Source organism: Polyodon spathula, chromosome 3 (assembly GCF_017654505.1).
Source record: "Polyodon spathula isolate WHYD16114869_AA chromosome 3, ASM1765450v1, whole genome shotgun sequence".
NCBI classification, from domain to species: domain Eukaryota; kingdom Metazoa; phylum Chordata; class Actinopteri; order Acipenseriformes; family Polyodontidae; genus Polyodon; species Polyodon spathula.
The window spans coordinates 16,888,731-16,949,678 of record NC_054536.1 but is presented as its reverse complement, the minus strand read 5'-3'; the positions used below and the strand labels follow the sequence as shown (position 1 = coordinate 16,949,678).

General features: G+C 34.9%; 2 protein-coding genes across 5 annotated transcripts; one reads left to right on the top strand and one right to left on the bottom strand.

Annotated features, from left to right (window-relative positions):
- Nucleotides 1–2,200: 2,200 nt before the first annotated feature.
- On the top strand, nt 2,201–18,375 carry LOC121312781 (STARD3 N-terminal-like protein). Of its 4 annotated transcripts, none has more exons than XM_041244538.1 (10): nt 2,201–2,302; nt 6,413–6,509; nt 9,900–10,180; nt 10,343–10,420; nt 10,854–10,931; nt 11,632–11,685; nt 11,769–11,886; nt 12,017–12,115; nt 16,535–16,590; nt 17,232–18,375. In XM_041244538.1, exons 3-9 carry the CDS (start codon nt 9,977–9,979, stop codon nt 16,585–16,587), a joined length of 684 nt encoding a protein of 227 aa, XP_041100472.1. In that variant the 5' UTR covers nt 2,201–2,302; nt 6,413–6,509; nt 9,900–9,976; the 3' UTR covers nt 16,588–16,590; nt 17,232–18,375. The 4 variants fall into 4 exon arrangements, with proteins under 4 accessions (XP_041100472.1, XP_041100470.1, XP_041100473.1 ...); XM_041244536.1 differs by having other exon boundaries at nt 6,373–6,509; XM_041244539.1 differs by lacking the exon at nt 6,413–6,509.
- Nucleotides 18,376–23,402: 5,027 nt separating this feature from the next.
- LOC121312780 (immunoglobulin lambda-1 light chain-like) lies at nt 23,403–28,371 on the bottom strand. Its single transcript, XM_041244534.1, has 4 exons — nt 28,156–28,371; nt 25,000–25,290; nt 24,679–24,759; nt 23,403–23,830 (listed from the first exon to the last, which is right to left on the bottom strand). Exons 1-4 carry the CDS (start codon nt 28,241–28,243, stop codon nt 23,682–23,684), a joined length of 609 nt encoding a protein of 202 aa, XP_041100468.1. The 5' UTR covers nt 28,244–28,371; the 3' UTR covers nt 23,403–23,681.
- Nucleotides 28,372–60,948: the final 32,577 nt, after the last annotated feature.

The following is a 60,948-nucleotide window of genomic DNA, read 5'->3' as shown; positions in this document are numbered from 1 at the left end:
TTTGGATTATCTGTAATTCCCCCAGTTTTCTAGGAAATGGACAATTTCCTTTCAAATATATTTTAATAAATACAGCTTACCTTGCTGGATTGCTCAGGAAGCAGAAGAAGACAACAGCTTTTCCAAAACTGCCTTTACTCTTCATAAAGTAGTGTACTGCCCTCACAAAACCTCATGATGAATCCACACATCTCAACTCAACAATATGCCTTGGGTGCTGCCATGACCCAAATCCTCATGTTTCTTGGGCAAGGTTGCTGGGAATAATTTGATCAAGCCACTTCACCTGGTATTTGTAGTGAATTTTGCAGCACTGGTTAAACAAGTGGTATGGTATCAGCCACCTAGCCATGGCTATCTGGGCTATTACCCCTAAAAATAAGTAATGGAGGTTTCCCTGGTCCTGCAAAATGCTTTAAAATAATCCAGCTGTGTTTTATCCTGCTGGGATATAGGTTAATAAAATCCACCCCTAGGTATTTACTACGAACCAACACTGTCAATAGGTTGCTAGGCCCTCGTGGATAGCTGGCACATATAAGTAAGCCTTATTGGCTATTTTTTTCAGGGACGTACATAACATAAATCTTAAGTGACCAAATACTGTAGCATGATTTTTAATCCTAAATACTCGCCAGTCTATAAATTGTTTGGAGAGGGGCTTTCCAGTTTATTGAGGCAGTCAGTATAATTTATAGTCTCATTAACACATATTGTAATGCACTTATTTCCAATCTCTACCGGTTGCTAAACCAGCAACATTTCTTAGTGGTTAACATTTTAGATTGAGGGGTCATGGCGGGTTCACATTCTGGCTGTGTTTGACTATACTGTATGTGAAATTAATGTTTTGTTAAAAACCCTGTTGTAGGGGCATGAGGTGTGCTGCTGGGGCCTGGGCTTCAAGGTACTGTGCCCTGTATTAACAACCTGTGATTTCAGTTTGTATTTTGTTTAATCTTTTTTTTTTTTTTTTTTTTTATTGTAAATAGAAGTGCACAATGTACTGGAAATTACTTCTTGTTTCTAGTATTTTTTATGTTTACCTGTTTGACCATCAGCAGCCCTGCCAAGGAAAACGCACACATACGTATTGATGACTTGTATTGTCATCACAGATTCAATTGCAGTTCCTGAATATCAGTTTAAATGTACAAATGAACTTATCAGCTTTCCTGAAAACACCATTCAATTGCTGCCTAGAATTGTGTACAACACTTTTTACTTCACATGCAATTAACTTCAAGATGCATTTGTGGTTTACTGTAACTGCAGCTACTGGATCTGATTGTAATACACTTTATTACAATATGTACTGCAACTACACTATTTACTGCAGTAGATTGTATGTAGTAGAATGGAAATTCCACTACAGGAAGTAAATAAGCACAAAGGACGCTGCAGTCCAGTAAATATGTTGTGTAAAGGTATTGTAGTCATTACACTTTGTGTGAACATTCGTATTACTTAAATTGTGAAATAATGTGTTCTCAGAGTATGCAAATTGGTGAAACGCTGCCTTTATAAAATATGCATTAACTATGTTCTGCTAGTATCCTGCAGTATTGTTTTGGTTATCTTTTTAGTGAACCCTGCCATCTAGTGGATAAATAATTAATGTTCATGTCATTTTCACATTGCTGTCATTTAACAGGACGTTGTATAATGTTTATATTTTAGGAAGCTTATTAATGTGGAACTTGTTCGATTTTGAAAGTGATGTAATCAGGAACACATCTTACAGGGACTATTGTGTTAATGCTGAATGCACTGTTACTGATGTGAACATAACAGTTCTGTTTTCTATTAAAAGTAAGAACTCAGTTTTTGCAAGTGTAAATACAATTTGAATATTACATAAATAAATAAATGAATAAATAAATCAGAGTCCTTAGCAAGTTGCGAACAGGACTGTTATTATTTGGTAGAACAGCAATACATTATCAACAGTGGGAACTGGTTCATATTGTGATACCATTGGTATGTCACAATGTCGCAGATTAATTTCTGTTTTCGATCCTCGAATCTCTTAATCTCAAATCAGAGAAAGAAAATCTTCGCGCTCCTACTCCAATTTTGCTTTGCCAATTTTTAAAATTTTTATTTATTTTTTACTACATCTCCCAGCACCCATCTTCCTATATAACATTTTCCTGTGTATCTGCGTTTGCTGTCCTCCAGAAACATGGGTTTCTACAGGTCACAGTTTCACTTTTAGATACACTGTGCTAATAATAACTTCGAATGGGTGGTTACAGTAGATACAACACAGCGTATCTCCCGATGACCCAGCGATTAACGGGTAAGATAGCAGGGTTTTTTTTATTAGTATTATTTAATTATCTATGTGTATAATTTTGTTATCATAAGAATAGAGATGATTACATTTGATATTGTAGGAGTGAACACAGAGAATCTGAGTTGTGTAGCTGTATAGGGGATACAGCTGCTCACCAGTTCTTGGTTATTACATTTGAATATCGATACCGATGTAGGGTTGGCGTTTTAAATACTACAGTCTTTGGTTTGTGGTATTATTACAAGCATCAATACATGATCAATTTGTGTTTATCGTCAATATACAGATTGAGACAGCCTTTTGGGATAAATAATGATCCTATACATGTTAAGAGGTGGTGATCCTTGATGATGACGTCAGACCAACACATCCATTTCATTCGCACGGATGTAGGAGAAATCCGACACTACAGTCGCCGCTCGCAATTAATCTGTTTACAAAAAAACAGGCTGAACTGTAAAGCATCTTGTCCGTGTCACAGACTCGATATCTAGAGTGCGTTAGTTTAGCTGCCAAGTCATTGTGATAGACAGCTTTGTGAAAGTATGTGCGTGAACATATAATACAAATTAAAAGAAAGCACCGTTGCACTCCTCCAGAGGGAAGAAACAAATGGTCGGACATGTATATTGAACTAGTTAGAAATTAAACACTGCAGTAACAGGCCCAATAATTAAAGGTAAACTAAATTTAACTGAGAATAAAGAAGCGCTAAGGCAAACTCTCAGACTCGGTCCGGGGATCATCTGTGTCTGTTCGTTTTCATTCCAACCGAACTCTTTAACTACGTAACTCCCACTCGGGTTCTGGATACGTGAGTCAGAATCCCTCGTAGTGTGCAACCACGTACCTGGGTCGTACCCGGGTACTTCGACTTGTACGTGTACTTCATAATGCAAAAATATTATACATTAAAATATGTAGGAAAAACAGGTGCATCATAAAGAATACAGAACCACCAATCAAATATAAAGAAATAAAGTAAATTAACCAATAGTTAAGCACCTTACAAGGAACATACCCAAAATGGATGACCTAAAAAAATAAAATTAGATACTGTACAGTATAGAAGAAGAAAAGAAAATACATGACTAAATATGCCTGAGATAAATAATGCCTGGGTTTAAATAGAAAGGAACAGTAGATCGTTACATTATTAGCTATATAGTGATTGACATCCCAAAGATTTAAAGAGAAATACCATGATTTAAAGTGGTTACCATGGCATCAAAGCCTATAAATATGTTTTCAAACACACTTTCCCTTGACAAAAGTATGTCAAACATACCGGAACGAATTGGCTCTGAGCAAAAATGTATATATAGTGCAAATTTCCAACGTTTCGGTATGTTTAACATACCTTTGTCAAGGGAGTGTGTTTGAAAACAATATATTCCCTGTGGTTGTCCTCCTCTACTAAATGGCATGCCTTGATTAGCATATGGTTTAAACTAAGCAGGTAATCATTTTCAGTTACTGTATTAAGTTAAAGTCAATTGGAAGTACAGTAGGAAGCTAATCCCTTCAGTGAAATCGGCCATATAAACATATATGGATTCTTGTATTGTTCTGCAGCATGCCAAGCAGCCACACTGTAAGCACCAGCTTAATTGTGTGCAATATCAAACTGACAAGCTGTCCAGCTAGGCAGGATGGATAAAAAAAATGCAATTGTATGGATTGAAAATTTAGATACATTTAATAACTTTAAAAACATGTAATAGATTTTGAAATATGAAAAATAAACTTATTGGTAATAGACTCAATACTTTTGCAAGGCACTGTATATATATATATATATATATATATATATATATATATATATATATATATATATATATATATATATATATATATATATAGATAGATAGATAGATAGATAGATATACACAGTGCCTTGCAAAAGTATTCAGACCCCTGACCAATTCTCTCATATTACTGAATTATAAATGGTACACTGCAATTTCATTCTGTTCAGTATTTTTTTTAAGGTGACAAAGGTGACATAGGTTTTATGTTGGGAAATATTTTTAAGAAAAATAAAAAACTGAAATATCTTGCTTGCATAAGTATTCAACCCCCCCACATTAATATTTGGTAAAGCCACCTTTCACTGCAATAACAGCTTTAAGTCTTCTGGGGTAAGTATGTACCAGCTTTGCACACAGTGTCGGAGTGATTTTGGCCCATTCCTCTTGGCAGATTTGCTCCAGGTTGTTCAGGTTGGTTGGACGACACTTGTGGATCGCAATTTTCAAATAGTGCCACAGATTCTCAATGGGATTGAGATCAGGACTTTGGCTGGGCCACTGTAAGACATTCACCTTTTTGTTCTTGAGCCACTCCAGTGTTGCTTTGGCCTTGTGGTTGGGATCATTGTCCTGCTGAAAGGTGAATTTCCTCCCAAGCTTCAGTGTTTTAGTGGACTGAAGTGGCTTCTCTTGCTGTATTTTCCTGTATTTTGCTCCATCCATTGTTCCTTCAATTGTAACAAGATGCCCAGTCCCTGCTGATGAGAAGCATCCCCACAGCATGATGCTGCCACCACCATACTTCACTGTAGGGATGGTGTGTCTTGAGGCATGGGCAGGGTTAGGTTTGTGCCACACATAGCACTTTGAGTTTTGGCCAAAAAGCTCTATCTTGGTCTCATCTGACCACAAAACCTTTTCCCACCTCGCAGCTGGGTCTCTCTCATGCTTTCTGGCAAACTCCAGACGTGCTTTCAGATGGTACTTTTTGAGTAACGGCTTCTTTCTTGCCACCCTCCCATACAGGCCAGTGTTTTGCAGAGCTCTTGATATGGTTGACTGGTGCACCATTACTCCACTCCCAGCCACTGAACTCTGTAGCTCCTTCAAAGTGATTGTTGGCCTCTTTGTGGCTTCTGTCACAAGTCTCCTTCTCATTTGAACACTGAGTTTTGAGGGACGGCCTTTTCTTGGCAGTACCTGGGTGGTGTGATACAGCTTCCACTTCCTGATTATTGGTCCAACTGTGCTCATTGGGATATCCAAACACTTGGATATTATTTTGTACCCTTTCCCTAATCTATGCATTTGTATTACTTTATCTCTAACTTCTGTAGAATGCTCTTTGGTCTTCATTTTCCTTCAGATTCACAGCCTTACCAATGATCCTTCAACAGTGGGGTTTTTATCCAGAAAATGTGACAGCAACTTTAATGGTTCACAGGTGGAGGCCAATGGTAAGGTAATTGTGTCCTCGTTAGGGCAATTTCTTTAATCAGTGCAAACTGGGAGCTTCTACAGCACAGGGGTTGAATACTTATGCAAGCAAGATATTTCAGTTTTTTTTATTTTTCTTAAAAATATTTCCCAACATAAAACCAATGTCACCTTACAATAATTGATTCTGAGTTTCAGTGTTTAAAAATAAAATATCAAACAGAACGAAATTTCAATCTACCATTTGTAATTCGGTAATATGAGAGAATTCGTCAGGGGTCTGAATACTTTTGCAAGCCACTGTATATGTATATACTGTGTGTGTATGTGTGTGTGTGTGTGTGTGTGTGTGTGTATATATATATATATATATATATATATATATATATATATATATATATATATATATATATACATTTTTTTTCAACATCATTTGTGAAATTGGTGCGCAATAACTGACTTTGTGTGTGATGTTGAGAGAAGTTGTTCTTCACCCTTCATCTGTTTTTGTTCCTGAATGCTGTATTTGTTCACTTAAATACGGAATCTGAAACTACATATCTTTTAAACTACATTGAACTTCCGTTAGAGGAAGGCAAAAATAGTGAAACTAGTGGTCTGGTAAATGTTTATTTTAATCTATTGAGGCAGGCTGCCAACACTTTTTATGTTGTGCATAACTTGAAAGATAGTTGAGTGTACAGTATTGTGTGTGTTAGAACAGGAAAAATCACTACACGTAACACAATCTTGCACTTGACCTTCAAATATGACTTTACACAGTTCTTTAATCAAATTGTGTGTTAGAGCTTTGATTGATATGCATTTATTGTAGGCCAAAGGTTGAGTACCATACTTGTGTGATAATGTTTTGTTTACATGCAGGCTTTTCTTTGACTGGAAAGCTGGCTTTGAATTTTAAAAGCAGGTCTGATCTTCAAGGGACAGTTTGAAGAGAAAAATCAGGAAACAAGAGGAATAATACAAGACTAGCTACGACAGAAAAGTATAGCATAATTACAGTAAGTGGGATTTAGTTTTTGTTGCAATTTAAAGAACAAAAAAGCACCTTAATGGTTTTCATTAACTCCAGGCATCTTTTTAAATACATAAAAACAAACAAAAAAAAACATTGTGGTTATCTTGTTGTTGTGATCCTACCTCATCACAGAGGGCCCTTTCAGATTGTTCTAGCTATTATTTCTGGTGCATTTGTATCAGTCAGTCTTGGACTGGAAGTTTGTGTTGTGGTACATGGTAATGCAGCAATGGTAACACAGCCCAGGCATGCTATGGTAAAGGGCAGTATGAGGTTTGGTAGTGATGCAAGTCAATCACTGCTCATCTGTATCACACACTGTTAACTAGCGTTATCTGTCCACTGGTGTGCAATGGAGAACACGTACTGCTAACCACTATATATGTCGACCTTTTGTAGTTTCCAGAGCTGTAAATAGTCTAAAAAGTTACATGTTTCTGAATATTATTGAATTCTACTCTGCTTATGCCCTATAAAGTAATACCGATGTATGCAAAATGAATACAAGTATCTTATTAAATCAGAAGGTTATCTAAAGGGCTTTGACCACATCATAGCTGAGACTTTGTCAACTTTCTGTATAATATTTCAGAATATCTTACCAGAAATGTATACTGGTTTACCATTTAAATTTTTTTCACAGTGACCTTAAACACAAACTTAAAACACATACTGTATGTTGTTTACTCGGCCAAAATTGTGCAACATGTAGTATACCTATTGCTATGGCTTGTGTAGTTACTAATTAAGCCTCTCGTTAGTGTTTTTAGTGCTTTGCTGTCCTTTTTGAGTGTTTCAAAAGAATCTGGCAGACGTAGGGATTTTCCTGTGCAACTTCATGTAGCCAAATCAAAAGTGTCCTTATTCATTACTGTGTGGAAGCCACCAAAACATACTGCTTTTTAACCTCTAGCACTGACCTAATAAGCCAATTGTATCAATTGTCTAAAAAATACCAGGTGAAAATGTGTGTTATTACTAGTGTTATAGTGCAGTGGTTATAATATTGTAACGTTTTCAGGTACACCCTTATGGAATCAGACAGATGCACTATTTTAGAAACGATGGTGGCCACCTGTGTTTATTTAGAATAACAAAAGAGGGTAAAGAACACAGGGTAGGCAGAAAGATGGGGGGAGGGAATGGATCAAAACACACAAACATGGACTCTGAACTGAAACCACAGCTCTTCAGCACTCGTCACTCGGACTGCTGTCCGGCCTCCCTTCTTTATTTTCAGTCGCTCACTCAGCCCAAAGTAGCTGTCCGTCTTTTCCCTTTCTTCCTCACTTCCGTCAGTGTGCTCCCGGGAGGAGAATTGCATTTGGAGGAGACTTCTCAGTGGCCTCTGCCTCCCGTCCAATCCTGTCACCTGCCCATCATACATGTCCTCCAGGGATCTTAAAGGGGACCCCAGCTCTCTTGAGCTCGTTACATAAATCATCTCATAAGTCATATGACTTTGGTTTCAGGATGATAAAGAAGTAATCCTTTGGGAATCACAGCTGTATTCTGTGACAGGAGATCAACTTTGTGGCTATCATACAAGAAAAAATAACCATCTTCCTGCCAGCTGTCTTGTATTAAATATTAATTTTTCAGCCTTTCCCCAGTAATAATAAGCATGTCAGTGGAATTCAATGCCACAATAGTAAATGCAAATATAAAGCAGTCGGTAAGACCTACATGAAAAACATAACTTTGACAAATGAATTCTGATAAATACAGTAACTTGTGTTAAAGAATGTCCAAACCAAGTTTTAATCATAACTGAATGTAGTTCTTTAGTGACGTTCTCTATTAAACCCCAAAGTATACAACATTCAGTACCTCACTAAAGTCCTTGATGGGTTTCATCACAATTGGACAATCTGTGGATACTTTCACTGTACACCAAAAGGGGGAAAAACTGGTAATTTGTAAACCCTGATGAATTTGTAAAGGTGCAAAACCCACAGTACTATAGGTCAGTGGTTCTCAAACTTTTCTTTGGACTTTTGGAATCAAAAATTGCATTAGGTCATCAGAGATTAGTGCTAATCAGGGTCAATGAAACCAGCAAGACGACTACTTCTTCATTGACAAAGAAGGTCTTCTGACTTGGTTAGTGATCAGTATTGACTGTTTTCTAAGCAGTAAATTTAGGTGATATGGAGAACCTCTTAATTTAATCATATTACCCTTTTTGTCATAATGCATGTGTGCTACTGCAGAAACAAATCTGTGACTACTAATTTGTATCATATTGTACTGCACAGGTGGTAAACGATTAGACTTGATGAATCGGAATGTTTATCTAAAGGCTGTAGGCTACTCTGTGGTTCTTATAATCTTCTGTACACAGAAGAGAAGTGATACAGGTTATTTAATAGTAGGGGGCCCACAGCTACTGTCGTGCAAAACAGTATTGTTGAATGTTTTCTATGCTTCTGGAACCAACGCGGTTTAAGTGATAAATGAATGTTAGCTACAGTAGTGACAGTCAGTGCAAAAACAGGGCTAAATGCCATGTTGGTTCATCTTACTACTTTTAAGGTTGAAATGGTTCTCTCAATGTCATACTAACTATTACAGTGCCATATAGTCTATATTGTTTGTCTGTCTATCATATGTATAAAAAAGTTCAACAGTGTTGTAATTTATCCTTGCATGTGAAATATACAGTTGTGTGTAGAGAGAGAGAGAGAGAGAGAGAGAGAGAGAGAGAGAGAGAGAGAGAGAGAGAGAGAGAGAGAGAGAGAGAGAGAGTTAGTTAGTTCTGGGTTTAATTGATGTATAATTATTGGTACAATGCAATTTGAAATTAGAGATCATAACCTGCAGCAAGTAGGGCATTTCTGACTGCAAGTCAGTTTCACAAACCACACTTTCAAATCCGGACCATTTTTGCATGTACTGAACTACAGTGCTAGAAAGAGGATTTATAATATGTCGTTTAAGCTTCATAAGGCTTATATTTACTGTTTTAGGTATTTTCTTAAGTAAATCACTGTAAAATAACCCTTAGAGGAGTAATTTCAGTGCCCTGCTCGTGAATTGAAATTATATATCCATCCCTCCATGCAGGCTATTGTCACACAGGTAAACTAATTGACTAAGGATAACATGATAGGGATACACTTCTCTACAGTATTGTTCTGTTTCATAACAGTAAAAATAGGCCCTCCTCTGTTTTCACCTTTCCTACAAATACTCAGGTACGGTACGTATGAACTTGGTTCCTATTCATTTTCAGGGGAATCTGTTAAACAGAAGTAGGGCTGCAGTCGTTCCCAAGGCACAGTGCAGATGTTAGGATTGTCTGTGTAATGTTACGGCTGCAGAAACCAGGACACTTGATTTTATTGTCATATCTGAGCATTGCGTTTCACAGGCATCTTGCCTGAGAGCCGGGGATGTGGCTGGTGAGCTCCTGTTCTGGAACAGCTAGTCGGCAAGTAGGCTGGTGAGATGGAGAGTGCCCTGAGTGGGAGTGTGGACACCAGGGCTTCCCTGCGCACTGTCAGCTCCATTAACGCAGCGCAGCTCGCAACCAGACTCGAGTCCTACGAATCCGGGGAAAAGAAATCCATATCTGATGTCAGACGGACTTTCTGCCTATTTGTTACCTTTGACCTTCTGTTCATTACCTTGCTATGGATCATTGAACTGAACGTAAGTTCTATTGTTGCCATCACCCAAAAAATGTATCTGTCTGAATTTCAGTGTTCTGAAGTTGCTGTTATTAGCAACATCAAAGTAGAGCCCTGAGTGTTTTGTAATGCATGTTATACACCTGACTGAGTTTGTTTATTTATTTGTTTATTTTAATTCTAGGTAGACGGAGGCATTGAAAGACAGTTAAGCAAGGAAATTCTTTATTATGATTACCATTCCTCCTTCTTTGACATATTTGTAAGTAAACGATTTATGCTTAATATCATACATGGGGGTTGTCGAACAGGGCTGTGAATATTTCTAGAAACATCAGTTGGATTTGCACGGCACACCATGGTACATATCATGTATGCCATGTATTGTATTGTCAGACTAAAGTTAAATGACCTTATTTAGTATTACTGTATATTTGGCAGCATTTTATATTGGCAATTTTAATTTAAAATATATTCCTGTTAAGAGGATTGATTAACATTTAAAGTAAAGGATAGTGTATAAGTAACTAAACCAGAATTATGAATATAGTAAACATACTAATAATAAGTTTAGACTTTGACACATTTCAAAAGATACTTTAAAAATAGCAATAGTGTTCCGTATTTAACAGTGAGGATTTTGTGGGCAAATATGTGGACATTTTTCACAGTACAGTGTTTGTTTTTAACTGCAGGTACTAGCAGTTTTTCGATTTACTCTACTGATACTTGCCTATGCATTGTGCAAGCTGAGACATTGGTGGGCAATAGCAGTAAGTAACCTTGTTGGTTGTTATACTAGTACAGGTGGTTAAATTGGTCATTGCTGCACTTACATGTTTGCTGAAACCTTTTAAAGCTGTGACCCAGGGCACTTAAGTGCCACTGTATGTGTATTCAAGGTGGTGCACTTACCTTATGATGTTTGATCTTATCATTGTACCTTTTAGCATATGGAATTCATGTAAAGTATATGTATGTAAAACATCCAATTTCGGTCAGGTGACCTGTGAACTGTGTCTGCAGAACCACTTTCCAAAGTTGATTACTGGGCACTGACAACAGACGAGCTGAGCTGTTCAAGGCAATCCAGAAATCCTGACTAACTAAACTATATACATTAGCATAGAAGCTATAATCATTTCTAGGCAAACTTAAACAAAGTTTTCAATATATAGCACACACAGATGCTTGTTTCATTCTATGTCTTCATATTATCAACTTGGTGCTTTTTAAAAATGTATTTTGCAGTTATAAAGTTTTAACTTTAGCATTATAAACATTGGCTTAGTGCACTGAATAACATTAAAAGATCGGTTACCTTAGGGTCACCATATAGATAAAAAGTTAAACTAAAGCTAGAAAATATGGTAATTGTGTGTGTGTGTGTGTGTGTGTGTGTGTGTGTGTGTGTGTGTGTGTGTGTGTGTGTGTGTGTGTATATATATTTCAGTTTTAATTTCTGCATTTCAGATAACAACAGCAGTTACCAGTGCCTTTTTAATAGTTAAAGTCATCATCTCAAAGGTATGTGTGCATATCACAAAATGTCCTAAATATCTGAAGTGTCACAAAAGCACAATTCTGCATTAAGAGACTGTGTCTTTCAGCTGCTTACCCAAGGTGCTTTTGGCTACCTGCTGCCTATTGTGTCCTTCGTACTAGCATGGATAGAGACCTGGTTTTTGGACTTCAAAGTATTGCCACAGGAGACTGAGGATGAAAACAGTGAGCATGCATTTTATTTTGGTCCTTTCAAAGTAATCCGATATTTAAAGCCGACATCTTGGACACTCAGAAGGATGTGTTGAAAGAATCCTCCAATACACCCTGATCATCTGCAGTGCACGTTTTGCAGGGTTCCTGTCGGTTCCGGATGCCTCAGAGAGGGCGGTGCTCATTCACCCAGGCCCTCTGTCTGATGGACAGTTCTACTCGCCTCCAGAATCCGTAGCAGGTAAGGGCAAAAACTCATGAAGAACTCAATGATCACATAAATATTCCATCTAGTATGAAAACTGTTGTTGCATGATCTGGATTTCTAAAAGCCTCTCTCTGACTGTGGCAAATGAGACATGCAGTTACACACTTCACTGCTGCCATTGTTGTCAGTCTCACTAGACTGTGTGTGAGAAACATATAGTGCAAAAAGTAACAAGTGGTTCCTGCATATGTAATTTTTCTTGTGTGTGAGATACAATACTGCAGCAAAGGTGATCCAATGCCTTCTGTTGGTGTGATTGATTCCCTTTGAGCAGTTTCTCGTCAATAAAATATGTGGTCAGAGCCAGGTGGGGGAGGTAGAAAAGTTTTGTGAACATTGAACATTCTCTGTTCCAAATAGCCTCACGCATGAGAAAAAACAGGCAGTAATTGGCCCAGATTATAAAGAGATAGTGTGCTGTGCTTTGTCAACATCATTCTTATTCTTAAAATAAATTATACAAAATGTGCAATAACAGTCTCATTTTATAGTAATAAAGTGTGGAAGGTTTAGTCGTCGTTTTCACTGAAACGTTTGTTTTTTAAAAGTGGGTAAGTGCTTTATGCAAACTGAATTGCTGTGCTGCCAGCTTATGATATCGGTCAACTAATCATATCAGTTACACACTGGAACTAAAGCTACATTAAGCAGATGGCGATACAACATAATTTTTAAACAATCCTTTGAGTAGCAGCTAGGGACATTAGAGTACTCTTACTTCAGATTATTAAAAACAAGTGCGTTGCATGGGCTTTACAAAAAGAGCCAGGGGTAAGATTGCAGTTTCCACCTGGATATATCTCACCAGATTTGATACATTTCACCTGCTTTCCACAAAGAACACTTTGTATCAAATATAAACCAATGAACATAAACTGCTAAATAAGCACCACATTCCTGTAAGTTTTAAATAACATGTTAGCACGAAGAAAGGGGATGGCGTCTCGCTTTCATCTTGGCAAATTTGTCAACACCAGGCTGTAAGTCTAATGTTTTTGCTTGTCGGGTTAGCTCGCAGTAACCAAATGATCGCTCTCATCCCCTCATCTCCAGTAGCTGTACGCAGGTATGTTGTGACCCTTTTCATGCACAAAATGAACCTTTGATTTGACTAACTAATACCAACATTTGCATACGGCTAAAATATGTATAACATTGCCTAATCATTTCCTTTCGTATGACTGTATATTTAAGCATTGTAACATTTTAAAATAGTAAATATAACAGTAAATTTCAACCGGAATGTATCTAATACTGTAGTGTACAACCTTCATTTAAATATCATTTTCTGTTGGTCCACTATGAATAAGACAGAGAGAAGACATATAAAGACATAGAGCAGCTATGTATTCTGGTACTAAACCTGAAAACGCTCAGCATAGCCCATGAGCCGAAATGTCACTTTCAAATCTATGATAACTTTTCTTTAGAGCATGTATAAATAATTGTAACTGGGCATCAGCAATATTAATAGTTTCTTCCGCAAGTCAATCCCTCCTTGTTTTCTCGCTGTGTTTAATTTCTTCCGTTTTCCACTTCCTGTGGCAAACATATCCGACATTTGCCTTTGACTCATCATGATATCAATAGCATTATATTGTTATAGAAATAATAGAATGCAATGTAATTCTGTGTTGTCGATATAATCATTGGATAAAGATGAACTATCAAAAAAATGATCCCCGCCGATGCCTTGAGACTATGAGCGCGAGCAATTACATCACGTAGCAACAGCCGTCACCGAGGTCGTTCCTGATCCGGGTTAGATTAGAAAAGAATGATGTTTGAAAAACCTATTTGATTTGTTTGTGATGAAAAATTTGACTGTCTTTTATGTGATTATATTATGTGTCTGGGGGGTGAGGTCAGCAAGTGGAAGACATGATGCCATGTTAATCATCTGCGGGGAGGGAGGCAAACCAAGGTCTGCCCCCCCCTGCCCTATAGCACATGACTCACCTGGTCAGCGCTGTGCATGGAGTTGTGTGCTGGATATAGATATAATAACCACTGACCAAAGGATATTTACAGTATTAAAAAAATATTAGCATGTGTGTGGTCCACAAATTTGCCCCATTTCAGCCATGGTATAATGAAGGCTGCTCACAATGTGAAACAGGTGTTTTAATAAGCTTGCATCTGGCTCCACCTGATGGTAATTTAGCTCAGGTATATTAAGCCCTTGACCTCTTATTTAAAATGGGTCCCTGCCTTTTTGTCGTAAGGTGAATGCACTTTGTTGTGATCGGGAGGTATTTTGTTCACAAGAAACAGGGGAGGGGAATGTGTATCGAGCACTATAGCAACCACAGCTGGGTGAGGTCAGTACGCTGGCCTGATTTATATGCATCACCTTTGTCAAATTCTTAGGTACACATAATTGCTGATTCACTGACATTTTAATGGAAACATAGCCAAAGCAGTAAGTAATGGTGTAGTTCTTTGATTTGCCCACAACATGGCACTCCTGCATGACTACGTTTGCCTAAACAATTAGCGTAGCTCAGTAAAAGAGAACACAATATTTTGTTCATTTTATTCAAATTATTAAAAAAAAAAAAAAAAAAAAAGATTACTGTTCCGCAATAAGTATTGTTATATGACATATATACCAGGTTTTATTGTGTTTATATGGGTTACCTGTAAAGTAATAAGATTCAAATAAAGTGGAGATAGTGGGAGTGACTGTAGATCGGTGTGCCGTTCTTTAACACATGCATACAGCAGAGTACGTTGCATTGCTTTACTTTCTCATGATACTGATGACTCAAATTTGATGACTTTGGCCATGATGGCGGATACACTTACTGATGTACAGCTGAATCCTGATAATCATTGCCGTTTCTACTGCTGTGCTTGATTTGTAATTTCAGCAGTTCCACAGCACCTAGATGAATCAGCACAAGGACATTGTTTAATCGTAATAATGTAGGCTTCGTATTTATTCAAGGACTTGGACTAACACAATTCTACAAAGACCTATTTTTAAATTCAGCAACATAACCACAGTTTTACTATTACTTCTGTCCTTGTCTGAGTCTTTGTTATCTGTATTGCAGGTAATGGAGTTGTAGTCTGTTATATTTCTCAGTAATTTCATTAACATTTTACCAAGTGCTCTAACTGTATTTTAGAACTGTTAAGCCACAGAATCAGACTGAGGCTTATCAGGAACATGGTGAAGTTAAAGCAGCTGTGGCTTACTGTATCTTAGCCAGTTTGAGGTGCCAAACCCTGTGGAACTGATCTGTTGGTTGTGTTCCCTAGCGTGCTGTTCAGTTAACTGTGGATTGCGGTACACGTGTGCATTTTCCATTGCATACCTTTGCAGTCAAGTTTGCATTGTGGTTTGTGATCTCAAAGTGTCAGTTTACACAAAAGAAAGATGTTTGCTACTTTCTTGGGAACGTAACTCGGTAACTGAAAATAGTGTTTGTTTAACTGGCTAGCTGCTTGAAGTCTTCAAAAGATCTTTCCAAAAATCAGTCCATCAAAAACAACCAACATTCGGCAAACACACAGGGCCTCTGCCCATTAACACTGTTTCTTTATTTTGTTCTGCCATGCTGATTTGCTCTGGTGCAGGAGTATATTTTCTTTAAGTTTGCCTTTTTACGTGGCTAAGAATGTGTGTGTCGAATATCTCTTTGTTAGCCCATTTATCTTTGTTAATGACAATACAAATTAAGTATTCTTCACTACTATGATGTTACATTGTAGTTACAAATGATCAAATAATGGCTGCAAATTCATGCAAATGTCAATACATTAGCTTTTATTCCTGAGCTGGACCTCTTGAATTCGTTTTGAAATTGTGTCCATTTAGAAATTCTACTATTGTCCGTTTTGAATTCTTCGGATTATGCACTGTTTAGGAAAATATAACTTGGCAAGAAATATATACACTGAATGAATTATTCATGAAATAAGTCTTCTGTATTCTTATCGTTTACTATACTGAATACTGTCATTGTGTTTTCTTTTTGCAATATGTTGATTTATTATTATTATTATTATTATTATTATTATTATTATTATTATTATTATTATTATTATTATTATTATTATTTTTTGGAACGACATTCTCTTGTTTTCCATACAAGCCATTTTATTCTGCTGCAGCACTAGCTTCAAGCATTGCAGTAACAAGCCACCCTGTTTCTGAACATAGAGGAGTGTATGGGGTTAGAGAGAGGGTCCTCCTTCCATCAGACCTACAGTGATAAATTAGTAAAAGTCTGGAAAAAACAACACAACTGTTTTAGAATCCTCTGTAAGAATTTATTTTAGATAATTCCTGTTTTCCCACAAATATATTACAAATAAGGACGCAACTGTTTTACTGTCAATATTAAGACAGTTAGTGTAAAATAATGTTTTATTTGGTTTTAGATTCAGATGAGGAAACGGAAGAAAAGCAGGATCACGAGAAGCCGGTTCTTTAGCGGGTATGTAGCATAAAATTAGAACTTTTGAGTTTAGGTAAGACACACAGTATATCATTTTAGATCTTGATATAAACCTGGCATTACTTTATAAGAAGGTAGGATCCTGCGTGACCCGACATTGGTAAAGTGCTTGGAGCAAACAAGCAAACAAACTGTACTTGCTGCACCTATCCATTCACTGCATCCTCCTCAGTCCTTTAACACACTGAAATGGATTTTGCTATTTTTACTATAAATCATACACAGTATTTTTTTGTTTGTTTGTTTGTTTTGTTGTTGATGCTGGGACCAATGGACTTAAGTGGAGAATAAATGCATTTTAGGTTCCAGCATCTAAAAAACTAAGTGCAGAAGTTATAAAGAGTTGGGTTTGTCTACATTTGGGTTGTATAGCTTTTCATCTCATCTCACCGACAGGGAACAGAATCTGTAACGGCAGTACAAAAGCGGCCCTTAAAATATAGCGTGACCCATGTTTGCTGATACAGGTTTCTTTCAAAGCTGTAAATATGGGACCTACAGTATATCGCAAATGGAATAGTTTTAATAGTTAATCACTTTAGGTAATCTTATATGATTACTCAAAAACTGATTTGCCTCTTGTTTAAATTAACCTTCATTCTTTCCTTGATTGTCAACAGTGTTTCCTTGAAGAACAATGTGTGGTGCATCAAGACATGAGACCATTACTACCTTAATCTGCTCTGTGATCCAGTCACCAGTGGCACTGAAACTTTTCTTTACTGAACAAAATGGAACTGACGTGGATGTTGACTCAACAAGCAGAAGCTACAAGAGCCTTCTTTTGCCTTAGAACTGCTAAGAGCACTGCTCGTCCTGTCCATTTTCACTGTACTAACTCTCAATGCAATCAGTTGGTTCAGATATCATGATCTGAATGTTCGACAGATCTACAGCTAACTTAAACCACGAATTGTTAATAATAATTTTTTGAGAGATCTTGTACCTTTTTATAGTAAATCGCTGTGCTCGGTACAGTTTATAATGAAGAAGTGGTTTGCTCTTAATTTGTTTTTCTGAAGATTACAGCACAGTCATGAGCACTGGGATGATTTCTTTTTTTATCATAGTGTGTATATTTTACTTTTAGGAACAACTTATTTTAATTAATAGCAACAAAACTGAATGCCTATTATACAAACACATGTTCCGGCCTATATTTTAACTTTAATTAATTAATGTGACGATAACATACACTGAATTTCCAATGCGCAATTTGAATTGAAATGAGTAGCAGAATAACACAACTTGCTGTTCATTTAAATACTGCAAAACTCTGCTTTTGCGTTCATTTTGGAAATTGAGCCTTCTATATAGTACTATTAATGTGGAATTGACACTCACTTCTACTGATTCAAAAACAACATTTCACCAGAACTCTTAAAGAACTTCTATGATTTAAAAAAAAAAAATACGCAAATTTAATTTTCTTTGAAATCTGTTATTGGAAAACATCACAGACCTTTCTGCTTAATAGTTTAGAATTGTCATAAATATCCGTTAGAAATATTATCTTGTAATAAATGTAAATTACAATAATGTAACGTATTACAATATATATATATGAAAGGTATGCATGTGTAAATAGAAGTGCAGTATTTTTTTTTTTATATGAAGTGCAATGGAAATATATACATAAGGCTTAATAAAGGAACTCCGATTATCGCATGAATGTATGCCCTGTACCAATCCCAGATCCACAGCCTAGTGATCCCATGTTAATTAATAAAATATCTTCCTGTCAAAATATTGTGGTCAAGAGTGAGTCTTTTATGAAAAAATACAATCTAAATGTATTCTTCCCAGTGCATTTCATCTGTATCCCTAACAGCACTTTCTTGTTTTTATTTTAAATTATTATTATTATTATTATTATTATTATTATTATTATTATTATTATTATTATTATTATTATTGTTGTTGCTGTTGTTTGGCTAATATCCTTACCTAAGTGATAATCCATTTTAAAAAGTGTTCACTTGCATATTAATGTATGTAGCTTCACATTCTAAGGTGTCCATACATACACTTTATTAGGACCTGCACATAATACTGTGTTGAGCCACTGTTTTGCAAGCTCAGCCTTGGCACATTATGGCATAGACTCCACCAGGTGATGGAAGGTGTCTTGAGAAATATACATCCTTTCAGTTTAGCTCCAGAGATTTTGGAGGATGCCTGTCATGCTTCTCAAACCACTCACATTGGATGGATACAGGGGTGAAGTTCTGTCGGTTCTTATTTTGTTGCCGGTTCTGGTTGCCAGGACTTATTTAATCTGCTTTTCATCCAATGCGGATGTATTCCATCCACTCACACAGTCCACTAGCGCAACATTTCTCAAATGCACTTTCATTCAGCACAGTTAGTGCTGCTTGCATTCAGTTTGCTCATACTGCGTCAGTTTCTTTTAGCTGCTATTGGCCACCATTAACGTCAGTGTAAGCATGTTGATTGGCCGAGCCTTCATTCTGATCAGATTTCATTTTGGCATGAGTCACAAATCTCTACCCATTTCGCTTTGTGTTAGTGCTCATTCGTTGATCAACGAGAGATGACTTTAGCAGTGCAACATGAAAACGGCAGTATGGTGTAATCATCATTATTATGAAGTAATAGTTATTTTCTTTAGTGCATATTCGAAACAAACATTGCTGCACATGAATTTGAAGGCAACAATCCACACCAATGTTCACCATAAATGACATAAATATTACAAATAATTATCATAACGCGTTTTGCCTTGCACCAATTTACCATATTGCCAGAATTTGCACACGTTTTTTTCTGAAATGGCAAGTGATGTGTGGGACAGTAGGGATTAACAATAACATAAATAAACAGGATCAGAGTGGAGATTCACTAATCTACACAGAAACACAACAGAGAAGCACACAGAACATCTTATTATAAGATAAGTAATAAGTACAAAATAAATAAAAGCAACAGGGAAGGATACATATTCTAATCTAAGGCTATTATTGTAGCATGGTCAAGTCCTGTTGTACGTGAGTACCCAGGTTCTGGAAAGCATGGGGAGGATTTCAGAGAATACTATGGAGATTAAAATGGCCAAGCACATCATTAGTAGTGTAGTAGTGCCTGTTACATAATAAATCTGAGGGGTATTTGAGCCCCTATTGTGCATTGTTTGACTTAGACCTTTTTGTATAATTTTTTCAAAGTAAAAAGTAATGGAATTAATAATACTTTATGCTCTTTTATGGCATAATTGACCAAAGGCAGAAAAAAGAACTATGAGGTAGGCCTACTTTGTGTTGTGGTAAATTTTGTCTTGTATCTTTGATGGGCAGCAGGCTTTATTCATATAATATTTTGTACTGAAATGTTACACTTTATAATCTACAGAAATGTATCAAAAGGCTTCATGTATACACGTATGCAGCACGCACACGCAGTGGTGTTTTAACTGAAGCATGCAAAAAGTACCATTAGCACATCTACAGCTAATACAGGAAGCTTTTGAAGATTATCATTGTTAGTGTGAATTTTAATTGCAATAGGGCCCACGAAACCATCAGCAAGAAAATAAAAACCCTTTTGGAAATCTTTAGCATATTGTTGTAACCAACTTGCCCACAAGTAACAGTTTTTATATGCAAGCAAGATGTACAACAGCGAGTATTGAAACCCACCCAGCTCAATGTGTGGTTAAACTGTAAAGATATTTTGTTATCAAGCAGACATTCTGAGTAAACAGAAATTAACCACATTTTCCACCATCCTGTCTCTCATGCATCATTTCTACAGTGCAGAGGAGATGAGGTTAACCCTTTCACAGCAAGCCTTTGGGCTCTTTGCACTTCAAGTGAGACCGCTGTTCAAGGTGAAAATCTTGTAAGTCACGATGAAGACAAACAAGAAATATAGTTTCATTATAATCTTTTTTTGAAAAAGCAAAGCCTTTGCTAATGGGGGAAGCAAATACTGAATGAAATTAGTGGCTAGCAGTCTTAATATTTTGAATAGATTATTATTATTATTATTATTATTATTATTATTATTATTATTATTATTATTTATTATTATTATTATTATTATTGTCTGCTAATAGTTTGTATAAATAAATGAATAAAAAGTGATTTATACTATAATTTTGTGTTAGTTATATTTATGTAATTGAGATTTTTTCCCCATGTTAAATATCATTCACTAGCATGTGTTTTTTAAAGTATGCTGTATTTTAGAAAAAAATCTGACTTTCTGATATTTTTAAAACTATGTATTTGGCATTTATTATTTCTCTTTGCACTTCAGAACCTCAATAAAAATTCTTTATTGCCCAGCTTATATTTCTAAAAAATACTGGTTCTATTAAATAGGTTCTCTTTTCGATTTCACATTTACAAGTAACATGTTACTTGTTACAATATTTTAAAAATAATAAAGTTAATTCATTATTTAAACTGACAATACATATTTATAAAAGTGCACAGATATTATCTGTAATACCCTTTGAATACCATTAAAACCATAAAACGTTATGGATTTCAGTTTTGGTCAATTGTTTGGTTTGTTAGACAGAAGAACATGCCAATTATGGTGCATTTCATCAAATATCATAACTATTCAAATAGGCCGTTCAGATTGTGTAGTACCTGAGAACACATTTCAAGTTTTTGATTTTTTTGTTTTGTTTAGTTTTTTTAAATGTGTGCTTTAAACGAATTTGCATCATCATTATGTTGTATTATTTTCTTTCAATACAATATAAACATTGTGATTTTGCAATTTGGATTCATAGCTTGGTTACATGTATAAATTACCTGAGAATATATATATTATGGATTGAACATTTCTGAGCAGCTAAAAAAAAAAAACACAACAGCTTTTAATTACATTGTAGCAATTTCTACAATACATTAGTTACAATTTAATTGCATAATTAATTGCAAAACTAACGTTTCTTATTTTTTTACTTGAAGATGTTGTAATCTTGTTATTGTTATTCAAAACCTGAATTGTTTTACCTTGCATTGAACCAATATTTCATTTATAACAAGTGGTTATATATTTGAAATCTAATAATCTAATGTTATAGCAAAAAAAAGAAAAGAAAGACTGCAATTAATGATGACTTATACTAATAATCTGTCATTGTTATCAGCATAATTAATAATATGTTTGTGGATTGTATACAAACGCTCATCATGTGCTGTAAATGTATTTTGCATTTCAAATGGTTTGCTCTTGTTTCCTAAGATATGCACTTTGCCTTTTCTTTATTTTTTATTGCATTTCATAACCTTAATAAAAAAAACCTTCTGCTTCTATTACTTCTATCTCTTTGTTAATTCACATGTATTACTTATCAACAAAATCTATTTTTTATAATCATTTTAACCAACAATACATATATTATATGGTAGATAAATAATAACCTTATCACAGAAAACGTGCAATCACTTTTAATGCCATTTAACGCAAACGTATGGATTTTAGTTTTGATCAGTTGATTGGTTTGATATTAAATTTGAAATGTATGCATTATTTGTTTAAAACGTATGCAGTGTTACATGGATATCTAATTAGGCTGTCAAATACCCCTGAAGATGCAATATAGTGAATACACGTGTTGGAAGGTAAACAGGTTTCAGTTATACTGTAGTTACTAGTATACGATACATGTGCTAGTTACTATGTAATAACAATTCATTTTACCAAATACAGTTCTTCAAATTACTTGAAGGCTTTTGAATATTCCTATATGTTTGTATATTTTTATTCAGAGGTAGGATTAATTATATTACCTTACATTGGACCAATTTGTGTTTTTAAAACACAGACATTCAAAACTACATACATTAACCATTAAAATGGACTGGCAATGAAATACGGGTGACACTATGTTTAAGGATCTTATATAGTTTTATATATATTTGAAACATGTGATTATATATGTTACATTCTTATAATGTTATATATATATTTTTTATATATAATGACTGTTAGCAGCGTAAGCTTGTAGATGTATACAGAATGATAGAGAAATATGGGATTATTTTTTTTTCTTTTTTACAACATGGTTCTTCTGAGGTACTGGTACTTTTTAAAAAGTAATCTCTATTATTATTATTATTATTATTATTATTATTATTATTATTATTATTATTATTATTATTACTGTTTGCCTAGTTAGATCAGCCCACATGCCTGTTCTGTGCAATGCTAGACATATTTTACAATGTGTGACCTGGGATTGTGACAATGTATCCATTATCAGATACAACCACCTAACCTGTGATTCCCGGGTATCTGTGGTGCTGTATGGGGATCTGTTTAATTGTCTAAACAGCAACCGATTTAGTTGCAGGTCCCCTTTGACAGTATGAAATGAAATTTTCTTCCATGGCAGATTCATGATCTTATTTAAATCCCTAAATGCAATAGAAAGAGACCTCTGGTACAACCTTTAGATTCTAATTAATTCAATTACATTCAATATGCATGAAATTGAGAATATTGTTATTGTTATTAGAAACAAGTGTGTATATTTGCAGCAGGTTCTGCTATGAATGAGGGCGATTTGTTTTCTGATACATTTTATAGGGCTTGATCTCAACAGTTTGCCATTGTCTGTGACCAGGTCCACTCGAAATATTTGACTATTGATGTATTGCATGTAATGGTGAAGTTTATAAGTTTTAATACTAACAATACCGATATGTTTAAAAGAGAAATAACAATAGTAAAAACATTCATGTTTAAAACTGAAATATTTTATTTAAATTTCTGTAAAATGCAACAGTTAAAATGTCAACTATTTCCTTCTATTTTTTTAAAATAAAATGATATACTATTTTCCAACCTGCTATAATAATCATAAGCATGCTTACAAAGCTACTAAACTAGCAAACCTGCTTTATTTTTTATAAATCTTTTTTCACATCCAGCCACATTAAAATTAACACATTTCTTAATATGTAACCATTGCTAAAACATGGAACAAAATAATTAAAATACAATCAATTATCGTAAAACAAAGCTGTTATAAAATTGACAAGCAACAATAGCGTATATTTCTTTCAACTCCAAACATAGTTGGTGCTTCAAGGCACTCTCTTCTTGATGCCAAGGGCCTCAGCAGACTTCATCTTGTAAGTCAGGAAGGATATGATTCCACAATAAGTAACACTCTTCAGGATTAACACAGTGTATGCAAACGTGTCCACAGTAAAAGGAGACAAAGACATGGTTTCTAAAAAAAATAAAATAATAAAATAAAAAAGGAAATGAGAAACAATTAGAAAAATGAAAGCATGGTGTAACCTTACACTATATAAAATCAGTTTTATTCCCAAGCTTTATATACAATCAGGGCACTATTAGAAATAACACATTGACAAAGCTCTAGAATGCTAGCTCAAGCCAAGGCTATATCAACTTGTATGGGACTGAGGCCTGGATAATTGCATGCATGTGTTTACACCAAAAAGAAATGGCTTCAGTTGTTTAAGTTGCCTTATAATTGTCATAATATATTGTACATGTAATGGTATTGGGTTTAATAATATAATAATAATAATAATAATAATAATAATAATAATAATAATAATAATAATAATAATAATAATATATGATTATTATAATAATAATAATAACGAAATTCCTGCTGTAAGGATACAGGCACCACTACTATTATATATATATATATATAAACTAAATGTTGATATTGAAATGCTTCTAATAGCCTGCATAACCTGAAACGCTAGAAGAAGTCCCCTAATTAATATGCACCTCGTTTTAGTTTGATACCCTATAGCATCACATAGGAATAATATAGTAGTATACAATATGTTATAGAGAAATGTATTACTCTGATGATTTTGCCAAAAATTACTACACATGGTAAATTCTTTGTAAATATGGCAGCACACACATTTACCAACAAACATACATTAAATACAAACAAATATTTTGCATCAGTCATTATTTTTTTCCATAGGCTGGGAAAAGCCATTGCCTGAAGGGGATGTAGGGTTATGCTTCAATAGAAACAACAACAACACATTATTAAACTAAACACATATAAAATGGAAGGCCTACCTTTTTTCTCATCATCAGTATATTGCACTGGTGGACATGTCGGCGCAATGACCGGTCTGGTCTCTTTTTTTTCATTTTGAGCTAATACAGAAAATAAAGAAATAAAATCACTTTTTAGTGCTCAATGTGACCAAAGCAAAACATTGAAGAACATAATGGTATTAAAGAAAATATTTCTTACTAATGGTTTGGTTTATGTGTTTGTTTTTAGGAAAAGACAACATACAAATAAAATGTCTTTATATAATGCAGTATAAAAAAAAGATAACCACTAAATTCTACGGTAGTCACCATTAATGAAATGAATGGCATGTGAAATACCTGTTTTCTTTGGTAGGCTCTCTGCATGAACTCCATTTGATAATGATTCATGAGTCACTTGACAGGAATAGTGAGCCTCGTCAAAGTTTTTGTCATCAGTGATTTTGAGCAGACTGGTGGCTTTATCATTCTCATTCTGTACCATCCCTTCAGCCACTATTTCATTGTTTTTCTTCCACTCTAATTTGATGACATCTGGAAAATAATTCTGTGCCAGGCAGACCAGCGTGACTTGACCATTTTTAGAGAAAGGGGGGAACACAGTCAGTGTAGGCTTCTTCAGCGGTGTGTCTACAGATAAAACATAGATGATTAGTGATGCCACTGTGCCACAAGGGGTGACGGCTAAGTGAAAGACAGCGGGGAATGGGTTGCCAGTATTTGTCAGTTCAACATTCAAAGCTTCATTTCTAGCTAATGAATGGTTGTTATTGCATACTGTGTCTGCGACATTGACATTTGTTGCCTCTATTTCAGCAGCACACTCAACGTTGTAAAGCACACTATATTCGAATTTTAATGTTTAGCACAAAATCCCCTTTGTCTTAATACATAGCACACCACATACAAAAAAGAACACACATCTCAAAATGGCACACAGATCCCCACCCGGTCTCATAACCCCTCAAGTGAATCAGGTGGATAGTGTTGTTTTTTGTTTTTAAATATTATAATAAGACAAACTCCTTTCTCTTATGCTATTATATCATGGTCACAAAATATTAAGCAACCTACCTGTTTACTTATAAAGTAATTTAACTTGCAATGTATTGTCTTTATTCAACCAATTCTCAAAATACTACTACTACTACTACTACTACTAATAATAATAATAATAATAATAATAATAATAATAATAATAATAATAATAATAATAATAATAATAATAATAATAGTTGTTTAGAATTCAACATAAGTCTGTATATACTTAACATTGTAAATAAACAGTAGTTTAAAAAAGTTTCAGTAGATGCCTGTTTTAAAAACAAAACACAAAATAAAACAAAAAAGCAGCAGCAGCAGCAGCAGCAGCAGCTTCCCCTCAATATTTCACCATTCAAGAATTCACTAATATGGTTAATTCACTGTTAATCAATCCCTGATAGTTTACTGTATAACAGCCCTTCACTGATTCACTGTTTGTAAAATGGCATGCTTTTTTTTAGTGGAAAGTCAGAAATAAGAAGGGCACACTATATTTAGATATCCATGTCCCCCTTGGTCATTGAGAGCACAATGTTAAGTTTCCCTTTTGTGTATTGATTTTATAATGAATAGAAGTTTTTTCAAAGTTTTGGCAAGGCAACTTTTCAAACCCTAAAAAAATCAAATAAAATCGTGACCAAAGGTTATTATAGTGTGTGTGTGTGTGTGTCTGTGTGTGTGTGTGTATATATATTATATATATATATATATATATATATATATATATATATATATATATATATATATATATATATATATATATATATATATTATATTTCAAACAATAAAAAAACATTTACATTTACTCTTTGTAAATTACACTTTTTACATAAAAAAAATATCTCTTTTATATATTAACTATCGGATCATATAATAATAATAATAATAATAATAACAATAATATATAATAATAATTAATAATAATTATTATTATTATATAATATATATATATATATTTATTATTATTATTATTATTATTATTATTATTGTCTGCTAATAGTTTGTATAAATAAATGAATAAAAAGTGATTTATACTATCATTTTGTGTTAGTTATAGCTATGTCATTGAGATTTTTTTCCCAAGTTAAATAACATTCACTACCATGTGTTTTTTAATGTATGTTGTATTTTAGAAAGCATTCTGACTTTGTGATATTTTAAAGCTATGTGTTTTATATTTATTCTTTCTCTTTGCACTTCAGAATCTCAAAAAAAGAAAAATCCTTTATTGGCCCGCTTATATTTCTGAAAAATACTGGTTCTATTAAATAGGTTCTCTTTTCAATTTCACATTTAGTACTAAAATGTTACTTGTTACAGTATTTTAAAAATAAAAAAGTTGATTAATTATTGAAATACAATTAAAAAGCTAAAATGTTATGGATTTTAGTTTTGGTCAGTTGTTTGGTTTGTTAGACAGAATAACATGCCAAATATGTTGCTTTCCATCAAATATAATGGCAGTGCTGAAACGTTGTTTTAATTCAAATAATAGACATAGTAATACCATAGGCATACAAGACTTGCTTTAGCTGATACAACCAGCTTTGTTCAAGAACCAAAGACTTATAGCCGCACCGGATCACAGTGATGGAGATATAAGCATAACACTTAGAAACTCCTCTGACAAAGTTTTTTTTAAGAGGGTCATTAGATCAAATGTATAACTATTATTTCCCACCTCTATCCCAAACGTTTGGTAAAACATTATATGGGTCAAATTGAAATGCTTACAAGAGCCATAATATTATTTAAATAATATAAAATATCAAAAATATAAAACAGAAGGTGATAATATAATTCCTAACTGGTTACAGTCATCAAAACTTACCATTAACAATAAATTGTGTTCCACTTCCAAAGGTCTTGCCCCATGAATCCCACATTGATAGAGTATCACACGAAAAGCTAGCCCCTATCACCCAATCCAATACAATCATATTCAACAATGAAATAAAGTTCACAAACTCGTCTTCACTTAATTAGATTTTTTGTTTGGTAATAATAATAATAATAATATAATAATAATAATAATAATAATAATAATAATAATATAGCTACTTGTACTATTTTACTGAGCCCGATTCAAAAGATTATTCCTCATTATTCAGGCTCAGACAATATCCAAAATAGTCAACAAGATGTTTTGAGACTTGTTTTTTTTACGAGCACAAAATAGTACTTACTTGTAACAATCAATTGTGTTCCACTTCCAAAAATCTTTATATAATAGTAGCCTCCCTGTGTGCTGATTCCACAGTGAAAGAACTCTTTACAAAAATGCTGTGCACCTTGTCATTTAAATTATAGGCATCCAGCATATTTTTACTTAAACGTTTAAGAATTTCTCTGTTTATTAAAACTGACATAGCAACTAAGTCTACCAAAAGATTCAATCAGTTTAATTTATTATATGATTACACACTATATTAGGATTACAATAACACTTACCTGAAACAATAAGTTTGGTGCCCGCTCCAAAGTGCTTTATCCTGTTGCTATCACAGTGATATAGCATAATACAAAAAATTATGCCCATTGCAAATGTAAAGTCTCTCTATATATAACCTACACTGAAGTGTACATATGTTCATGATACCAATCTCTTATTTTTAATTCTTAAAACTATCTATCCAAAAACATATAAAAAACAAAAACCTGCATTATATTAAGGAAAATGGGATGTCATTATATTACATATTCAAACAATAGTTACCCTGTTATGATTAAGTAACCTAGTGTCTTAGTAATAATATTGTTATTATCACCCTTACATAAAATTTGATATGTGACATGATATGTGACATGTATGTGCCCTATAATAATAAGCAGTACCAATACAATAAAACCATACTTACTGGTGACTACAAGCTTTGTCTCAGAAGCAAATACTGAATGTACCACCTGCTAGTAATTCAGCCCTTGTAGCATTATCTGTATAAACTGGCAATTCTAGTGTGTCTTATCCAAGTACACTCTCTTCACAACACATTTTAAACCATTTTGTAATCTTGTGTCTCTGTATCAATGTATTGATTTAAATAACAGCAGCTGGGGTAGATGAGGCAATACACTTTTCTATTTCTGTTCCTGAAAATAATGGTTTCCAGTGACTGTTAATATTATTTACAACCCTATCAATATTTGAATATATTAATTTTATAATTTAAATAGCATGTCACTTCTTTACCTGACAAATGACTGACATATACCAATCACATTACATTTACTATTGCAGTAAGCCGTATGTCATCATTGCCAGTAAATATAAGTATGTAAAAATCAGTTAATTTACATAACTTTCATCAGACCTCACAGGAGATAATTAAAGCTAATTACTTACCAGAAACAACCAGTTTGGTCCCTGTTCCGAAAACCTTAATGTCTCCCACAGTGATACGCAATGCTACAATAACGTTTAGCAAATATGCACACGCATAATGCGTCTCCTGGACAAGACATTGAGAGCAATGTTCAGGATAGCATACTTTTTTTTACAGTATGCAACCCTTTATGATATATTTATTTTGTATCTAAGGAAGTCAATTTTTATTTATTTATTTATTTATTTGCCAAAAGGTTTGCATTAAACTTAAGTACATTCTTAGTTTGCGAGGGTGTATAAATTAAAAATATATATAAATTCAACAGGTATTAAATAAACCAGATTAGATGTTTTCTATATTATAGAAAAGGTTACTTACAAAAAAAGTTGTATTTATTTTACTCACCTGTAACAACCATTTTGGTACCTCTTCCAAATATTTGAAAGTAATAAGCTCTAACTCCAGCTGCCACTGCACATTGATCTGAGTCCTTACAATAACTGTAGGTGCACTAACTAGAGTGCTTTAGACTGTTTGGTGGAATAGGATCACATTAGCAAAATGTAGAAAACATGCTTGTAACAATTCATTATGTTCCACTTCTAAAAACCTTTATATCATATCTATATCTCTGAATGCTGACTAACAATGAACCTTTACACCAGCTGCCAATGCAGAATATCCTTTAGAGTTAACGGTCCTACTTGGTAGTCTAAACTAAATTTTATTTATTCTTGTACTAATTTAGGATTCCAACTTTTCATAGGATTATATCGCAATTTGGGATAGGCGGATCAAAATGAGTCTTTGCAAAGCAAACACATCCAACAATCCAAAAAAATACATACAATTCAAATCATATAAATATCCAATGCATTTATATAATCTGTAGGCTGTTAGTGTGCACTCCATGTGTGTCCTAATATACCTTGCACATAACACTGTACTATAATATTGAATATTCATTAGGCTTCTGAAAGTATTGCACAAAATAGATACAAATGACATTCTTACCTGTTACTACAAGCTTTGTGCCAGAACCAAACACTTTGATCCTTGCTCCCTGGTACCACAGTGTCAACTCATTGTACAAAAACTTAGCTAGAGGGGACACTAACAGATGCAACAATGCTTTTTCTGTTTTTCAGTTTGTGTTACCAAATTCCATTGTGTTTTACAAATATCCACTATAGCAATTAAATTAAAAAAATGATTATTTCCCAAACAAATAAGAGAAAAACATAGTTTCTACCATAAAGATCAGTCTTATTCTATATCTAAGCAATACAGTAACAAATAATAATAATAATAATAATAATAATAATAATAATAATATAATAATAATAATAATAATAATAATAATAATAAATGTATAACTATTATTTCCCACCTCTATCCCAAACGTTTGGTAAAACATTATATGGGTCAAATTGAAATGCTTACAAGAGCCATAATATTATTTAAATAATATAAAATATCAAAAATATAAAACAGAAGGCGATAATATAATTCCTAACTGGTTGCAGTCATAAAAACTTACCTGTAACAATAAGTTGTGTTCCACTTCCAAAGGTCTTGCCCCATGAATCCCACAGTGATAGAGTATCACACTCAAAAAGCTAGTCCCTATCATCCAATCCAATACAATCATATTCACAATGAAATAAAGTTCACAAACTCATCTTCACTTGATTAGATTTTTTGTTTGGTAATAATAATAATAATAATAATAATAATAATAATAATAATAATAATAATAATAATAATACATTGATTTATAACTATACTTATATATTGCAGTTTCAACTCCAAGATTAGCACACTGTATGATATGTGTTACACAGTATCAAGTATTAAAAAAAAAATAAAAATCACTTACCACTGACAACAAGCTTTGTCCCAGAGCCAAATACCTTAACATCATAGCTGCTATCTCACAGTAATTTATCCCTTTACAAAAACAGGTATGATAAATTGTACTGTGCTGTGGAACACTGTACACTGTATGGACCTGAGCCCTTACAATAACTATTTAGTACTTGTTTGGCTCAATATTATTACTTACTGGTAACAATCAGTTTTGTCTGACTTTCAAAAACCTTTATAGCATCCCCCTCTGAGACCCACACTTTCCATCACAGCAGGTCCCTTGGAGAAAACCCACTGTGTGTATTAAACAAAACTAATCTGTACAGTATTTATTCCAGTACCATTTAAATCAATATGATAGACAAGTTACAAGACAATCAATCACTCATTAAATTCACTGAAAAAGAAATCTCAGACAATATCCAAAATCATCAACACACACTGTTATTACCATCCTTACGTAATACTTATTATGTGACATGTATAATATGTGCCCTTTAACAAGAAGCAGTACCAATTCAATAAAACAATATACTGGTGACAACAAGCTTTGTCCCAGAACCTAACATCTTAATATAAGCACTCAATTACAATGTTATTACAGTTTCTAACTCAGCAGTTACAACTTAACGTGTAATAAGTGCACTGCAACATAACATATAACAAAGTATAGAACAAACAATACTTACCAGTGACAACAAGCTTTGTCCCAGAACCAAATACCTTAATGTACCACCAGCTACTGGTAACTCACAGTAATTTAGTCCTTTACCAAAAGAGTACAGTAGAGCATCACAAAGGTTCATAACTGCACTCTTTAAGTCACTTGGTATGGCTTGTTTGTTATACCCTTATCAAGTTGTTATAGATGCTGTTGCAGTAAATACATGTTAAAATAGATAAATTAAATGTGTACCTGTAACCACAAGTTTTGTGCCAGTACCAAAGACTTTAACCCAATCCATCCTCCACAATGTGAAATCATCGTACAAATACAATACTCATACAGAAACGTAGGATAGCTTTTTCTACAGATACACTATGGTCCATTTATGTTCTGTTATGTATATTTTAAAGTTGGTTGGTTCAGTATTAGACCTTTTGGTTCAATATTATTACCTCTGCAACATCTATAAAATGTACTTATTGATAAGAGTCAGTTTTAATTAGAAACTGTGAAAAACAAAAACACTTGAAAACAATTAAAAAAGGAAAGTTTTGTCCCACTTCCAAAAACCCCTTTCAATACCCCTTTCCTCTTTGAATACATTGACACAATGAAGTAGACTAAACTAAGTCTAAACTAACTTTTTATCTAAGTATACCAAGCAATCTTTATGGTATCACTGAAAAAATCATCTGAAGTAAAACTAATAAGATTTCCCTCACTCAACCAAACCATTAGTTAGAACCATGCATCTTTGTCCTGATCATTATCCTAACCCAAACTCTTAAGATACTGTTCTTTCTCATATATGCAGCAGCCTAACAAATACACTATTGTAAGTTGCTTTATATACATTTTACTTACATTGCAATTACAACTCCTAGCATTTACAGATTAAAATTTATAATAGGTGCAATGTAACATAACATCTTACAAAGGATTAAAAAATACTTACCTGTGACAACAAGCTTTGTTCCAGAGCCAAAAACCTTATAAGCATAACCGCTATCTCACAGTGATTTGGCCATGTACAAAAACAGTACTACTTTGTACTGTGATGGTAAGATGGTTCAACGTGATAACAACAGGTTTAAACTAGTTTCAATAATATATTTTTTTCAATAGATGTCTTTTTTTAAAAAAGCTATTTAGAGAATCTTTTTATATGATTGAAATTAAATGAGATGCAAAAAAATAAAAATAAAAAAAGAGAATCGATAAAATTATTATATTTTATAAGTTACATAACTGGTCAACAGAAGACATGTCATAATAAATTAAATGTGTACCTGTAACTACAAGTTTTGTGCCCATATGAAAGATTTTTATCCATCCATCTTTCACAACATGAAATTAATGTAAAAAAGCAGAGGATTATAACTTACAGCAGATGGGCACATAGAGTAAATAAGACTCATGTTAGTAGAAATACAGCTTAGTCCATTTATGTTTATTTACATCTATTTTAAAAGTTCATACTAGTCTTCGCATAGTTTTATAAATCTGTCTACATGAAGCAGGACTTATTGTTTTAAAAGTCTTTTCAAAAGCCTTTGTATGCAAGACCGGCAATGCCAAAGATTTCTGTTAACAGTAAGAAATTTCATGTTAAAACATTTTTTTTTAAACTGAAAAAATTAAATCTGCCAATTTCATTATAGTTTATGTATATGTGTTTCACCTGCTTGGTATGGATATCTGTGGAATGTTAATGGAGATATGTTACCTGAAGCTGCCAGTCTGTACTGTTCCCTTCCCTGGTCCCTCTTCCCAAGACTTAGAATAACAAATCGTACCACTGGTTGTCACCCCACATTGAGCCCTTGCAATAACTATATAGCATTTGATTAAACATGATTACATCTGTTACAAATATAGAACACACTTACTTGTAACAATGAGTTGTGTTCCACTTCCAAAAATCTTTATATTCACTGACACAATGAAATAACCCTTTACACAAACTGCTGCCACAGAATGTCCTTTAGTGTAATGTTCAAGATATCTGCCATCTAATAGCTATACTTACTTGGTTCCTCTTCAGAAGTTTTTTAAATAATATCCGATAGTGTCATTGTTTGGTACCCCACACTGAATGGAGCCTTCACAACATCTATAACCATAGATATGCCAGGTCTTTAAGCTGGTTTGTTAAGTCATACCATCTCTAAAAAAAAAAAAAAAAAAAAAAAAAAACATTTTCCTAAATTTTGTTCAGCCTCCTAGTACATTTGTACAAGGTATACGACTACAAGCCAGGTTAAAAAAAAAAAAAAAAAGAAAAAAAAAGCCAAGTTGTTTAATTACCTAAGAGCTGCAAACAGCTTTTTACAGTTGATGGCAAATATAGAAATATACAAGTCTGGAAGTCTGGTAATTAAATGTTAATAAAAACCTAACTGTTCAGGAAATGACATCAGATACGTATGCAACAGCCACTGGATGTGAACACACACCATGGTTCATTGAGGTATTAGAGGAAGTTTCCAGGAAAATGAAAAAATCCCTTTGCCACACCAAAGTGGTTACTGTTAATTCCTGTTTATAACTCAGGACATGCTGACAATGTTTTCTTTAGCTGATTAGATATCTGAAAAGAAAAATCAGATGTAAGATTGAACCACAGTAAATGACCAATGTCCAGCCTGCATTTTTTCCCAGCTGATGGGTCAATTTAAAATAAAATGCAGGTATTACTCACAACAGAGAGAAAATAAAGGTGAAGTAGGGTCCCTAAACACCAGATGGGTCAAAAACCTGATTAGGCAATGTACCTTCTAGTCAATAATTAAAAAGAGGGTGTAGTGTGCAATGGATATGTGTTTTAACTAGTTTAAATTGTAATAATAAAATACTTATTTGAATTCAAGTCATGTAGAACCCAACCTATGTCGAAATAAATTAGATTAGATTAGAAATAAAACTAAACAAAAGGAAGAATTAAAAGGAGCAACAACTAAACTAAAATACAGAAAGGAAGAATTAACTAAACTTAACAGTACAGAAAACAAAGATTAAACATAAACAACGACACCCCGCTCCCGCTGGTTGATTAGCAATCCAACGCAATCTATGGGAGATTCCATCCTGTTGGCATTAGTGGTGCCCCTGTTATGCAGAATTCAGTGCTTTATTAAAATCTTGCAAACAGTGATTTAAAGCAAAGCTACTATTAGAATTTAACTTTCATTTCTGTTGGATGTGCCAGGAAAGGTGTGTAGAACTTTTATGCACAAACTATATTGGGACTGTATGAAAACCTTTCAACTGTGATTCAAAGGAGGGCTTAATTCTATGCTTTAACATTGCAGTTACGCGTGGTAATTCGAGACTTTTGTTATGAAATTGTCTACAGGCACCGAGGACCACTGAAGTTAGAGACGATTCTATATTGGAAGATTTTACTGATTACAGTACCCTCTACAAGTGATGCCCCCTGCTACACTGAGAACTCCGAGTGGTTCTTGGTTTTGCATGGGTGTGAAGATTTCTGCTCCTGGAGGATGAGGAGGATTTGTAGCCACTTTCCAGGCAAAGGATTGATGTCTCCCTTTCCTCTTGTGTGCTCGGACTGGACTCGGTAGCCATTGATCAGGAGTCAGACTGCATGCTCCCTTGTTAAAGTACCCACCCATTGTGCTCCATGGCAGGCTTTGTCTTGTCATCCTTCTATTTTGTATTCAGTCTTTGTTTTTTAAGATATATTTTTAGGTAGTATTTTTATAATATTTTAAAATAAGAGAGAGCTGGAAATTAGTGTTGCCGCTAGTGGTGCTGTTTTGCTAAGTTTACTAAGTATTACAGATGCTTGCCTGTGTTGGAATGTATTTGTAATCCTCACATTTAACAGTTTAAGTCTCTAAATTATTATGTTTGCTTGATGGACACAGTACTAGTATTGCATATACTTACCTGCAGGGGATAATCCAGCATTGCTTACATTTAACTCTTAAATGTTGATTTTGACTTACTATTCCTGTCAATAGTTTTGTATAATAGTTTGAAGTCCTGAGTATATGCGTAATAAAACACCTGAACTTAATTACTTGATCTATGGTTCATGTTCATTTATCCTGGGGGTTGGAGGTGGTGACACAGAATCCAAATTTACTGTACAAAGAGAGAAGGACAATGTTTAAATTGAGCAGTCAAGTGGTGAAAGCTATAAGTCAACTGGTTGTCTCTCTACCAGTGGGTGTGGCACTATTTAATTTAATGTCCAAATAATTCCCTTAAAATACTATATAGAATTACTGAACTACGAATATTTGAAAAACATCACTGTCCAAAATAACAAACAAAATAGAAGACATTATTAAAGCAAATAAAAGTGAAAGGTCAGTGTGGTACAAAGATTTACAGCTTGTAGTGTGAAATGTGTTTATAAAAGGTCAAACCTAGCCTTCATTAATCATACAGTGACTGCCAATTTGCTCATTTACATCAGTGTAAATATAGTAAATCACCAAAAACAATATGCAAATATGTGCCTTAATAACAGCATTATGAGCAGCGTTAAAAGCAATGTAATGTGTTGTATCGAGTCCAGCATTAAAGATGTGTTATCCCAGCATTAATAACACTGATGTGAATAAGAAGAATTTGGGCCCCTTTTGCTAAAACAGTGGTAGAATAAAGTAAACTACCTGAAAACAACAAATGTCAATGTGATATAAATAACGCCAGTGGACGGTGCGAACACCATCACAGGGTGGGATTAAAACTTTCACACCAGCAATGGGGCTAAACCAAAATCAAAAGATGTTTAGATAATGATGTCGTTAATTTGACCTGCCACCATTTAGATAAATTGAACAAGGGCCAGGGACAGGTAAATTTACTAAAACAAACAAAGGGACTCGTGTTTAACATACAGCATGCACAGTAGCCTACATATCTTATGAATAATGGAAACTGAACATTGCATTATGACCATATCTCAAATGTATTCTATTCTTTACATCAAATGTACATTATAAATATCATATGGGAGATATTGAAATTGGAGAAGGAATCTAGGAAAAAGACCTAGGAGTTTTTGTTGACTCAGAAATGTCTTCATCTAGACAATGTGGGGAAGCTATAAAAAAGGCTAACAAGATGCTCGGACACATTGTGAAAAGTGTTGAATTTAAATCAAGGGAAGTAATGTTAAAACTGTACAATGCACTTGTAAGACCTCATCTTGAATATTGTGTTCAGTTCTGGTCACCTCGCTATAAAAAAGATATTGCTGCTCTAGAAAGAGTGCAAAGAAGAGCGACCAGAATTATTCCGGGCTTAAAAGGCATGTCATATGCAGACAGGCTAAAAGAATTGAATCTGTTCAGTCTTGAACAAAGAAGACTACGTGGCGACCTAATTCAAGCATTCAAAATTCTAAAAGGTATTGACAGTGTCGACCCAAGGGACTTTTTCAGCCTGAAAAAAGAAACAAGGACCAGGGGTCACAAATGGAGTTTAGAAAAAGGGGCATTCAGAACAGAAAATAGGAGACACTTTTTTACACAGAGAATTGTGAGGGTCTGGAATCAACTCCCCAGTAATGTTGTTGAAGCTGACACCCTGGGATCCTTCAAGAAGCTGCTTGATGAGATTTTGGGATCAATAAGCTACTAACAACCAAACGAGCAAGATGGGCCGAATGGCCTCCTCTCGTTTGTAAACTTTCTTATGTTCTTATGTTCTTATGTTCTTATGTTCTTATGTTCTTACGTTCTTATCATTTGTTTCCCTAAGACACTTTTAGAAATGCTCTCTCTCTCTATGTATTCCTTTCTGAAAATGTCATTCAAAGCATATAGCAGAGACATAAGCACTTGTAATTATATTGTATTTCAAAAGTAAGCACGAATGTTCTGCAGCAAAGTAAAACAGTGTAATTAAGTGTAAAATATAATGCCACAGAATAGCTAAATAAATTGTGGTTGGTCTTCTCTGTATTATGCAGTAATAAACATCTTGCACAGATGAATTTCCTGGAATCATTGCATCAAGATTTAGTGTGGCTGTGTGGTAAAGTGGTTAACAGTGTGCAGGTGCAGGCAATGCAGTAGTGATCAATGAACAGGCAGAAACAATTATCCAGGTGCAATGATTTTATTTTTACAATCCAATTGGTCTGATGAACCAAATACAGTGGTAAAGAATAAACAGTGATAATGATAAGTAGTACAGTGGCGTGTATTGCTTTACTGTAAGCCATGGGTTTGGTCCTGAAATAATAATCACTCCCGTTCTTTAAACACCCACATAAAACACATACACAAGTCCACAGTGAGTGATAAAGTGCTTGTGATGTATTTGCAATGTTGCAATAGTGCAATGTTGTCTGGGTTTAGTGCTGGCCTTTGGCGACAGCTCCGGATCATGATAGCCATCAAAATAACAAATAAGTAACAACAAAACGTTCACAGTTTATAACATTACTCCTTTATGATTCAACATTAACCAATACAAAAGGAACAGATCACATCACTCCGTCCCCTTTTGTACCACCTTGGTTAACGAGTATAACAGCTCCTCCAATCCGCAGTGGCCACATTGTTTCCCTTCCAGGTCGATGATTTAGTGTACAGGAGCTCCGCCCCCTTTCTAGATGACCAACTTCCACCTAAACCTGGGAATGAATTGTCTGGCCATCCAGTCCAGGGTAGTCTGTTCCCTTTACACAGCACCCTCACAGGTCAGGAGGGAGATCTATCATCAAGAATCACTTGATCTCTGTCCCAGGCTGGTTTAATCTTCTATAAAAGTATCAGTGTAGAAAGTAAGCAAGGGGTTTTTGTACAGGTTGCCTATAGCTTTGTATCACTGTGACTCTCCCAGCCGGCACAGTAATATGTTGCAGTAACGCTCGCAGTGACTTTGTGTGTAATAAGGTCGTTATTGCCTGCTTGAACCTCGAATACTTTAAAATGATCATCGTCGTATACAGCGTTATTTGATTTATCCGTTTTATAAAGAATCCGCTTCAGAGCTGAGCCTTCTTTGTGTTGGTACCAATGGACATATGTAGTAGTTAGCCCTTTCACATCACAAGGTATCCGAGCAGTTTTCCCACTACTTTTTGTAACAGTCATTCGATTTTGTGTCACAGTCAGAGCCGACTCTCCACCTGCATTTGATAAGGAAAGACAGGATATTTAATTGCATTTGTATATTTTATACTTGATGTGTATATTTATGATCAAAAGAAAATGGAGAAATCATCATTATATAAAACTTACAAAGAAAAAAAGAAGCAAATACGATATATGAAGCCTGAAACATGATGATTTGTAGATATCAAGGTTTTGAAGGTAATTACTGATACTCTTTTTATGGTCTGAAAGATTTCAGTCAGATTTGAGAGGAAATGACTGACAGACTTATTAACCAATCTCAGGTTACCACACTTTGCTCCCCCCACTCAGTATTTAACAGGTTCATTTTTAAACTCCTATTTTATGTCAGTGTTACTTATTCATATGCTTATAGCAAAATAAAACAACATATAGTGGGGCTACTGATTAGTAACTGACAAATATAATAACTGCATAATATCTGACGTAAATGTGTAGTCTTAACTTATTTTCTATCCATGCTGCCATCAATAAAAATGCATCACAGAAATCCACTTTGAACTATTTTAGTGCATGCAAACAGTATTGCCAAATCTTTTATTTTTAAATTAATTAGCTCCTTTTGTTGTTGTGCAGAACCAGTTTTTTTAAGCTTTCTTTTAACTTTTTACTAAAGGCAAGATCATATCAATTAAGAAGACAGTTTTTGCAGATGTTTCCTATTCCTCTGCATCACTGTGAGAGTCCCAAAAGGCACAGTAATATTTGCCATTATCGCTTTTCTCAGGCTTAAGCACTGAAAGAGTACACTCGTCAGTGTCATCATTGATGTCAACTGAGAATTTTTTTTTATAGCTCTCCTGATCATACTCAGTGACACGACCTCTGCTGTAAAGAAGCCTCTTTATACTTTCACCATCTTTTTGTTGGTACCAGTGGATTTGTTGAGAATTTACTGTGCCTTTAGGTAAGACTTTGCACCTTATTCTTGCAGTTCCACCACTTTCCTTAGTGAAGGAGAGTTGATGCTGTTCGAAAGAAACTGCAAGCACTCCACCTGCAATGAAGAATGACATGGTGACACGGGCATATGAGTCACACGGGCTATCATTTCAAAAGTTAGTTTTTAAAATTTAAACCTTACATGACAAAGATAAAACAACTATGATATATGGTGCCCAGGACATAGTTTCTCACTGAGGTAAAAGTATACTATTGGTTTTAAAATGTCCTCTTAGAGACTAAGCTTTTGAAACCATCTTCAGATACAACAGGAAATGAGTCTAACCAATCAAAGATCAACACACACAAAATGACAACTATTGTTTTATTGCACATTCAAATTAAGCAAAAAAAAAAAAAAAAAAAAAAAAACTGGTATGCAAAAAGAGGAAGTCCCTTTCACTGAGATGATTGAATTTGAACACTGCTGGTTTTAACTTATAATTACACATTTAAACAAAAGCTTTAAAAAAAAAACTACCAAAACTTCAACAGGGTTAAAAGGAAGTTTATATTGAAATGTGTCTGTGGCAGAATAGCATCACAGTCAAGGCTGTTGAAGGGTATGAAGCAGACCCAGGCAGAAGCCACAGTTTAAAGAGCTGTTGAAGGGTATGCAGCAGACCCAGGCAGAAGCCACAGTTTAAAGAGCTGTTGAAGGGTATGCAGCAGACCCAGGCAGAAGCCACAGTTTAAAGAGCTGTTGAAGGGTATGCAGCAGACCCGGAGGCTTAAGCCACAGTTTAAAGAGCTGTTGCACACATTTATTAGCAAGAAACAAGCAAGAAAATGGGAACAAAATAAACAAGGTACTTAAACCAAAATAAAGGGTTGAACAAACACAAGTCGTGTTTCAGTTATACACATATTCACTGGAATCAAAATCTATTCTGACTGAGTCAACTTTCTCCAAATGGTTTTGATTGGCACCCAGCAAGCTTGATGTTCAGATTTACTATTCTAATTTCATTTAATTAACTTTTTACAAGGCAAACCAGGATAATAAAAACTGAGAACATGACATAGTTCAAATTGCTCTAATTGATATGTTGGATTTTAGGCTATACTCTCAGGGCCTGGATAAAATATGGTTATATAATTGTAGAGTTGATGGCACCACAAAATGTGATTTAATTCAGGCCCCTATATAATAAGAATAATAACATTAGTAATCAAAAGAAATTTGGGGGACTGTGCTATCTTTAAACTGTTTCATCATACATGGCTACTTAAAGAATTCCATCACTGGTTATAACTGCCCCATAATGAAGGACTTTACCAGCCATTTTCATTATTTTAACAAATTATGTAACACAAAAATAGAAAGAAGCTTAAAATCACACATGATTTTGGGTTAGATGTTCTAAGTTGTATTCAATCTTCAGCAGCACAATGTCTTTCTGCAGTCTTTATGGTTCTGTGTATGGACATGTTAGGGTGAGTATTTCTCTTATGTGTTGCCCCTGTGGATCTGTAGAAGGCAAGATGGTATCATGTCTATTTGTACTAATCACTACTTTAATGGGACAGTAAAGTTCAATGGGATTTTCCATTACTATAGACTGTTGCAGGGTTGCAGTGAGACAGAGACTCAGAGGTAAGGAAGGCTGTGGTTTAAATGCTAAAGTGTACTTTCAATACAATAAATAATACAAAAATACAAACAAAAAGGCACACGGCCAAAATAAAGGTTTAACAGAACACCAACAAAATGTCAGACTGGACATTTACCTTCACTGAACAAACATCTAGTATTTTAACGAACCCACAGAATCACTCACCAAAATCTTCTCTCCAACCATAGGCTTTCTGCCTGCTTTTATGCAGATGGCCATTCCCCAATTACCACCAGTCTGTACTAACTGGAGAGTGGTCACACCTGTGGTTGCTGTCAGAGACATTAACCCTGTCCCTGCCGCATAGACAAAGTAATCTGAATTAATCTGAGAGTAATGTGGATACCAGTATGTATATGGAAGTAAATGGGGGTCTGGTCTTGTCATGTTAAACAATTTAATATGAAATTAAAGATGAATATGTATGCTCATGACATGTAAATCCACTGTTCAAAATATTCATTCTCAATCCAGTTTCTACAATATTGCTTGCATATAAGCCTAGATGAACAGAGTATCAAAGGTTTTTACTACCCACTGTTATCACCACCTTATTTTTTCTGAAAGGAAAACAGCAATTACAATTGTAAAACAAATAATAAATAACGTAAGATCTTTTTTTCTGAAAAGTAAAATTGTGCTAATGACATCAGAGTAAAAGGTATATAGCCCAAAACTTTTCTAAAACCGAGGTAGAACATGTGCTTGTACAGGCAGTTGTGAATGTTTTAACTGGCCTTGAATATGGAAGTATTTAAAGTTGTATGTACAGGAAAAGTTTATATCATGACGTTTGCCAAACAAAAATCCTTATTACGGTAGACTAAGGATAGTTTGTTCTTATCTGCTACTTAAGGGCAAACTGTTTTTTTTACGAAGAATTAGGAATATAGTTTTTGCAGATGTTTCCTCTACCTCTGCATCACTGTGGAATCCCAAGATGCTGAGTAATATTTGCCATTATCGACTTCCTCAAACTGAAACATAATACTCGCCAAAGTCTCATCATCAATGTTAACAGAGAATTTATTTTTATAGCTCTCCTGATCATATTAAGTGTTAGCACCCATGCCATAAAGAAGCCACTTCAGATTTTGTTGGTACCAATGGATATATTGAAGCTCCACTGTGCCTTTAGGTAGAACTTTGCACCTTATTCTTGCAATTCTGCCAGTTTCTCTAGTGACGGAGAGTGGATACTGTTTCAAAGAAACTGCAAGCACTCCACCTGCAATGAAGAATGACATGGTGATATGTGTCAGTCACACAGACATTTCAAAAGTTAGTTTCTAAAATGTTAAACTTACATTATAAAGATAAAACAGATATTATGTATGTTGCCCAGGACATAGCTTCTCATTGAGGTAAAACTATGGTATTGGTATTAGAATGTCCTTTTTACTAAATAAGCTTTTGTTATATTCAGCCACAACAGGAAATTAATTTAACCAGTCATAGATCAACACACACAATATGCCAATGAGTTTGTTTTATTGCACATTCAAATTGAACAAAACTTAATAAATAAATAAAAACTGGTATGCAAAAAGACCTGAAGAGGAAGTTCCTTTTCACTGAAAGTGCACAATTTGATGGTTCTGTCAAAACTTTATATTATAGCTTATAATGAACGCTTTTAACAAAAGCTTAAAATAAAATTTTAAAAAATTGACGAAACTTCAACCGGGTTAAAGGGTAAGTTCAACTGAAAATATGTCATAAGGAATTTGTTGCTGCATTTTCCACTTATTCCTCAGCACACATATCAACAGTGGCTACAGTCATTCAGTTTGATTGAAGTTCTGTATAGGCACTGTGCTTGAATTTCTGCCAATGTTTCAGTTAAACACACATTCGCTAGAATCAACATCTAACTGCGTCCACACTCTCACAATGACTTTGAGCTCACAGCAAGCTTGATGTTCACAGTTACTGCAATTTTTTTGCAAGGCGAACCAAGATAATACTACCGAAGTGTATTATAATTGATATGTTGGATTTCAGACGATACTCTCAGGGCATGGACACAGTTAAAAGTGTGGTTATATAAATATAGAGCTTAGCTTGGACGGCACGACGTTTGATTTAATTCAGGCCCCTACATAATAAGAATATTAAAAATATTAACCAAAAGGGATTTGGGTGAACTGTGCTGTCTTTAAAACTATTTCATCATACATAACTATTAAAACAATGTTATCATTGTTTATAGCAGCCTCATAATAAAGACATTACCAGCCATTTTCATTATTTTATCAAATTATATAACATAAAAATACATGCATAGCTTAAAATCACAAATCATTTAGGGTGTGTCTATATGTAATAAAACTGCACCCAACAAAATGGTCAACCTTATACCAATTTAAAAGCTTTTTTAATAGCAGGCAACATTCTAATTGTTTCCATAAATACAGACGTCGTGATAAATTAAGACACCCAGATAAAGCTAAGCATGTAAAAGGTTTCTGTAGATCGTCTACTACGTTTTAAGTCACAGTGTTGAGTCCCAGTAAGCACAATAATAACTGTCAGCATCGTTATCTTCCACGTTGGTTATAATGAGATTGCAGATGGACTCCTCGTTTATTTTTTCAGCTTTGAAATGGTCTTTATTAAAACCTTGGTCGTTTTCATGTTTTCCGTCATTCTGGTAGTACAATATCCTCTTTAAACCTTCCCCAGGTCTCTGTCTATACCAATGTATATAAGCATCATTAATGTTGAACCCGACGGCTTTACAGCTGAAAGTTGCTCTTCTTCTTATTGGTCTTGTGACAGATATCTGCGACTGTTCTAAAGAGACAGAAAACACTCCATCTGAAATAATAGAAGAAAAGTGATAATGCGATTCATCCGAATCACCATGATAAAATGCTGCATCCGCCAGACACGAGTAAACGAATACTCACGTATAAGAGAACCAAAAGAAATGAAAGAACACCAGAGCATCATTTTGGCTTGACTTCAAAACCATCGGTTGCAACAGAAAACGCAGAATTGTTCTGCACCAGCAATTAAATATCCATACGCTGATCGAGGAAATGACGCTCAGGTGATTTTACCCAACCCCAGGCGAACGTATTTGCAACTTAATTTCCTTCCAAAACGTAAAATATGCCCGTGTGTATAACTTCCCTCCAATTTTGCGTAGACTAGAAATCGCCACAGTTCTTGCAGTTTCTAAGAACGCGCATGCTGAATTAATTTAACATATCTTCCCGACAACAGGAGTTCACGACCACTGTCACAATAAATGTGCGGCTGCTTCCAATCTCTCTTGAAGTGCGTTTCCAACAACCCCAAGCGTCGTTGGGACTTTGTTGGGGAACTTATTTGAAGCAAATTTCTGGAGTAGCCTCTATATATATATATATATATATATATATATATATATATATATATATATATATATATATATATATATATACACATACATACATACATAAAGTAGAAATAAATATATTATTAGGTGAACTAAAAAATAACGTATAAAATCAAAGCAAAAAAGGAAGAAATTGCAATTAAAGTAAAAGCTTCAGACACTAGTTATCCGTAACTGTGGCAAATTGGTTGGCAAGAAATGGCAGGATTTCGCCTATGTGAACGTTTACGACAACAAGCCGATTACGAGGGCGTCTGCAGTGCTGCTGACGATTCAAAGCAACTATCCTCTGAATAGCAGCTCTTGCTAAGTTCTGTCTTCCGTTCCCACGGTGCATTGCAGCAACCTCCACGAACATCATTGTCAAGATTACGTCAGATCACGCGTGAACTCAAGTAGTCGTTCAAAAGCGAACACTGCAGTTTCAAAACTTTCCTCTTACAATGGTCTTACGATGTTGATTTGATGCAATAGGCTTTTGGTAAACGGACCCCTGGCTAGTTTAAAGATGCTTTTAGTAAAGAGGTCCCTGGTACTGTATCTGCAGTCTGTGAATGACATCGCTCGAGAGAGGAGCGCTGTCCGTGGTTCTGAATAATACGTAAATTGATATGGGATATTGATTATAACACCTTAGTACGCTTTAATTTCCAGTGAAGCAATCTTCAGAGAATGTGAAATAATTAATTTAACACATTTTTAAGTTCAATGTGCACCAGCTTTATTTATTTATTTATGTGTGTATTTATTAGGATGGATTGATATTGATATGACAAATCCATGAAGTCCCTTATTCATACTCTGTATAGTGTCCCGTAAAGTTAATCTAAAACACACGTTTTTGTAAACGTGCGCCATAGCTCTGAATCAGTGTGGTTGTCCAGACAGCACAGTAATACTATGCAGAATCAGTCTCTCGTATGTCATGTAAAACCAAGGTAAAGACATCTGCCACTCGTTCAGTTACACATTTCTCCTCAGTGGAACCAGTATGATAAACAGTCTGAGTTGTAGAGGAATAGTATAGTATTCGTTCAAGTGATTCATTTGATATGTGTCGATATCAGTGAATGCAAACAGTATCCAAATTTACACCCGAGACTTTGCTGTTAAGTCTAACCATGTTCTTGTCTTTGTATTTCGTAACTGTTTGAGGTTGTTCCAAGATAACAGCCAACATCTCAGATAAAAATGAATTAAAATCTGTCGTGAGTTTAGTTTAGTAACGCATCTGAAGTTATATTACAAGTGCTAGTTTATATGAAAAAATAGATAAACTCACAAAATAACGTAATGAAAATCATAAAGAATCTCAATCCAATCATCTTGAAATCTACACCAACAGGACAGCGAAGAGTACTTCTTTCTTTGGTTTAATTAGCAGGTACCAGCAGAGCCCAGTTGAAATAGATCGCTGCAAACATTCTCTGGTCTGTAGTTTTCCAAAGAGGAAGTGACGCATACGACCGGTTCTTGATTCGGCTGTATAAAAGCAATCTTAAATTATGCACGCAAACACCAATCAACCCAGCAGTGCCTTCTCTCGATTAAATGTTACTTTCATCTTTAATTTTACTTTCATTTTTAAAGGCAGCGAATATTCATTAAATAAGTTTAAATAGTTTCATTACGATTGCTTGATTGACCTACAGATCGATTGAATAACTGGTTACTAAGTCTGATTCAACATTAACTACTACCACATGTGAACAATAATAATAATAATAATAATAATAATAATAATAATAATAATAATAATAATAATAATAATCAGTCAGTCAGCTGTCTGGCAGTACATGAATTCCAGAACAAACTGGCTGTTATTGTATTTAAAAAACAAAACAAAAAAACAAACAAAAAAAAACAAAACATTTGTTTACCGTTTTCTATAATCCCCTTATATATCAATATCCCCTTTTCTGAGGATATTGTATGAATATTAGAAGATTTGTGTAAAATATTAGATTTTGTTGAAGAAAAAAATCCATAGTATATGATTATGATTATTAGCTTAATAGTATTAGTAATAGTAGGAGTATCAGTAGTGGTAGTACACCATGTAATAAGCAATACTATTTGTAAAATTTGATTTGAAGCTAATGCAATCAAAATACCTAAAGACTGAATATAATATGTAATAAGACATTGGTTATTAAAATCATATAAAATATATTTTACATAGGAAAGAACATATCTAAAACTGTTATAGAAAAAAAAAAGTTATCATATAAACCAATATTCTAAACGGTTTTTGTCTCGACTCCCTGAAAAGAGAAACACTGTGGGTATCCCAATACGCGCAATAGTATGTTGCAGAATCATCCACATTAGGGCTCGATACAGTTAAGACGCAGTGGTTTTTGCTTTTCACTTTTCCAGCAGTAAATCTGTCCTTAAACCCTTCATCTTGGTGGTTCTCACCGCTAGCTGACTGATACAAAATCCGTTTAAAACCCTCTCCCTTTTTCTCTTGGTACCAATGAACAATCGTGGAGTCAACCGACAAACCATCGCCCAGTGCACAGTAAAACCGAGGACTTTTTTTATTTGGTCGAGTTAATAAGAATTCTGGAGTCTGCTTTAGTTCACCTGCGTCAGTAGGACCTACATAAAAGAAAATACAATAAATAAATAAATAAATAAATAAAAGAGTAAATTATTGTTTCTGTATTAAATACGTATATAGGATAGAAGATTACTCACACACGGCAAGCAGTAACAGATTTGTCATTAATAAGAGTAACATCATTTTATTACTCGAATGCAACTGTATGTTTTCTTGGATTTTTCAGCTCTGGTTATTTTTTAGGGAGATCGACGTGTTAACAGTTTATAATTAAAAAAAATGACACCGTAGGTTTACGCCCAATGACGTAATCTGTTACAATTTACAAAATTGTTTCACATGGTAAAACCCTTAAGGGAGCTTTTTTTATATTTTGATCGTAACCCATGAAACATTGTATATTGTTCTATACATTAATATTTGGTAAGTAATTGATACATTTTATATATGGATATGGCATATTAACCAAAAACGTTTTAGAATCGCTGTTGTTGTTGAATATATGTTGCAGTGTGTTTGTAAATGGAGAATGTTTCATATACGGATATTTAGCTGATTTTTTTGTGTGTGTCTATAGATATATTTAGATTTTTTTTTCAACATTAGAACATTTCGAACAGTTATTGTTGGCTATTGTCTTCAGTCATAGAGTGAAGTGCAACACGTGTGTTTTCATTCAGAAACGTATTGCATTAGAGAAAAACAAACACTCAGTCTTTTTTCTCTTTTTTGAGTTCCCTAAGTGCATCTAAGACCTTTATAAGAACCCAAGAACTTAAGAAAGTATACAAACGAGAGGAGGTCATTCGGCCCATCTTGCTCGTTTGGTTGTTAGTAGTTTATTGATCCCAAAATCTCATCAAGCAGCTTCTTGAAGGATCCCAGTGTGTCAGCTTCAACAACATTACTGGGGAGTTGATTCCAGACCCTCACTATTCTCTGTGTAAAAAGAGTGTCTCCTATTTTCTGTTCTGAATGCCCCTTTATTTGTGACCCCTGGTCCTTGTTTATTTTTTCAGGTCAATAAAGTCCTGTGGGTAGACATTGTCAAGACCTTTTAGAATTTTGAATGCTTGAATCATGTCGCCGCCTAGTCTTCTTTGTTCAAGACTGAATAGATTCAATTATTTTAGCCTGTTTGCTTTTGACATGCCTTTTAAACCTGAAATAATTCTGGTCGCTCCTTTTTGCACTCTTTCTAGAGCAGCAATATAATTTCTGTAGCGATATGACCAGAACTGAACACAATATTCTAGATGAGATCTTACTAATGCATTGTAAAGTTTTAACATTACTTCCCTTGATTTAAATTCAACACTTTTCACAAAATAGTGGAGCATCTTGTTGGCCTGTTTTTTATAGCTTCCCCACATTGTCTAGATGAAAACATTTTTGAGTGAATATAAACTCCTAGGTATTTTTCATAGATTCCCATATGATATTATAATTGCAAACTACGGTAGGTTTACAGTGCAATTTCTTTATATATATATATATATATATATATATATATATATATATATATATATATATATATATATATATATATATATATATATATATATATATATAATATATATATATAAGATATATATTATATATATATATAAATTTAATTAAAGAATTTCGGAGTAAATATGGTATTAAATCAACATAATGACAATGCTGCCCAGTTTGTGGGTATAAAGCAACTACCAAATTATAGAGGTGTATATAATTCAACATGTATAAATACATATTAATACAAATATTATAAGATCAGCATTAGGGACGGTAGGTCCTTTATTAATGATAGCTTCGAAGCTGCTCTTAGCAGGCTTGGAGATTTTTGTTTCAAAAACAGCAAAGCATATCAATAAAATATAAAACGGTCTTTAAACCATCAAACGCACATATATTTACCCCAGTGTAAATGTCACAAAACTTTTAAGACAATTTAAATATTTGTGCATGTTTTCCTTTTAGAGTTAAATAGAATTATTTGTATTGCTGTACTTATAATAGTTTTTTTTTTTTTTTTAGCTATTTTGTTGTGTAATGTTTCGGTAATTTCTTTATATTATAATTGACTATTTAATTGTGAAAATAAAAATTGCGTTGATGTTTTCAAATCTGGTCTTGCAAACTGGTGTTCTGCTACCTCAACATTAGTATTGATACCGCAATTCAAGGCAACAGATTAACTACAAGCATTTTTTTTATTTAAAAAAAAAAAAAAAAAAAAAAAAAAAAAAAAAAAAAAAACTGATTTAATTGAAAACATTCGTTCATGACAGACAAACAAATTTGCAACCCTGCTCTAGTATTTCAAGTGTTTTATTATGGCTTTCAGATGTTTATGTGGAAAATGCGAAAGGTCTTATGAACACTTATCAAGCTTTTTTATATTCCATACGAATCGAATTAGCTTTCGAATTGAATTACGAAGGGTGGCCTACCTCGCTCATATATGTGAAAACGAATGGGCAAAAATGAGAGAATATACTTTTATTAAAGTGTAAAGGCTTGTGATAATGTAATATACATTATAATACTTTTCTTTATCTCCACATCTCTCAGCGCAGGCAGTCCCCTCCTCACTCCAAACAATTACGGCCAGGCAGTACTATAACTCAAGCCCTAACCGCACGAAATGTATATATAACAATATAAACTAAAGAATATTAGGCATATTTGGTCAGAATGAATGAATCCCGCGCTTGGCGCCCTGCAGCACTGTCAGGCGGTTGTTCTTCTCCTCGAGGTAGCTCATTGTCTTCAGGGTTTTCTTGCTGTTCGTCTGACAAATTTGGTGGTGAGTAATTACGAATGGTTTTACAAACTAGTGGTGTGAGTGTTGGTATACTTCTTTTTTTCGTAGTTTTTTCGGAGAGAGAGAGAGAGAGAGAGAGAGAGAGAGAGAGAGAGAGAGAGAGAGAGAGAGAGAAATGTATATCACTATTTAAGTGTGTGTCACAATTGCATTAAAATAACTAAACTAATCATATTATCGTACAGTTCTAGATTTGTAACATGAGCAGGTGTTTTTGTCATTTTGATTAATCTTATTTTTTACATGTATCCATCCATCCAATGATCATAACAGTAACAATTTATGGGCTAAAAGTGTCAATAAGACTATAACAAACGCCAACATTTTCAACGAGCTGTTCTGCATGCTTTTAGCGGTTTCAGATTTAATGGGTATGTTTATGTAATTTCAGCGCATTCGTCATGTTTTACGGTAGCGAATGAGTTGTCTTTTTTGTGGGTTGTCATTTGCTTGGATTCTTGATCTTTGAATGTGATCTGCAACCCAGTTATTGTGTCAAGTGCAGCAAAATAAATCATTTGTAAACGGAAACTGTGCTTTCTTTCTATTGCACCTAAAACATTTAATATAAATATTACAAACTGCAGAGTGTCTGTAATGTCACTTTTTGTGTAAGCAAAGCTTAAATATTGTTATTCAAATCACTCTTCAGCATTCGATGTAACCTTCCCCAAATTAATGTGTCTAGTTTGTTACATGCATACACATTTTTTATTCTGTTAACTTGTAACAAACACATTGTTTTGTAACAGTAAATGTTGAATACGTTTGGAACCCTCCTGTCTCGGTAATGACACGTTGTCTATTTCCATTGTTTGGTTTTGCTATAGCTTGATTGATCAGTCAGACAAAAAACTAAACCACGATAATATACAAGGAAATGAGCATCGTTTTATTAAATACAGGTGATCAGCAATATTTAACAAATAGGGCATAAATAACATAAAGGTATATTTACAGATTAATTAATCAATTAATACATTAATATGTAAACAGATAAATAGGTTCATGTACATCTCATTCAGAATGATCGTTAAATATACATCTGTATCTGTGTGAAGCTATTTATTATTAATATGCATTCTTATGTGTATCGGACAGTACCGGGCGTGACTAAAAGTGTATCGGACGGTTTCTGACTGTACCGGACGGGTTTTAGTCATAACCTTCTGTACTAGTGGATACCAAGATTCAGCATTTTCAATCCCCCCACTCGACATTGAAGCTTTGTGATTTTATTGAATTCTGCATTGCATATACAGACTGGATTGTGGTGAGCCCGTCTGACATAGCTGTGAAAAAAAACAATATATTATATATATATATATATATATATATATATATATATATATATATATATATATATATACACACACACACACACACACACACACACACACACACACACACACACACACACACACACACACACACACACACACACACACACACACACACACACACACACACACACACATATATATATATATATATATATATATATATATATATATATATATATATATATATATATATATATATATATGTGTGTGTGTGTGTGTGTGTGTGTGTGTGTGTGTGTGTGTGTGTGTGTTTACTGGGTCTTGTAAGAGACCAGTACTTTTTGTACTACACTAGACATACTTTTTGGGAACTTGATCGACGCCAATTTAACGTAGTGTGTAAGAGATTACTTTACTTGTTAAAATTGTTAATATGAAGCAGAAAAAAAAAAAAAAATCTCCAAAACCATTTTTAGTTTTCACATTTGGTTCAATGCTTTGCTACAATGATAGCCCTATTATACAGATATATAAATATTACACTACATCGAAATAATTAAGGAAAATCCATGCAACTCTGACCAATAACTATTATGACAAATGCAACCAAACAAAATGAGCTTTCATTTGTAATCAAGAACTAAGAATGGCATTGCAATTACTGCAGTGAACGTGTATATCCGGTTACAATCACAGAATGACAGCTTTTCGCGCCCACGTTTTGTTTTTTTTGTATGAAGTGCCCCAAGCTGTAAGGCGGCGTGGCGCTCCAATACGCACAGTAATAGACAGCCGCGTCGTTTTTCTTAACGCTTTGTATTGCAAGAGTGCAGGTGTTCTGGGCGTTCCATTTTCTTACGATAAATCTGGATTTTATATCTCCGTTGGGGATTGAGTCCTGGATTGCATCTGATTTAAAATAAAGGAGCCACTCCATTTGATTTTTCCCTGGAGTTTGCCTATACCAGTGAATTATTTCTTCCTGGAATGAGCCTTTCTCCATCTTGCAGGTGATAACTCCAATTTCACCAGGTCGCTTGGTGATTGAAAGCTGGGACTGTGTTATGGAATCAGCTTTACAGCTGCCTGTGAAACATCAACATCAAGACGGTGAAGCATTTGTTTGTACCTTTACAAAAAAACATGTCCATTGTATTGCAATGTATACGTACCTGACCAAAAAATGACCACGGTGGTAAAATGAAGAAGCATCGTGTTCAGTCTGCATGAAAATGTAACTGAGACGTTCCAAACCGGAATTTTAACCAAAAGCACAATGCAGATGATGTCATCAGCGTCTACACAGACAAGAAATGTGTGGTTTATTGTCTCAGCATAAAAGTATTAAATGTAAACTCATACATTTTTAGAATGTAACTGATATGTAGGCGTAATAATAATGTTTTATACTGTAGAAAAGTATATATCGGTATGTTAAAATAAGTAGAGTTGTGTCTAAGACAATAACGTTGTCAAAAAACGCAGAAATTGTAAGAAAACAACTCTCCAATCCCACTTAATAACCTGAACCTTAATTATTCATAATTCAAATTTTCTAGGGAACATAACACCATAGGGCCTGTCAGAAGTGATCAAAAATAACATCGTTTTATTACACAGTGACTTTAATGGTAAAACGAGTACACTTTTCTTATAATAGTTGTTCTCTGTTTTATTTTATTTTATGACACTATTTATTGTTATTTATAATTTAGACGTGTGTTTTTTTAACTGTTAAACTAATTACCCAAAGGGAGATTCAAATAGCTAGGTCATATTGTGTGCTCTTATTTTATTTTAAATGTTTTATCACGGGCACGATTACAAGACTTTCAGCCCAAAACGACGGCCATGTGTATATCATCAGACACCACTTGGTTATTCCCGCTATAAAAACAGGAACTGTAAGTTCATTAGGAGAGAGGTGTGGGAAATACCGAAAGGAACCAGGCGGCCAGTTTGTCTTTGAAGAGTACATTATGCTAGACCAAGAAAACAGACGGGACCTCTTGTTAAAGAAAAAAAGAACTAGGCGCTCCCGAGTGGTGCATCCGGTAAAGGCACTCCGCCCAGAGTGCAAGATGCGCCGGTGTATAATCGACCAATTGCTCCACGGGCGGGGTAGGGGTTAGGTTCTTGTGATGGAATGAATAACTTGCAATGGAGGCAGTGTGGTCCAGTGGTTAAAATCCAGTGTTTGTCTGTAAAGAGACTACATATAATGAGCACTTCACAGCCTACCTCTGTAAAGGACTTTGTGATGGTGGTCCACTATGAAAGGCACTATATAAATATATTATTATTATAAAAAGTAATTTTTCAAAAAAGAAGGAAAGAACTGAAAATAAAGATAAGTGTTCACTACATCTGGGAATGTTAGTAAAATAGAATGATTCAACATAATTTTGAGCTTGCCTGTTTATATATGATCCTGCCATGAAGAACCTTGTTGGTACAGTAGTTGCAGATTGTAGTTATTCGTTACAATATGAAAGTATTGTGCAGAAATTATAGTTATTGTGGGCAAAATATTAAAGATATTTAGTATTTAAAGTAATACTGGGATGCTGAATTGAGTGCTGAATCTGGTTCTGGGGCAGGCAGCACCTCCCTCTCTGACACTAGGGCAGGCAGCACCTCCCTCTCTGACATTTGGGCAGGCAGCACCTCCCTCTCTGACACTGGGGCAGGCAGCACCTTCCTCTCCTCCCTCTATGGTACTGGGGCAGGCAGCAGCTCCCTCTCTGGCACTCTGGCATGCAGTACCTCCCTCTATGGTGCTGGAGATGGCACTGGCTCCTTTGCTCACCCCTGGGAATGGCTGCTCCTCTCCTTCTTCATGATGGGAGCAGCACGCTGTAGGGTGCCTAAACTCTCCACAGGCAAGGCACCGACCTTGGTTCTCCAGGCCTGCAAGGAGGGCATCCAAATCACCATCGCAGAGGGTCCATTTCTGGCTTTTGGGCAGACAGTTGGTCTTGGGCCTTTAGGTGGAGTCACTTATCAGGGGGCTCAACCTCATCCCTATGATATGCTTCCATGAAGCAGGGGTCTTTGTAGGGGCACTGTTCATTGAGGTGCCCAAACTCCCCACAGGCTTCATACTACAGAGCTCCTACAGTTTCCTGCCGCCATTGCTTTTCATTCCAGTCCTTATTGATATCCATATTCTTTTTTTAAACTGTAGTCCTGCTCTGAGTCTCTAGGGGGTAGTATCCCACCTGACACCAAATGTGTCATGATAGCATCAGGAATGAGGCTTGGAAGTTGCAGTTCAAGGGCACGTTTAATCAACAAAAATACACAAACAGGAACAAACAAACAGGCATAGTGGCCAAAATACAAGGTTTAAACAAAACACTACTGTACAAACACTGATGCCAGGCTGGGCATTCGCCTTCACTGACCAATACACAGAGTATCCACAGCACAGCACAGCACAGTTCAACACAGTTCAACACTGGTTACACTCATCTCCACACCAAACCCGAAACAAAGAATTTTCTCCTCCTTAAATACTATGCGGCTGGAGCCTAATGAACCATTAATCTTCCTATTCCCCCCCCCCCCCCCCCCCCTCCTCCTCCCATATCTCTACCTGTCTCTCGGCCATCTCCTCCAGGATGCAATTGCATCATCTTAAACTCAACCTCTCCAAATCAGACCTCTTTTTCTTCCCCCCTCTTCCTCCCACACTGCTGATCTCTCTCTCTCTATTCCTTTAATTGACAACATGATTCATATTATTTGAATGAAAAAATAAATCCAGACAGTGTATACCATTTTAAATATAGAAATACAAAGCCAATGTGTCAAACCTACGTATCAAGAAGTTATGAAGGAAGATGAAGGAAAGGGTTAACATATTTACAAGGTCGAGTCATTTTTCAAGAGACCAGTATAAATGTTGAGTCTGTTTTATTAGCAAGGAGCCGGTTAATTATTAAACCATCTGTAGCCAAAGAAACCATTGTGTGGTTTTTGGTTTCCTTTACAACGAACTTTGTGAGTAGAAAACTATGTTGATTATAATATTGAACTCAAAATAAACATAATAACCTAACAAAAGATTAATCAATTTTAAAAGCTTTACAATGGTATATGAATTGTTTGATGTGCAAATTAACAAAGGGGAAAAACATATATGTAAGGTATTTGTGAACCTTACAGCATGACTACTTTAATGGTTGAGTGGGAGCACATTGCAAATAAGTGCAAAGTTTGGTCCTCATGCTGGTTCAAATCTAGTAAGGGTGTGTGTGTGTATATATATATATATATATATATATATATATATATATATATATATATATATATAGTTGCCCACAGTGTCACTATTATTGATAGTTTCATTACATTTTGGTAATGCCTTAACTTCAATGACATTGTGTTGCGCAGATCTACCATTAGGTGGCACTAAAGTATGAAGCGCTGCAGGTGATTCAGATCAGTGAACCTTTTGGTGAAGCGTTGGTTCACGGCTCAGGGTTTCACGAGACTTTGATGAAAAAGTGAGAGGGACATGTCCCCCGTGTAAATTATGCATATGTGTGTATTTATACTATTAAATACCGTTGTTGGAATCCAAACCCTCTGAAGATTTGCCCAGCATTCCTTTCCTTCCTCAGGGTTGCATTGTGTATGCTGTTACCTTTGGATGTGAAGGCTCAAGCGCCACCAGGTAAGTGCTGTTTATTTAATTGTTACTGTACATGCTCTTTTGTAGGTGACACTTGAACTTGAACCAAGTACAGTCTTGCTTTTAGTTCTCTGATTATTTCTGTATCAAATAAAGTCTGGTTATAGGGTGGGCGAACAGAAAATGTTGAGCTGGCTGAATTTGCCAGTGTTAAAGCTGCTGGTAAGCAGTAAAGCACTGAGACACTAATCCCCTGCCTGTCCTGTAATTGAGTTCATTCCAGGTGATAGAGAAGGGTAGGAAACTGCTGCCATTTTGGATCTTGCATGGTAAGCTTCATGTATTGCAGCAAAGGGAACCTAGAGCCAATATGGCACTTGCAGGGGCTGTACTTTCTAGACATCTTCTGTTGCAAGTTTGACCAAACTAATGCATGTCCCAGGCACTCTACATAATCTAACCAATAGCTGTGCTTTCAAACTAAGCCCTCCAGGCTAACTAGTTCTGTGCCTCTTCTATCCCACACTTCTTCCACATTGCACACATTGGCTCTTAGCTTCCTTAGGGTCCTAATGTTTGTATTTGTCTGCTTTCAGGTGAGACTCATCTGGCCCCCTATAGTCCAGTATTGGAAGTTGCACTGGGAGTCCTACTTCCTTTTTTTTTTTTTTTTTGCTACTTAAGTTATGAGATGTTAGATTTCAATTTAATAAAAACTTGAATGAATTTGCATTTTATGTGGATTTCTTGGATGCTTTTAGGTAACATTTTAATGTCCTTTTCAGTAAATTCCTCCAATACACCATGAGGCAGTTTAACCTTGTTTTCAGCCATGAACTGAAGTGGGTTTCCAGTAAACCTATTGTCTGAGTCTCAGGCATGTGTTGACGGTGAAGGGATCTAGAATAATCATCCAGACAGTTTAGTTTACTTTTACATGTGAGCTGTGAGTGCTCCTTTTGACGTTTCAGAAGTTAATTGTAACACAGCGTGTGGATTTCACCCACTGTTTCTACCACAGTTCACAGGCAAGCCAAACATAATATTTGATCCCTTACAGAAATAACCTATAGAAAGTCCTATAGTAAATTAGTCAAGTCCTATAAAATATCCTATAGGATTTATTTAAAACCTTTTTTAGTCCTATAGTGTCCTATAGTACTACTGTAGGGAGACTCTTTTGAGTACTATAGGAGCATATATTTTTCTAAAGAATCCTTCAGGATTTCTCTAAAACCTTTTTAGTACCATAATGTCCTATAGTACCACTATAGGATCCTATAGGACATTTCTGTAAGGGATAATATAACATTTATAAAGTAAGGCTGAAATGATGTTCCCACACAATACTAACAGGGTGTGTACTCCTCTGAGGAAGTATTACCTTCTTAATTAGTGGAGGGTTCAATTGTAGCCTGTATTAGAACTTGCACTGCTATTAAATGAGCAAATATGATTAAAATACCCTACAGAAGAAACATCTTGATTTATGATTAGGGTTTCTGTTTTTCGGTTTTTATTAATTGTATTTTTCAGTGCTTATTTTTAGCTGTAACTTAAATACGTAACCCTATTTTTTGGGGGGGCTTTCGTTTTTGATGAAATTAATGTTTTTGGTTACTTTCCAAAATGTTCGAGCTTTTTTTTTCTGTGAAAATATGTATAGTAGTAACTCAACAGTATTTGCACTTAAGTTGTACCTTCTTTTCTTTGCTGTCTTCCACAACGAAATCCCTGTGGTCACGAGCACATTCTTCTGGGGTTTTTGTGTGCAGACATTTTTGTACATTTCCCCACAACTCTATTTAAATCCTCTGTATCTTAACTGTAATACATCTTTAAATCCCACTAACAAGCCTCCATTCCTGATTCTAATCTAGTTTTAAATCTCGCAAGTGGAGTCTCCAATAGAAATGTAGGAATGTGCTGTCACTCATTAGTTGGGATGGGTTTAAAGTATTCAGAACGAATCAATGATAGATACAAGTCAGGAAGGCGGAACATTGCCCAGCAGCACTGGGAAATGTAGTTATTATTATTTTTGTAGTAGGTTTTATTTTTTTAATGGTTAATGGGTAAAGTCAACGTGAATTGATAAACCATTTACCTTCTTTGGCTAAGATCCACCTTACATCCTGTCAAAATGTGCCTTAATGTTGCAGGTGATGAACACAAAGGACATGAGGAATCCCCCCCCCCCCCCCAAGAGGTTTAGGTTCTGTGGTGATGGAAGAACTTCATATGTTGATCTGATAAAGAAACTGATATCCTACACTGTTCCATTGTCCAGAGGTCTTGCCAGCCAATCTTGCATTATTCCACACTTTCCCATTTCATCCATTCTCCCTGCTTAGCCTGGGAAACGGCCTTTACACACCCGATGCTCTCATCCTGCTTTTGCACCTCATTGACTACCAGCTTCCTCCGTTGAGCTGGGGTTGCCTTGTGCCATGTAGGAGGAGCTGAACATAACCAAGACCCCCTCTCCTATACTGAACTATAATAGCCCTATAATAGCCCTATAATATCACTGATTCAAAGGGCAGCCTTGGCATCTTCCACAGCTTTCTTTGCTGCCCATTTTTTTCCAGTTTTCAACACAAGTGCTGCCTCTCTTAAGCATTTGTTGCATGAATCTACTAATGTATTTTCCGGTCGAACTTTGGCCCACTTAAACTCCTCAGTTAGAGCAGAGACTGGTAGCTGCAGTATTCCATTATCATAAAGTCCCACTCTGCTGAGGCAGCGTGGAACTCCCAACCATTTCCTGATGTATGAACTGATTAAAGCTTCCAGCTTCTCAACTGTGGTCAAGGAAAGCTTGTACACAATCAGTGGCCACAGCAGTCTTGGCAGTAGACCAAACTGAAAGCACCAGAGTTTCAGTTTGCCCGGTAAAGCACTGCTGTCTATGCTCTTCAACCCTTCCACTGCTTGCTGTCTAACTTCTCCCACACAAACTGTGTCCTTTAGATCCCCGTCGTACCATCTCCCTAGACTTTTCACTGGTTTCTTGGACACTGTTGGTACTGCCTCACTGTTAATGTAGAACCTATTAGCTACTAATTTACCTTTAATTATAGAGATGCTCTTTGATTTAGTGGGCTTGAATTGCATTTGTGCCCATTCAATGTTATTTGTTAATTTTCCCAATAACCGATTAGTGCAGGCTACTGTTGTAGTCATTGTTATGTCATCCATGTATGCTCGAGTTGGTGGTAGTCGAGTCCAGAATCCAAGCACTCTCCTCCCACTACCCATTTTGATGCCCTCATGATTACTTCCATTGTCATGGTAAAAGTAAGTAGGGAAATGGTACATCCTGCCATTATTCCAACTTCTAGGCATTGTCATGTAGTGCTGAATTCTGAAGTTGAAAAACTAAATTGCAAATCTCCAAAGTAGGCTTTCACTAAATTTGTTATTGTCATCGGTACATTGAAAAAATCAAATGCTGCCCAAATAAGTTCATGTGGCACTGAACCGTATTCATTAGCCAAATCCTGGAATGTCACATGGAGCTCCTTCCTCTCCTTTTTTGCTGTTTTGAATTTGTTGCCAGATTATGCTGATATGTTCTAAGCATCCTGCGAAACCTGGAATGCTCGCTTTTTGTACTGAAGTGTCAATGAAGCAGTTCTTTAATAGGTAAGTTGACAATCTCTGAGCAATAATGCTGAAGAAAATCTTGCCTTCTACGTTTAATAGGGTAATAGGGCGAAACTCACTGATGCTTGTAGAATCTTTTTCTTTTGGTATAAAGACTCCACCTGCTCAGCACCATGCTCTTGGTGCAGCCTGTTTTTCCCATGCCACTTTCATCAATTTCCACAGGATTCATAAAACTCCTGAAGCACTCTTGTACACACTGTATGGAACTCCACTGGGCCCTGGAGATGATGAGGCCCTTGCTTTTTCCACAGCTTGCTCTACTTCTGTCCAGTTAGGTGCACAGTCCTCCATTTGGTATTCTGGTGGAATGATAGGTGGGATATTTGAAGGAATTGACATAGGCTCCTATCTTTTCTGTATGTGTTTCCTCCAAATATCTCTCCAGCTCAAACTTAGATGCTTTTATTGTGCCATTCTTCTCACTGGCGAATATGTATCTTCTTTACAAATTTGAATGTCTCTTTATAAAAGTTAGTTCTCGCATGCTCCTTCTTTTTGTAGCATTTCCATAGGCGTTCAGCTCTGGGCAATGTTGCAAGCTTATCTTGTCCCTCCTTTTGACTTTGTTCTGCTATTCTCCATTGCTTCCTCAGCTGCCTCCTTTCTCTAACTAAGCATTCAATCTATATATAGAATTAGAAAACAGTATTAAAAAACACATTAGAATTAAGGTTTCTAAGAAGAGCCGCGAAAACAACAAAAAAAAAAGCTATATCTATATATATATATATATATATATATATATATATATATATATATATATATATATTATTAACATCATATATATATATATATATATATCATAGACACACAACTGTATTTAGTATATATATATATATATATAACACACATATATATATTATATATATAAAATATATATTATACTATATATATATAGATATATATATATATATATATATCTATATATATCAAGCGTATTTCGATAAGTATATTCTCATTTAGTGAAATCTTGTTGAAAGCGGTTCTTTTTTTTAATGGAACAAAATATGTTTTATAGGGCCCACATGAATTTGTTTCATATGAGAAGTTTAGAGAAAAAATATGATGTCTATATTTTGATATCTTTATTGAATGATAAAAAAAAATAAAAAATACAAATAATATAGTGGCGGGTGGAGGTAAACCGGCTTTATCTGTGGCTGTACTGCTTTCGGAAACTGTTAACTGCGGGATTGCTTGCACCGTGCTGGAGGGTGCTGAGACCGTGCGGGAGGGTGCTGAGACCTGGCGCTGGATCAGGCAGTCTACAGGAACGTCACCAGGTGCTGTTCACGTGAACCCCAGACGGCAGAGCATCACATAACTTGTAAATTTGTGTTTCC

Coding starts and splice junctions, on each gene's coding strand:
- LOC121312781 (XM_041244539.1), top strand. CDS start 9,977: ATGGAGAGTGCCCTGAGTGGGAGTGTGGACACCAGGGCTTCCCTGCGC. Junction 11,686..11,768: donor TTAAAGTCATCATCTCAAAG/GTATGTGTGCAT, acceptor TGTGTCTTTCAG/CTGCTTACCCAAGGTGCTTT. Junction 11,887..12,016: donor GGAGACTGAGGATGAAAACA/GTGAGCATGCAT, acceptor CACGTTTTGCAG/GGTTCCTGTCGGTTCCGGAT.
- LOC121312780 (XM_041244534.1), bottom strand. CDS start 28,243: ATGGGCATAATTTTTTGTATTATGCTATATCACTGTGATAGCAACAGG. Junction 24,760..24,999: donor GAGCCTACCAAAGAAAACAG/GTATTTCACATG, acceptor TTTCTGTATTAG/CTCAAAATGAAAAAAAAGAG. Junction 23,831..24,678: donor TACTGATGATGAGAAAAAAG/GTAGGCCTTCCA, acceptor TATTTTTTTTAG/AAACCATGTCTTTGTCTCCT.